Source organism: Pristis pectinata, chromosome 24, assembly GCF_009764475.1.
Source record: "Pristis pectinata isolate sPriPec2 chromosome 24, sPriPec2.1.pri, whole genome shotgun sequence".
Classification (NCBI taxonomy): domain Eukaryota; kingdom Metazoa; phylum Chordata; class Chondrichthyes; order Rhinopristiformes; family Pristidae; genus Pristis; species Pristis pectinata.
The window spans coordinates 2,273,909-2,334,856 of record NC_067428.1 but is presented as its reverse complement, the minus strand read 5'-3'; the positions used below and the strand labels follow the sequence as shown (position 1 = coordinate 2,334,856).

Sequence of the window (60,948 nt, the reverse complement as noted above, 5' to 3'; positions counted from 1 at the left end):
TTCAGCCTTCAGCCTAGCTCCCTAAACTCACTTTTCAGGACCTCATCCCTCTTCCTACCTATGTCGTTGGTACCAACATGAACCACGACTTCTGGCTGTTCTCCTTCCTGCTCAAGAATTCTGTGGACCCAATCAGTGACATCCTGGACCCTGGCACCTGGGAGGCAACAAACCATCCGGGATTCATGCTCACTGCCACAGAACCTCCTATCTGTTTCCCTGACTATCGAGTCCCCTATCACTACTGCCTTCCTCTTCTCCTCCCTTCCCTTCTGAGCAGCAGGACCGGTCCCAGTGCCAGAGACCTGGCTACTGCTGCTTGATCCCTGTAGGTCATCCCCCTCAACAGCCTCCAAAGCGGAAAACCTGTTATTGAGAGGAACAGCCTCCGGGGTCTTCTGCACTATCTACCTGTTCATTTTCTTTTTCCTTTTCTCTCTCCTGACAGTCACCCTTCTATCTACTTCCTGGACCCCAGAAGTACCTGCTGTAAGGGGAGTGACTGTCACCTAATGTACAGCATCTACATAACTCTCTCCCTCCCTGATGCTCCACAGTGTTTGAAGCTGTAACTCCAGCTCATCAATTTTGAGCTGAAGTTCCTCCAGCCTCAAGCACTTACTGCAGACGTGGTCATCGTGGACCACAGCAAGATCCACGAGCTCCCACATCAAGCAGCTGCAGCACACCACCATGTCCTCCATCTGAACTAATTCTTTTTTCTCCCCTACCTAGTTTTTTTTTCCCTACTTAAAAATTTGTAACAGGTAAAACTTTACCTTTACTTACCAGCTACTCTCCTGCCTCGCCCCTTTACGACGAAGCCCCTTGAGCCAAAGCTCAAAACACTCTGCCCGCTCCGACGCTGCCCGCTGGTTATGGCACTTCTTTTAAAACTGCGTGTGCGCTTCCGACTGACGTCACACGCGTGCGCAGTTGCTCCCCGCTATCCCCGAAACCGTTAGAGAAAAAAACTTATCTCTTCATTTCTTCATATATTTCTTCATCTCTTCATATAGTCTAATACTAAAGCTGTTTGTAAACATTTGCATTGTAAATTTAGTATGAAAAAAATGTCTAACTGCAGAGTTGAGGTCTCCCTTTAGAACATATCTTGTTTGTCTGCCAGCCCCAATCATTTTTTTTTAGAAAATGCTGAATTTTGCATTAATTTTAATCTTTTCCTCTTGGTAGCTTTTTAAAAAACTTTTTGTCCATTTGCCCATCTCTTAATTGCTGGTGCCTTTATTGCTTCCCGTCCGTTTGATGGTCTGATGTAAAAGCCAGGATCTGCACCCTTCCTTTGCTGGTTTCTTTCATCAAGCAAGGTTTCTTGCATTCTTGATCGCTTGAGTTTTCTGCAGCTGAAATATTCATTTACATCCCCCCCCCCCCCAACACACACACATACATACATATTCTGGCCATGAAGGTCTCAGATGACTGGAAGGCAGTAAAAATGTGGTACCTTTATTTACAAAAGGCAGCCGGGATAAGCCAGTGAGTCTAACATCAGTGATAGGGAAACTATTGGAAAATAATTCTGAGGGACAGGATCAATGGGGGACCTGATTGAGGTGTATAAGATGATGAGAGGCATTGATCAGGCAGATAGTCAGAGGCTTTTCCCCAGGGCTGAATTGGTGGCCACAAGAGGACATAGGTTTAAGGTGCTGGGGAGCAGGTATAGAGGAGATGTCAGGGGTAAGTTTTTTACTCAGAGTGGTGAGTGCGGGGAATGGGCTGCCGGAAACAGTGGTGGAGGCGGATGCGATAGGGTTGTTTAAGAGACTGTTAGATAGGTACATGGAGCTGAGTAAAATAGAGGGCTATGGGTAAGCCTAGTAATTTCTAGGGTAGGGACATGTTCGGCACAGCTTTGTGGGCCGAAGGGCCTGAATTGTGCTGTAGGTTTTCTATGTTCTATGTCCTAATGATCACATGGAAAGGCGGGGATTTGTTCAAGAATGGTCAGTGTGGTATTGTTAAAGGAACTGCAGGAAAATTTGCCAGGATGTTACCTGCAATGGAGAGTTTCGGTTATAAGGAGAGACTGGGAGGGGGATGATGGGGCTCTCGCTTCTGGGAGCTTTAAATCTTCACTGGATTCAGGTGGTGCCAGATGACTGGAGACTGTGAACATACCCTTTTGGGAAGGGCAGCAGGAAGGAACCTGGTGAACTACAGAGCTGAGGGCTTAATGTGGTGGGAAATATACTGGAGAAAATTCTGAGGATTGATGGTCACATGGAGAAGCATGGGTTAATCAGAGACTGCCAGCAAAGCTTTGTCAAGAGCAGATCCTGTTTGACCAATTTCACTGAGATCTTCAAGGAGGTGACTGCTGTATTGATGAGGGCAGTGGATGTGCTTTGCATGTGCTTTGGTGGGACCTTCAGTGAGGTCCTGTGTTGGAAACTGGTTCAGGGGGTTGGGACTGCAACCACGATTGGCTTGGCAGTGGAAGACAGAGGGTGTGATGCCTGTGACTGGAGGTTTTCTGTGGGGAATCAGTGCTGGGACCCATGACGATTGTGGGATGTTTGAATGAAGTGGATGTGGGAGGCACTATCAGGTTTGCAGATGATGTGAGTATTGGTGGAGGAGTTGATCGTTTGGAAGGTGGCCCTGGACTTCGGAGAGCTATCAATGTGTTGGTGAAATGGGCTGAAAATGGCAGATGGAGTTTTGTACAGGTGCATTTGGGAGTATTAATGAGGCTGGGGGATACACCATGAATGGGAAGTGCTGGGGAGTTTTGAGGAGCAGGAGGATATTAAGAGGGCATCCATGGATTCTTGGGGTGGCCACAGAGGTGGATGACATGGTTAGGAAGGCATGTGGGATACTGGCCTTCATTAGTCCGGGCATCAAATATAGAAGTAGGGAGGTTATGCTCCAGCTTTATAAATCCCTTGTCAGACCTGTGCTGGAATACTGCATGCAGTCCTGGTCACCATGTTTATAGAAAGGATGTGATAGCACTGAAGATGGTGCAGACAAGATTCATCAGGACATGGAGCAATTCAGTTATGGGGATGGGGGCAGGAAAGAACACAGAAGCTGGAGCAGAGGTGTACAAGATTATTAGGGATATAGATAAGCTAGTCTACATGAAACCTTTCCCCGTCGAGGTAGATGAAACTAGAGGATGTAGATTTAGGGCAAGAGCTAGGAGGGGACAGAAGGATCTTCACCCAGAAAGTGGCAAGTAACTGGAATGCACTGCTTGAGTGTGATTGCTGACAGGTTTTAAGTGTCTAGAGAAGTACTTAAATCACTTAGGCATAGCAGGCTATGGACCAAGTGCTGGGAGATGGAATTAATGCTGAAAGGTGCCCACTGGTCAGCATGGACAAGTCAGGATGAATGGCCTGTTCCCATACTATACAGTTCTACAACCTTATTCTAGAACGATGCTAGACTTAAGGTAGCAATTGAAAGTCCCACTATTTAAGGATAGAAAACAAGGAACAAAAGACCAGTTGGCTTGACCTCCAGGATAGGGAAAAGGCAGGAATCTCAGAGGTGGCAATAGCCAGGGGACAGTGTCAACATGAATTTATGAAGTGGGCAATCACATTTGATAAATCCATTTGAAATTGTCTCTAGAATAGATGAGGGCAAACCAGTTGATTGATGCACTTGGGGTCAGAAGACCTTTGATTAAGGTGCTGCATAAAAGATTAGTATTGGAGCTAAAATGCCAAAGTGGATTAAGGATTGATTAATGCACAGAAAGTGTTTGAATAAATGAATCATTTTTGGGTTGGGAGGCTGTGACCAGTGCTTCAGCAATCAGTGCTGGGGCTCTTCCTGTTCACAATCACCATCAATGATTTTTGAGATTACACATATCCAAATTTGCTGATGATGGAAAGCCAGGTCACCAAGTGCACAAAGAGGAGCATATAGAGGCTTCAGGAGGATATGAGCAGGTCAACTGAACAGGCAAGATGGAAAGATTTAAAATTGCCCAAAGCATTCTCTCACTGGAAGGCATGGCTCTGCATCTCCAAATATACAGTACTAACTTTCAAGACATTAGGATCCAGACAGAAGAGGACTAGAAAGTGCACTTTATCAGAACTGTCAGTCAGGCTCACACAGTAACACACCAGACAGGCACCCAACCCCAAAGTTTACACTCAGAAACCAAAAGTCCACTTTTACTTTTATTTATGGAAAATTGAAGTGACTCTTCAGTAGAGCCTAATTTCAATACAAGTACTTTAACAATAAAGTAACCATGAAATGATCATTAATTCCAAAACAATTCTGGTTTCAGAGGCAGTAAACAAAAATACACAAGAACATGGTACTGTGATTAGCACTATGCACCACTAAAGAATTCCTTTACATTAAAATCCAGTAATAGAAACAAGGTCTAGTAGCGACGCTGGAAACGGGGATCACTGGACGGTCTCTGCACTCTGTCTTGGTCACCAAAGCTGCCTGTTCCTTGCATGCCGCCACCTGACATTATCTGGACTGTGCGGTTCATCGGTTGAACACTCTGCTGGCTCCCCCCTTGCACAAATCCTCCATGCCTGGGGAATAAAAGATTTGTCTCTTAATTCAGGTATATTGATGGACAAGAACCACACACAGACGAGCCAGAGTTATGTGACCCAAGTTGCATCTCTGTAGAACTATCACATGTATAAATAGCAGAACTTGCAAGGCAGGTTTGCAAACTTCAAAATAAAGACATGCAAAAGATCTTAGAAGAATGAAATCTCACCAAATCTCTTCCTATTAACTTCATGTCAAAATACTGACCAGGTGCAACACAAATATGTAACAGGAAGCCAAGGATTAAAAAATGCAATTTAACATATACTGATGTGCATTTTTCTAGAATCCCAGCACCCCCCAAGTGTTCAATCTGTTTTTGAAGGCCAATGATGTTATGATTCACCGGTCAACATTTTTCTTGCACTAGCAAATATCATTTAAACACAGTGAACAGTTTATGAACTTCTTGATGTTACTGTATAGAAATATCCAAGCAGGAAACCAGAGTCTCAGTTTTGTACAGAATTAAATAGCAGTTACAACATTTAGCAAGTGTGTTTATGATAACCAAACAAGCAGTGGCCTCTCTCTGTCCTCACGGTTTCCATAATCCTGCATTATCCTTTCATCCAACAGCCTATTCTCAAATATTGACAATTGTAACACAACCGGATGGTTTCCGCTACTTTAAATCCTGCATCTTTTCCCCTCAAGCAGCGGAAGTGGTCTGTTTCTATATATGCAAGGTCTCACAAGCACTTTATCAAATCAGAATTTTAATACCATGTATAGAACGTACAGCACAGTATGTGCCCTTCAGCCCACCATGTTGTGCCAACCTATATAAACCTTATCCCCATTCAATCTATCCCCCTCTTTACTTCACCTCCCATAACTCTATTTTTCTTTCGTCCATGTTCCTATCTAATAGTGTCTTACACGACTCCATTGTACCAGCCTCTACCCCCACCCCTGGCAGTGCGTTCCAGGCACCAACCAGTCTGTGTGTAAAAAAAAAACTTACCTCTGACATGTCCCCTGAATTTTCCTCCACGCACCTTAAACAGGTGACCTCTAGTATTGGTCACTGACACCCTGGGGTAAAGATCCCGGCTGTCCACTCTGTCTATGCCTCTCAATCTTATACACCTCTATCAAGTCTCCTCTTATCCTCCATCACTCCAAAGAGAAAAGCCCTAACTTGTTCAACCTCTCCTCGTATGACATGCTCTTCGACCCAGGTAGCATTCTTGTAAATCTCTCTGCACCCTCTCCAAATCTTCCACGTCCTTCCTATAATGTGGTGACCAGAACTGAACACAATATTCCAAGTGTGGTCTAACCAGTTTTATAGAGCTGCAACATTACCTCTCAGCTCTTGAACTCAATCCCCCGGCTAATGAAGGCCAGCACACCATATGCCTTCTTAACTGCTTTATCCACTTATGAGGCAACTTTGAGGGATCTATGTACTTAGACCAAGATCTCTCTGTTCCTTCACACTGCTAAGAATCCTGCCATTAACCATGTACTCTGCCTTTAAGCTGTTCTGCCAAAGTGCTTTACACTTTGATGACACCCACTCTAGCCCCATATTCAAATCACTGATATGCAAACATGTGTGGTCTCAAAATAAAGTTTCACAGGAAGCCCAATCCATCCACTCTTAAAAAAACTGCACTCAACTTAATTGATTTTTAAAATCAGTTTTTAATATTCAATTTGCTGAATCCCAATGAGCACAAATATAATCATGCTTCATCATTTGCTGATTTCCTTTCTTTGCTTCAAAAACCAAGCAGATATTTTAAAGCACATTTGAGCAATTGGACACTTGCTTCTCAGTAAATGGAGCAAAACGGAATGGATAACAGCAGTGACTTCATTCACTAATGCCAGCAGCAATGAAGACTATACTGACCTCCATTCTGCATATTTACATCAGTCATAAGTTGTTCCGAGAATGCCAACTGAACTCAGCTGCTCTGGTAAAATGAGAAGGATTGGGATCAACCTTTTCACAAAAGTAGTTCATTATCAAGCACTTCAATTTTAATTTCACCAAGTAACCTTCATTTAAGAAAAACAGTCACATTCAGTTGCAGGATGCTGGTATCATCTACCATTCAAGACAGATGCTGAAACCATTCAAGCAGAAGTTAAAATGCAAGCATATTAGGTAAATAAAACTGTAAAGGAAAAATCAGGTCAAGATTTTGAGAAAAATTTTTTGTATGAAAGGTGGCCAAGTAGACCAGGAGTAATTTGCACTCTCATTTCAATAAATATCTTTCAGAAATGTGATACAACAGACATGAATTCAGTCATTACATTTCTTCTTCAAATTCAACCTGGCAAACGGCAATTAAACCAACTACAGGGAACATAAAGAGAAACTAGTCACATTAAACTATTTATCAATTAATAAAAATTCATCATGAAGATTTATCTTGTAACCTTAATCAGAATTTAGAAACCTGATGCATGCAATTGTCATCTAAAACAGATGCAAGAAATGATGGAAGACAGCATGCACTAGTGGAAAGACACACAGGCGATTTCTGATAGAGTTCAACAAGGTCTAATTCAAGTGAAAGTATTTGTGTGACAGGAAATGAACAAACCGAAATCTTGTCACAATTACAAACTTTCACAGCATGTGGATAATTTTGAGATTTACTAATGACGCTTACCAACCCAATTCATTTAAACAGTGTACAGTAACTTTCTGAAATGCAAGGCCCAGTTAAAATTAGAACTACAGAACAGCAGCACAAATACCAAGTCAATAAGATCAACTTTCCATTTGGCAATTGGAAACCCATACTGGGGAATAATTTGGTGCTCTCAGTTCAGGTATAGAAACAAAAAAACAAGTCTCACCTCCAACTTTTGGATTAACCTAGCATATTTTCAATGAGCCACATTTCTAGGACACAATATACCCATCAATTTGGTGCCAAATAATGCCCTAGTTTGTATGGTTGACCCACAGAGATGTCTCCCACATGCAAGAGGCTGCAGAGAAAGGCCTCTTTCATTCTATTAAATTGGGGCTGGTTTCACAATCAGACCCCCATGAATACTGAATACAAGTTACAATGCCAATGCCACCACGGCACTTCTAATCAAATACAACTCATCTGAACCATATTTGTGCTCAGCTGGATTCAGCAGCAGCCAATACTTCCAAAGCTAACAGCTTCTCACTTAATAAAGCATGTCTCCTCTTACCCTGGCATTCCTCCTCGTTGCATCATATGACCTTGTCCAGACTGGGCAGGTACGCCCCTATCACCTCCTACAATGGCAGAACACTGGGTTATTCTCCACAAGAAATAGCCTTACATCAGCCATGAGTAATTATTTTTATAAAAAATTAAACAAAAATTCAGGTCAAATTTATTCCTGATTGTGGCTTATTAATTCATTCTTCTGGATGCAGGCATCACTGCCAAGTCCAGCATTGATTGCCCAGCACTGGCTTTGAGAAGTTCTTGAACCACTACAGTACCTCTGGAGAAGGGAAGGCTGCTGGGGAGGGAGTTCTAAGATTCAGACCTAATGGTGATACATTTCCAAGGTAGAATGATGTGCAACTTGGAGAGAAACCTGCAGGTGGTGGTGTTCCTCTGCAGTTTCTAACCTGATTCTTCTTGGTTGTAGGCATCATAGGTCTAGGTGTTGTTGTCAAGAGCAGTCACACTGCTTTTTGTAGATGACACTTGCTGCAGAATGGTGAAGGGAACCATTGCTTAGGTGGTAAAAAGTTGCCCAAAGCTGCTTTGTTCCGGTTGGTGTCAAACTTGAGTGCTGTTGAAGCAAGAGCAATTGTTCCCAACTTGTGCCCTGAATGCTAAAAAGGCATTGGTGTGTCACTTACCCTAAGATATCCAACCTCTTCCCTGCTCATGACCAAAGTATGCGGCTGGTTTAGTTGTTGAGTGACCCTTGGAACACTGGTGGGGAACGTGGCAACAATAATGTCAAGGGTGGGTGCCTAGACTCTAAGCCTAGATGGGGATGGGCATTGCCTGACCTTGCTGTATGCTTTATTTGCAAGAGTTCTGAATAGAATGGTGCAATCAGTCAAAATCCTCGCCCATGACTGTGCTGAAAGGAAGGTCATTGATGAAGCAGGTGAAGATAGTTTTGGCTAGAACACTGCCCTGAGAAAATGCAGTGATGTTTCAAGAGTTGGAAAGATTAACCTCCAACAACCACTGAAGTGTTTTCCCCTGACGGCCACTGACTTTAGTTTTATTAGGACTGATGTCACAGTCAAATGCAGTCTTTATGTCAAGGGCAGTTTTTTTCATCACTGGAACCCAATTTTGTCCATTTTTGGACAGTGACTGATGTCTGAAGCAAGTGACTCTGGTCAAGGACAAGCAGTTTTTTTGTTGAGATGATGCATTGCCCAGGAACCTTTCATCACTTTGCTGATGACTGGAAATTGACTGATTGGACTGCAACCCGAATTGAATTTTCCTGCTCTTTGTGAACAGGATACACCTAGACTATTTTCCACATTAAGTAGATGTCTGTGCTGTAACTATACTAGAACTTGGTTAAAGGTATGACTAAATCTGAAGCACAAGCTTTCAGTACAGTAGCCAGGATCCTGCCTAATTCAATAACTTAGCTGTGATCAGCCATTTATTGCCATCACATGGAGTGAATTGAATTGGCTGAAGATTGGTTTCTGTGACAGTGGGGAATCACAGGAGGAAGCCAGGATGCATCACCTACGCTGCACTTCTGGCTGTATTGTTGTGAAATGGCTGCATTTGTTTGCAAGTACTGTACTTTGGGGAGAACAAAACAGATGAGCAGAACTAGAAACAAAGCATCTCACATACATCCGTTACTCACCCTAACAGAAGCCCCTGACAAACAGAAATCTGTCCCTCAGAATTTATAACAATGCCATTAATCTGCAATAGTCGATATAATTTGAAACTCGGAAGGCATTTAGCTTTCAATCTGGGTGACATTATTGCTTGTAGTTATTAATGAGTGCATAAACAAGGAAAGTAAACTAGGTACTTAAAAGTCACAATTGCTACCGATGCACCTCTGGAAAGCTGAATTAAGCATGCATGCTCAGGTCTGTGTAAAAATATCATCTCATTACCCTGTAGGGAAGTGACTTGTTAATGCTGTTCAGTAGTGTGGGTGATATTAGCTGCCTCTTTTGACTAACCAATCTGATTTTATTCCAGATGGATTATTGATCTGAAACACCATTTCTTCTTTCATAGATTCTGCCTGACCTACTGAATGTTTCTAGCACTTGTTTAAATAAATGTTAAATAGATGCTACACCTATTGTAAACTTACTTTAACCTTAGGGTGTTAGTAATGGCAATAATTAAAACCACAATTTTTTTGTCTACTCTGATGAAATACTCCAATTGCATTTGGTCATCTGGGGATTTAACGGCAGAGATAACCTTCAAACAAATACAAAATACCCCCAAGTCTTAAACATTACTAAAAATGTTAGTGTGTGCCTATAAATGCTAGGTAGAATGGGCATGCTGAGCAAAAATAAAACCAAGATTACAAATGCATTTCCATAGCGAACCTAAAGGAATAATTCAAAATTGAAATCAAGTTTAGTGAAATACCATAACCAAGAAAATAACATCACACTACCTTCCATCACATCTTCAGGATTAGATGGTCTGATACAGTATCAGTAGCATTCCATATTCAGTGTACTGCCCATATCAGTGAAGCAGGCCTATGAAGGATCGAGGCCAGTCAATGGTTTTAGGTAGAATTTTATTTTGCATGGAGTAAATTATGAAGAAATCATGGGATCGATCTCACCATAAATCCAAGCCATGCTGCTAGTGTGTTCCACTGGGAGACACCCAATGATTCTTCAATTGCATTATTTCAAACATCCAACTCACCATACTCAACAATTCAGTCCTAATGTACCATTAGTCTAATCTATTTCTACAAAATATGTATGTCGTTTGGTAATGTATCCAACATTATGACACTTGCATCTCCTTCTGTATCTGGGAAGCATGAGGTAGTTAAGATCAGTCAGGCTTGTTTTTATTTAAATATGAATTGTTGGTCTAACAAATATACATTTTTGTGTAATATAGATCAAAAAGAGCTCCCAAATCACCTAGAAAGGAGTTGAAGGATATCACAGAAGTTTGGGAGAGATGTGGTGAGACAACAAAATGGATGGTAATACATGTTGATTTCAAAAACTAAATAAGAAAATCTTTTCTTCACTATGGGCACTTTTCAGCTTTGATATACCCCATTTATAAGAGGTACTGAAACACATAGCAGTGTAACCATTAAACAAATGTTTCAATAGTCCATTTAAAAATGCCTATTACTTTTGAAATGTTAAAATCATGTAGAAAACTCAACCATTGGGGAAGTTTAAATTTTGATTGCTGAGGTTCCAAAAACCAACATTCTAGTGAATAGACACAACTTGAGTTGTTAATTCCAGCAACATTATTTCATAAAGTAATCCATGCCAAGACCAAGTTCTGGTAGTGTAAAATACAAACTATCTGCCTCATGCAAATCATAAGCAAGCACCCCGTTGTCAGCAACATCGCTGAAGTGTTTACACAGGTATTTAGGGTGAAATAAAGGAAAATGCTGATTGCAATTCTTTGTTCCAAGTCAGAATGACTAGTCAATTATGATTTCAGAATCTTAAACTTTTCATTCTTAAGTGCATCTCCTTCAACAGGTTACCTTGCCAACGGTCATGATCTCTTCCCATAATTCCTCCATCCATGCTTCCCTGCCAAGAGCGCTCTGGATGACCTTCTATCTTCCGCCCATGGTCACCACCCCAATCCCTATCTCTGTTCAAGAAAGTAACACATTGAGTCAATGTAGGTATTTCCAACAGAGACATGCAAGGTGGGTGAGAGTTCAATTCCTACTGCTACTGATATGCTGCTAGTTTTAATATTACCCATAGTTCCATTAACTTACATTCCCACTCAAAAATTGCACCTCCCCCTACATCACCTATGTTCCCATGTCTCCTGCTATCAAATACAAGATCATCAAGACCCAATTATCTGCTGTGCAACTTTATTCTCTCCATGCCAATGCACCCCACCAACAAAACTGATGAGAACATTGGTGATATGAGGGACAGATGAACAACGCCCACTGTGCAGACAAATGCCCCTCAGTTCCCCTTTAAATTTCTCCCCTGCCCTGGGACAAAGACTATCTGTCCTATCTATGTCCCTCAGTTTTATAAATCTCTATAAAATCACAACTCCCACGTTCTAGTAGGAGCAAATTCAGCTTATCCAATCTCTCCTTATAACTACAGCCCTCCATTCCAGGTAACATCCTGGTGAATCTCTTCTGTACTCTGTCTATTGCTACCACATCCTTCCTGTAGTGTGGTGACTAGAACTGTACATAACACCCAAAGTGCAGTCCAACCTGTACTTTATGCAACTGCAACATGACATCCCAACTCTTATACTCAATGTCTTGGCCTATGAAGGCAAGCCTTCTTCATTACTGTAACTTCATTTGCAGGGTGCTATGGACTTGCACCCCAAGGTCTCTCAATCCTCCCAAGGCCCTGTCATTTACTTGATATATCCTAACAGAATTTGTCCTCAAAGTGCACTCATCCCATCCCCCGGTGGATCTGCTCTCCCCTCACCTCCCTCTCACTATCTCTTACCTGCATCTACCTATCGCCACCTTGTGCCCACCCCGCCTCCCCTTTTTTGTCCACTTTTCACTGCTCTGCTTTTCCCTCCGATATATTGGTCTTCCCCTTTTCTCATCTTCAGTCCTGAAGAAAGGTCCTGACCCTTTCTTCAGGACTGCCTGCTTTTCTCCACGGATGCTGCCTGGCCTGCTGAGTTCCTCCAGCATCATTGTGTTTTTCATCTAGATTCCAACATCTGCAGTCCTTTGTTTCTCCTTCATTCACATGCACCTGTATTAAATCTCATCTGCTACCACTTTGCCCAACTTTCCAGCTGACCTGTCCCACTTTATCTTCAATCGGCCCCTGCCTTTCCAAGTGAACACAAATCCTGCCCCTCAGAATCTCCTCTAACAACTTGCCTACCACTGACAAAAGGGTCACTGCACTTTAGTGCCAGGTTTATCCCTACTGCCCTTTTTAAGAGGACAACACTACCTTATCTTCAAGCCTTCTGTTACCTCACATGTGGCCAACAAAAATGCAAAGGTTTCTGCCACAGCCCCAGCAATCTCCTCCCTCACTAATCCTGGGATAAATCCTGTCAAGCCCTGGGAATTCCATGTATGCCAGGATTTTTTTTTAAAAACACTTCCTCCTTCCTGTTATAGACATGTGCCAGAATATCAGCGTAACCGTCCCTCAAGTCTTCAGCCTCCACACCCTTCTCCCTGGTGAGTAATGATGGGAAGTATTCATTTCAGACCTGCTCATAATTCCCGGCTCCACATTTAGATTACTCCTTTGGTCCCTGAGGGGACCAAAGTCTTAGCTATCCTTTTGCTTCCAACATACCTGTAAAACGTTTTAGGATTCTCCTTAATCCTACTTGCCAATCTTAAAACTAGCCAATGCACCCCATTGACAAAACCATGATCAGTGCATTTAATCCTTCTATTTAATCCTTCTGCAGCGCGATAAAGTTAGACAACACATTCTACATCACCTCCATCTACTTAAAACATGCACACAACATTCTGGTCATGATTATTTCCACTTCTACACTAGAATACTTTAACTGTATTGATGATATCTGCCTCAGTCACTCCAATTGGTTGTACCTTCACATTTCTAAGAGCACTGTAAGGATCACTCCTTTTAGTAAATAATGCATTCTATAGTAAACAAACTACTACTTCTGAAAATCCAGAACAAAAAAAAGACACAAATTAAAACTTAAGAGTTAGGCCATTTCAGTGTGCATTTCTTCCACACAAGCAGAATGGATATCTGGAACTTGTTCTGGAACATGCACATTTGGGGATGCGAGGCAAGTGAACTTCAGGATCAAGACGCTGCGTTTCATGGACAGCAACTTCAAGAGGCAGGCACCCCACAGCTCTAGATGGTGCAGTTAGGGAAAACTAGAGTGTAAAAATGAACAGGCAGTTCTGGTCACCCGAGGATATCTTGTTTTCTCACGAGTACTCATGGCAGAAAGGGTTCTCCTGGGGAGTACAGCCAGAACCACCACAACTGCACATGGTTGGCTCAGCTGTACAGAGAGGAAGGGAGAAAAGGTCAAACGAGCAATAGGTATTAGGGATCCTATAATTAGGAAAGCAGACTTAGCATTTCTATGGCAACAGCCTTGGGGGGGGTTGGGGAGGGATGGTAAACAGCCAGAATCCATATTGGCAGCAGGTGATGTAGGTTGAAGGAATGAGACCTTAAGGACAAATTGAGTTTGGAAAGAGAGATTGAGAGGTGATAATGTCTTTAGTATATTCAGTGAATACAGAAATAGGACAATGGTATAGATGGTATATAGGACTCCCCAGGAGTCCTGCACCATCTGTAGGGATGGTGCAGGACTCCTGGGGAGTGGACAGATCCTGGAAAGATGGAAAGTGCGCACAAGGTTTATGAAGTGACTGCATGAATTGAAAAATTAAGATTGTGGATAAACCAAGTTTGTGACAGAGGAGGCCAAGAGAGACTTAACTATATGATTATGAGGAGCCTAGATAGTCCTATGAGGAGCCAGTTGACGTATTTCTCTGGGCAGCAGGGTCAAAAAAAAACAAGGGCAGACATTTAATGTAATTACAAAGATTAAAAGGAGAGAAGAGGAAAAATTCTATTCACCCACCAGGTGGTAATGATCTGGAACTCATTGTCTGACAGGGTGGTAGAGGCATATTTAAGCAATGCTGGAAGACATACAAGTCAACATTCACAGAGTTGGAAGGTAGGATTAGGTTTGATGACTTTTTGGACCAGCATGATCAAAGGCTAAATGGTTGCTTTCTGTGTCATAAATTTTCAATGATTCTAATTTTTATGTTTGGCAAGGATAACAGGGTGAATGAATGAACAGTAATAGATATATTATTTCAGTGAATGTTGAATAATCTAGGCGGTATGGGCTAATCTGGCTCCTATGATGCTTTTGCCAACACATCCATAACTGAAATTGATGCCTGCTTCCAATCTGTGCTACCATACATCTTTAGTGTCTTTCTCCACAAATTCTAATACCTCCATCAACATGAACCATCTCACTTACAAATCACTTACTAATCCTTGCCTATGTACTGCAGCACCCTAATTGACCAACATTCTCACTGACAAATCCAAGGCCATTCCTTACAGTACTACAGAGCTTCACCCCTCCATTTTTAGCCCATGCACAATGTGTTCTCTCCTTTTGGCCAACACTTACCTTGATTGCTGAGGCATTATTCCTCCTCTGTTGTCTCCCACACGTTTCATGCCAGGTCCATAGCCACCACTAGACCCGCCCCAACCTTCTCGCTGTGACCCTGAATCACGGCTGTGGCGCTCTGGTCCTCCGTGTCTTCCATCAGGATAATGCTGACGGTTTTAATGCAAATATTTTAAGATTTTTTCCGAATGATTTACCTGGTTTGTTTTGTGAATACTCCACTTCAATCCAATATAATTTTTAACAGGTGAAGTAGTCACCATACGAGAATAAATGAACCAGTTTACACCTCATTGGTAGGACAAACATCAGTACACATTGGGGTCCTTTATTAAAACTTTACTTTTCAATCTCATTAATATAAGACCAGTGCTTCTTCTTCAGCCCATCTTGTTCAATATGAGGCCCAGTTCCTTTTCCTTCTAGCCCCCTTGTATTACAAGAAATTGCAACGTCCATCATTCTCGTAAGTTCATAGAACTGAGAAATATTCTTCTCCCGTTCATTCTGTGATGTGGAGCTTCAGGCGCCCCATTGTAGCCCAATCATAATATGCAACCACTGTTTAGGAGCAGGTTCTCAAATCTAGCTTTCAGGAACTACTAATAACATCGTTCCATGTCTGAACTACCTCATTAGCCCCTTTATGTTTGTCTTCAAGATGTGGGAAGATCTACAAAAGGCAAAACTGTGACATCATAAGGGACTTCAGCAAAACACGCATCTGACTTTTACCCTTTTTAAAAATGCTCACAGGTTTCCCAGTCTGTAAATAACATCCACAAACATTTTGCAGATTAATGGGCATCTCGTTGCACCAAGACTCCAACAATAACAAGTTTTAAAAGACAGTTGGACAGGTACATGCATAGGAAAGGTTTAGGAGGTTATGGGCCAAATGCTGGCAAATGGGACTAGCTTGGGATGAGTCATCTTGGTTGGCATGGACCAGTTGGGCTGAAGGGCTTGTTTCCGTGCTGTATGACTCCATGAATCTATACAACAATATTATTTCTAAGACAGGAAAGCTATACCTCATGGATTCTAACTGCATACATGAAATCAGGTCAAACAAAGCAAAGTAATATTACCTGTCCATCTCTATCACCAATCATGCCTCGGGAACTGTAATGGAAAGTAACAACAAATTCAATGAATGAAGGCACTAGGACCACTATAAATTTTGATTACATCTGGATCAGAATATCAAGGCTGCTGAAATAAAACTGATTTTTGGAATTGTGCACGTGTATTCTCTGGTAATTTTTTGAACTGTATCAGTACTGTAGACCAGTATGGCAACAATTATGTAGGCACCTGAATGTGAAAAATCAGGCATTCTGTTATCAGCAAAATCATCTTTATTTGACTCAGCAGCTGAAAGCACCAACTGGGGTGTGCAGAAATGGTGCAAACACCATTCTACACCAGAACTCCAAATGAAGAACTGGAATACGAGGATCTCACTGAAGGGAGAGCAAAGCATCAAACTAAGTGTCTTTCTTAGCTACAATCATAACCCTCTTAAAAGATTTATCTCGGATGAATGTTCCTTTACTAAAGGTTTTTCAGGTGTTTAATTTTATATTACCTATAATATAAACAAATATTTAAAGGTTTTCAAGTTTTTAAAGTTTTCATAAATTTAAAAATTATATTTAAAGCCCAAGTTCTCCCATGAATTTTTACTGTTGGAATGGACCAGGTTTCTCACACATCCATACTTAAGTTTCCTTAATTGTTTAGATTTCAAATCAGTGCAATGTTTCTGTCATGAGCAGATAAACTAATTACATTCAACCTTGGATACAAGGTAACGTTACTTAACCCAAACTTCCAGAAGCAAATCTGATTGATCTGCTTTTCAAATACGCAGAACTGAGCACAAAGTGGGGCAAACAGCAGGGCTGTTGACAAAGCACTGCAACACAAGATCCCAAAATCTGTCACAGACATGGAAAGTGAAAATGCCGTTCAGTGCCATACATTTAGAGAAGTCAATGAAATGGTTACAAAATCCAAACAAACACTGGGCCATGCAATCCAGTGCATCAGCCAAACTTGCTACTAACACAAGGAGGCCTGAAAACATTGTGTGAGGAGTAATTTAGTTACCTGAAATTGACAAAGGCAACAAGCAAACCTTCAACACATATGCCTCATTCTTACTCAATCCCAATTCTATAGGAACATGCACATTTCAGCGATTTGCTTTGTGATTTAAAATTCAGTTTATACCTAGAATCACGCCGGTCTGGCATCCTATCAAGTTTCCAGTCCCCGCGTGGTGGCCCTCTTCGTGGAGATTCACGCCGAGGACTGTGGTTGCGATGAGAACTGTGAACAAGGTGTCTATCATGATCTCTACCAGATTTCATCATGATCTCACGGCCTCGGCTACCACCTCGCCTTTCATGAAACCCTTCAGGTCTCTTGTCAAACCTTCCTCCAAAAGGTATTTCATCCCGACGTGGTGGACCACTATCTCTTCGTTCAAAACGGTCCATTCGCCTGAGAGATGTCATTAAGCAAATTATCAAACTCACTTTTCTTAGTCAAAAAGTTAATCAAAAGCAGAGAAAAGACACCCAAAATACAAAAAGTATTAGTATTCAGAGATCAAGGCCCAGAACACACTCTGGAACCCAGATCCTAAACCAATTCAAAAGCTAATTGGCTCCTCTCACTACCAGCTTTGAAGTAAAAATAATCACTGGCAGTCACTCTCCTACAATTAATGCTATCATCATAAGCAAAAAACGAGCCGGAGGAACTCAGTGGGTCAGGCAACATCTTTGGAGGGACATTTTGGATCAAGAGCCATCTAGACTGAAAGAGTAGAGGGAAGATAGCCAGCATAAAGAGGTGAGGGGGAGGGGGGAGCCAAGAGCTAGCAAGCGAAAGGTGAGGAGGGGTTGACTGGCAGATGAAGCAAGGTGAGGGAGTGAAGGTGGAGATAACAACAGAGGCTAGGAAGTGATAAACAGAAACAAAGGGCTGCAGATTATGGAATCTGACAAAGGAAGGTGAAGAGTGGAACCAAATAAGGCAGGGATGGCAGGCAAAGGGGAATAGTGGGGGGAGGGGATAGTGGAACCAGTGGGAGGAGAGTGTGTGTGATGGGCAGATAAGAGTCAGTGGGGAGTGGAAAGAAACTGGGTGATAGGGGGCTGGAGGGGTGTGTTACGGAAAGAAGGGTGCATGTAGGAGGATCTGTGTAGCTCATAAGGAAGGAGAAAAGGGACAGACCTGAAATCAGAGAGTTCAATGTTCATGCTGTTGGGTTGTCAACTGGCCAGGCAGAAGAGGAACTGTTGTTTAGTGCCGTCACAAGCATTAATTCCATTCAACCTTGGTTATAAGACAATGCAACTTAATCAAACTGCCAGAGGCAATTCCGATTCAGTTGTGCTCCCTGCATTTCTCACACTCAGAAGCAAGCATGAAGTGGCACAACCCGCAGAAAAAAGTTCTGGGCATGGGATTATCCGGAATACTGCATCAGAACTCCGAAGCCAGTTTGTGTGAAAAACAGCTCCAGATATGGATTTGGAGCAAATTAGAAAAACATTCCACCATATCAATTTCATACTGTGCCTGATAGGTAAGGCATGTTTACCTTTATTAGTCAAGACACTGGGTTCAGAGTTAGATGTTGCAGCTTTATAAAACTCCGGTTAGGCCACATTTGGAGTACTGAATTCAGTTCTGGTTGCCCCATTGCAGGAAGGATGTGGTGGCTTTGGAGAGGGTGCAGAAGAGGTTTACTAGGATGCTGCCTGGATTAGAGGACACATGCTACAAAGTGAGGTTGGACAAACTAGGGTACTCCCCAGAGGCTGAGGGGAGACCTGACAGAAGTTTATAAAATCATGAGAGGCATAGAGAGCATGAGAAATCATGAGAGCAGACAGTTGGTGTCTTTTCCCCAGAGTTGAAATGTCTAATACTAGAGGGCATGCATTTAACGCAAGAGAGGATAAGTTCAAAGGAGATGTGCGGGCAATATTTTTTAAAATATATATAGATTTTAGATTTTATTTACAGCGTGGTAACAGGCCCTTCTGGCCCAATGAGTCCGCGCCGCCCACTTTAAACCCAAATTAACCTACTCGTACGCCTTTGGAATGTGGGAGGAAACCGGAGCACCTGGAGGAAACCCACGCAGACACGGGAGAACGTACAAACTCCTTACAGACAGCGACGGGAATCGAACCCCGATCGCTGGCACTGTAATAGCGTCGCGCTAACTGCTATGCTACCGTGGTGGGTGCCTGTGATGTGCTGCCAGGGGTGGTAGTGGAGGCAAATACGATAACAGGCATTTAAGAGGCTCTCAGATAGGCATGTGAATGCAGAGAGTGAAAGGATATGGGCATTGTGTAAGCAGAAAGGGATTAGTTTAGTTAGGCATTTAATTACTAGTTTAATTAGTTCAGCACAACATCATGGGCTGAAGGGCTGTTCCTGTGCTGTATGTTCTACATTTTATGTTCTAAAATGAAAACTCATTTTTGGGGCAAACTGCTTCCATTCCTCTTAGTCCTACTTTATTATTAACACTCAAGTTCCCCAATTCAACTCCATTTATGTAGAATTTTCAAAATATAAACAAAGAACCAGACCCTTTCCTTACAGATATGGCAGCTGTTTAATGTAATTAACACTGACCCTTCATCATCCTAATGTCAACATACATTGCATGGTATACCCCGAATCACAACATACCTGTCCATCTGCATATCCATAAATGCCCGACCTCGATCCCGATGGTCAAAATCACTGAACCGGTCCGGGCGGCCAAAGTCTGACCCATGACTGCTGTATCTGTTGTCACTATCCAGCGCCATACGTTTTTGATCAGGCCAATACTGATCATCTCGCCTAGAAAAAGATCATCATTAGGATCACAGAGACAACTATTAGCGAAAACGAAGCAAAATTAGATTCAACATTTACCTATCACTGTCATACGGCCTTTTAAGACCACCACGGCGTTCATGTTCATAGCGCATTTGCTCCTGTTGACGGCGCAATTCTTCTCTCTCTCTATTAATTCGCTCTTGCTCCCGCCTCCTTTCCTGTGCAGCAATGGGGAAGTACATCTTTAGTGTTATGTAAATGAACAGTACCAGAATAAACTTAGCTTAATTCAATGTACAAAAGCTCCCATTTGATTCAAGCAATAAATACAACCACTCATTACATTGTTCTTAACTGAACCACAACTGGGAACCAGCCACGATGTTTAGAAGGTCACGGCAGTAAAAGTGGTTACCAACATGTGCCAGTTAATCAATTACACCCAATAATCTGATGTTTGCCCAGGGGCTCCCTCAGTCCCATCTCACTGTGAGCACAGGAGTTCCCTGCTTCTGTGCATCAACCAGCCATTATGTCAGTGTATTACATCTAACTGCCATTGCAGCACGCTTCATCAGGCATTAAGTACATCACCCTCGCACCCGAATGCTTCAAGGCGAAATGTCAAGCTCCCAGGCAAATAATGTTGTCTCAACAACCTACAGCTCCCTCGAAAGTACTCAATGCCCAGCTCCCTCAATACTTCCCTAATGCTAGCTGAATAAACTGTTTTTACACTAGATTAGCAGTTGTCACTGTGAATAACTAACAAATTAAAATGTATCCTGACATTTGCATTTAGAGCACAGAAACAGGCTCTTCGGCCCAACTCATCCACGCTGACCAAGATGCCCATCCAAGTTAGCCCTATTTGGCCCATACCAAATCCCTCCTATCGATGTACTTAACCATATGTCTTTTAAATGTTATTGTACCAGCCTCTACTACTTCCTCTAACAGCTTGTTCTATATACATACCACCCGCTGTGCAGAAAAATTTGCCCCTCAGGTTCCTATTAAATCTCTTGCCCCTCACCCTAAACCGGCTAGGCCTCAATTCCTCAACCCTGGGAAAAAGACTCTGGACATTCACCCTATCTATGCCCCTTGTGATTTTATACACGGTTCTAAGATCATCCGTGTGTCCTACCCTCCAAGGGGTAAAATCATAGCCTGCCCAACCTCTCCCTATACCCCAAGTCCCTCGAGTCCTGGCAACATCCTCGTAAATCTTTTCTGCACTCTTTCCAACTTAATATCTTTTCTATGGCAGAGTGATCAAAACCGAACACAAAACTCCAAGTGTGGCCTCACCACACATCTTGTACAACTGCAACATACCCTATACTCAATTCCTTTAGCTACCACGTTGACAGAATTCCCACTTTACCTGTTCTATTTGGATTCTCTCCCGTTCCAGTTTCTCGCGTTCTAGCCGTTCCCTCTCCAGACGCTTTCTTTCAACTTCAAGTCGCTCTCGCTCCCGTTGGAGCAGCTCTCGTTCTTGACGTTCCCGCATACGCTCTCTCTCCCATTTTTCCCGTTCCCTATTAGAATAGATTTTTCTATTAAAAAATTACCAGTTCTTTAAAGTAATTTTGAAATAAAGTGCCTCAAAACAGCAAAAAAAATTTCCACAAACACACATTTCTCCTTTACCAAAAGATGCAGAGAACACATTCACTGTCCTCACACTTACTCGTATTGTAAATGGCTTCTGTTCGGTTATTTCAAACCTGCTATCACTGTGCTCCTGAAAAGGGACAACATTGTCTAACTTAATCCAACTACCATAGCACTTAGTTACAACCATTCCCATTAATTCACTCAGTTTGAACCATCTCAGTACCGTGTTTGATCCTGCAAAATTTCAGTTCAGCAACTTCAAAGGCTGCTTGCCTTCATCTTCACAAAGGCTGTTTGCCTCTGATGAAACTGTCATCCACAAATTTATTAATTCTGTATGAATTCTTAGATCAGCCTAGCTTCTCTCAGTTTCAACTAGGTTGCATGACCTAGCTGTTGTGCAATAGGAAGTGTTGACCACACATTTGCCCTCAATGATCTTCATTAGTTCCAAACTAAAAATTCACAGCCTTATTTCCAAATGTTTTCACAGCCTCCTCCATCCCATTCCTAGATTCACATTCTACATTGTGAGTCCACTTGATAACATCCCAACAATCAGCAGCCAACCATGGTTGCATTGCCCTAGCACCTTCCTCCATAAATCTCTCCACGTGACTACCTCAGCCTGGCTTGGAAAGTCTCCAATCAACATTTTCTTTTATCACTACCCTTGGCAATGATGCTTTTATTAGATGCTCTTTGGAAAGATTTTCAACATTAAATATATTTAAATATCTCTACTTAGGTGTTACCAGGTAGCCATGGTAATCTGGGAGTTATCAACGAGGCTAGAGATTAGCATCCTTTTCCTGCTGTCCATTATTCTACATTTGTGCAAAACAGTTTCTCCCTCCCTCAGAGGTATACAAGTGCAAATTTCACAAGAAGCTCAAGGGCACCAAGTAAAGGATACTTTTACCCAATGGTGACAGTGACAACTTAGTAGCACAAGTCTTTCCTCTCCCCTTGATAAAAATCTAATTTAACCTTAAACATGGTGTGGAGGACCTTGTGTCATTCAAAGTACAAGCAAACAATTCCTATATCAATTAAGTTTCAGAATTGAAGTAGACCACTTTTAGCTTCAATCACTGCTCAATTATTGCTCAAGCTGATGACTGATACTTCAAACTTGTGTCTTTAATAGCTACCCAAACTCAAAAGACCCAGCATGTAAAAGCATTCCTTATGCCCTTTTACTCATTTGCCTTGGATTACATCTAGGGTGAGCTAGCCAATTGGTTACAAAATTGACAGAGGGTGATAGTGGGTTGTTTTTCATATTGGACGCCTGTGACCAGTGGCATGTCACAGGGATCAGTGCTGGGTCCACTGTGGTTTGTCTTCTATATTAACCATTTGGATGAGAACGTAGCTGCCGTGGTTAATAAGTTTGTGGTTGACACCAAGATTGGTGGTATAGTGAACAGTAAAGAGGGTTATCCAAGATTGCAACAGGATCTAGATCAACTGGGCAAGTGGGCCAAAGAATGGCAGATGGAATTTAACTTGGATAAGGTGTTGCACTTTGATAAATTGAACCAGGGCAGAACTTGCACAGTGAATGGCGGGCCACTGGTGTGTTACAGAACAGAGAAACCTAGAAGTACAGTTACAGAGTTCCCAGGAAGTAGAGGCACAGGTAGACACAGAGAAGGCAACATTTGACACGTTTTGGCTTCATCAATCAGAGCATTGAGTACAAGAGTTGGGACATCATGTCAGAAATGTAGAAGTCATTGGTGAGACCACACTTGGGACTATTGTGTGCAGTTCTGGTCACCCACCAATATTTTCAGCTGTGGAACTGTTCTGGGCACCATTGATTATAAGATTCCATTTTCTTCGTCAAAGTTAAATGGGACAGACAAGTTTGTTCCTATACAGGTGCTGTTTGTGGCTTTTGACAACTCTGCACCTTATCCTTCCCCTCAAGCTGTCGGCAGGTCTCGTTGTTATGTACAAGCACCATTGGTACCACAGCCAGAGCTGATGTCAGCATGGGCAGTCTGTGCCACACCCCTAATTTGTACAGCAATATCTAAACCATGAGTTTGGATTCACCTTTGCCTTAATGAACTCATTATAGCCATACAGTAAGTATCAAAGTAACTGCTCCAGACTACTTTAACTTCTGGGCCAGAAGCATACAGATTGCTAATGTCAGATGCTTATAAATAATAAAAGGTGCAGAAAAGATTCATGAGTATGTTGCTGGGACTGGAGGGCTTGAGTTACAAGACTGGATAGACTGGGACTGTTTTCCCTGGAGTGTAAAAGGCTGATGGCTATACAAAATCATGAGGGGCGTAGTTAAGGAAAATGACCATTTTCCCCCCAGGGGAGGGGACTCCAAAACTACAGGAACATGCATTTGAGAGGGGAAAGATTTAAAAGGGACCAGAGGGGCAAGATTTTCCAGAGGGTCAGGGTATATGCAACAAGCTGTAGAGGTGGGTACAATTATAACATTTAAGAGACATTTAGACAGGTACATGGATAGGAAAGGTTTAGAGGGATATGGACCAAACGCAGACAAATGTGACTAGCTCAGATAGACAACTTGTTTGGCATGGACAAGATGGACAGGTGGGGTTGCTTCCATGCTGTATAACTCTAGGACTCCATAACTTGCTTTACAACGAAAGCTCAAGTCACAACAAGGATAAACATACAAAAGCAGCATACAATCTAGGCATATCCTGATGTAGTGTACTGAACCCATCAGTGAACCAAGCCTAGAGTGGAATCAGGCCAGTCAATGGTTTGGTGCAGTCATTTTATATAGCATGGAGTACACTATGAGAGGATCATAAAACGGATCCAAACATAAATCCATAGCCATGCATTCAGTTGCATACATCTCAGTTGGAAAAAATAACAAATTTATTTTGGTTTTTGGTCACTTTGTTAAAAGCCACAAAATTACATATCGATAATATGCAATGTTATGACAAAAAAAAAAGGAAAAATTTTTAAAACTTTTCTGTTAAGATTTACCTGCGCCTTTCAATCTCACGAATCTCCCGCTCACGTTGCCTTTGCCGCTCCCGCTCCCGCTGTTCTTTGATTTTATCGAAGGACAACATATCCTTTTTGTCCTTTTCCTTGCTGTCTGGCTTGCTGTCCAAGTTCTTTACAGACTAATGTTAACAGAAAGATTTTCTCTTCAATTTTAGTGTTTTGTAGGTTGAACTGCTTAAAAAAGACCTAACATACAAGTTTGGAGTAAGGATATCAGGTGTTTAAAAAGGCCCTGGTGCAGAGATTTACTAACTGAAGGGATCATAAATTAGCCCATTTTTAATCATGGTTGAACCTTAATTTGATATTGACATTCATTGGACTCCTCCGCACAGGAGTAAACTGATTTTAGCATCTGACTGCACGAAAAGAGAACAGGACATTTGGAATGATATTAATTGTGCTTAACTAAGATCTTATAGGTTACAGTTGCAAGACAGCAGGGCAGGTTTAGAGCCACCTGATCAATGCACCAATGCTACCACACAGATTTGAAGGGAGTGAGTAATTAAATAGTTTAACAGAAGGCAAGCAATGAAGAAAAGTATTTCATAACTAACTCTCTGAAGAGTGTGCAGGAATGCTAAGTGCAAGCTAGAGAAAGTTATTTTGATCAATTCTCTCCCTCCTTCTAAAGTGTTTAAAGCTGTTTTAGTTATCTAGCTGTTATCTCTAGTAGCAAGTCAAAAGGTCCCCATTATATGAATGTGTGCTTTTTTTCCCCCCTCAGTGATTTAGGGAGGCAAAGAAAAATATGGGGAGCTGCTTTCACAGATGCACTCTACCCAAGCTTGTGATGTTTCATTTGAGCAATCCCACCCACCCAGAGGAAAATTGACCATTTTTTTTTCTGTTTTTAAAAACTTTGTTCTTCCTTTCATTTTATTGGTGTATACATCTTCGACATCATTGCTTTCCTGGATTCATGTTCAAGTTGCTTCTGCTCTATGTATTGATCAAAAACAGAATTGACTGGACTGACAGCAGATCAAAAGCTAAAGTTCCATTAAAATGGTATCACTTTTCCCATTTCAGTTTAACACTATTTGGTCTCTGGTTTAGTTTAGTCTAGTCTATTTTAATTGGCTGGAACAAAATACTTGAGGCATCTTGACCAAGCTGCAGGATAGTCTTTATTTTGTGGCACTACGTGCAGGACATACCGACTCATCTTTGGATTTTGTCTTCACACTGATGACTGGTTCCCCTTTAGATTTATCCATCACGACTATTCTTTCAGAACCACGACTTCCTGAAAGCACAACGTAAATGTTTAAACACTTTATAAAGTGGAAGCATTTTACATCTTCGGAATGACATGCAAAGATGATTTAATTCTGGTGTAAAAAGATTCAAAAATGAACTTGTCCCAGAAGTGCGATTCAAAGCTGGAACTGGAATATTATTGTCACGTGTATCAAGGTACAGCGAAAAGCTCATCTTACATACCGTTCATACAGATCAATTCATTACAGAGTGCATTGAGGTAGCACAAGGTAAATCAATAACAGAATGCAGAATAGTGTTACAGCTATAAAGAAAGTGCAGGTCCAAACCTATGCAGCAAGAGATGTGCAAATATCATTGAAGTAAAAATTACCAATCTGTCAGAGACATACTCGAACTTGAAGAGCATTTAGAGATTCGCCTTCGAACTTGGCATCTTACCTGATCTGCTTCCATCAGCACGCGAGGATCCAGATTTCCGTTCAATTTTAAAATCTTTTTTATCATCCCTCTTTTCATCCTTTGACTCTTTCTTTTTGTCATCCAATTTCTTTAAATCATCTTTTTTATCATTTTTCCCACTGCTCGCTCTGAAATACAATTGGATGTATAAAGAGGATTTCACTGAGAAGTTGATAGACATACATGGACAATATATTAATAGGTTACAGAGGTGCTTAACTCTGTTTTCCAACAGTCAACTTTTTCCTTACACAAATTTTTTCCTGGTATTAACTTACAGGCCTGTCACTTGAACTTTATGTTCAACAGGTTACAACAGATTCTAATTATTGGAGTTATATAAAAAAACTGTAAACATAACCAGATAGTTGATCATGCATCTTTCTTCTAGGTGCAAAGGAATGTTGTCATTTCATTCAACAGTAGTAGAACTGTTATTGTGTACATGGGATATAGAACTATCAGAACTACTATGGCTATATACTCAATTGCCTTCAACACTTGAATGTGAAAATGGACATTTAAGTGCAATACAGAAGAAATGCCCTATTGCCAGGAGATCAACTTTCAGACAGGTTATTAAACCTAACCTTCGTCCACTTGTTCTTGAACGTCTAGAGAATGCCGAACTGATGCCCGGACCAATGCTTCAGAAGTACTGAGCAAAATACTACAATGAATGTTTTAGGTTGGTAAATGGTCCTTCTAACAAATGCCAACAAAATGAAGTTAATTTGAGAACTCGGATGTAAAAAGAATACTTTTCTTTCAAATGAGTATATTTTCTCGCATTCACCCTCTTGTTATTTTGAGACCAACCTGCAAAATAATCAACAGCCTAATTTCCAAATCTGACTTCACAGAAATGAAATTTGTGAAATCATCACTACTAGAACAAATCGCCTACCTGAAACCTTTAAATTCATCAGATTTTCCATTAAGGATAATACCCTATCTATGCTTGAAGAATAAAAGACTTTCAAGCACTATTTTAGTACCAATTGTTCACAACTATCAAACATTAACTAATTAGTAACTTCATTTACTGGCTGTCTACATGACTACTTTGTCATTAATTCAATGGACACAGCTGTCCTTTTTAAGTACAAATTCCATTGGTACGTTCTTTCCTGGGGAAATGCATTGAGCAACAAGCAAAGCACTTGGCATAGTTGATGGACAACCTGGTTGCAGTTGTGCTAAGAACTGACTACGCGTCAGGAAGTTAGAAGCACGTGTAACAAGGTTCAAGTTAACACCAAAGAACCAACAGGAACAGTATTACACAATAAGACATGAATAATTAATAACAATGAAGTAAAGATAAATTCAGAGTAATCATAATTTGAGAAAACGTTAAGTATGGAAGCATTGCAGTGAGGGATAAACAAGAGTCAAATCTGAACAAAATGAACAAGGTAGGTGGGTGAAATGGTTCAGGCAGACCAAGAAACAAGATTATGATAGTAAAGCAAAAGCAGCAACACAAAATATTTAAAGTCAATTAATAATTCACAACAAATATACATACAAGCTATGGAATTAAAAATCTCACAGGAATGGTCCAACGATAGCTAGGGTGCAAGCTTGAGGTTTAGGAAATATTTAGTAGTCAAAAAGCCATTACTAGAAAATTGGGATGTAAATTAGCAAAGAATCAGGTTTAAAAAAAGTAAATATGGGTCTCTTAAAGGGTAGAGGTGGAGAAATTATATGGGAAATAAGGAAATGCCAGAGACAATAAAAAAAATATTCTGTCTACTTCCTCAGAATAGAAGATACAAAAGACAGTATTCCAGAATGAGCCTCTGACGTTTACGATTTTCATTACCATGTTCAATCAGGATACAGAAAGTATCCAGTTTGTCGATGGTAGGAAAGGTTGGGAAGAGAGACAGTGAGGATACCAGAAAGATATAAAAATGTAATAAGTCAGAGATAGAAATACTGGGACTTGTGGTCGGCGTATCCTTGCTATGAATCACAATGGTAACACAGAGGGGAGGTACAAGGAAGTAGACTTTATAAATGTTTGATGTGTTAGAATAAAGAACTCTTTATTGCAATTACATTGGGCCAGAGGGAGGTCACTGTTGAATAGTGTGCACAGCTGTTTAAAAATTCCTTATTGAAAAACAGAAGGAAACCATTTGGCTCACCTCATCAAATGTCAAGCTAAACTTAGCTCCAGGGACTGAGGTTTGATCCTATGAGGCAGTAGCTCGAACTGCTGCATACTGTACCAGTTTGGTCATACCCAAGAAGCCAAGCACCTACTTTAAGGAGATTCCAAAGGCTCACTGACATCTTAAGAGATAGGGGAGGGGGGAGAACTATCTTATGAGAATAAATCAAGCAGACTATGGCTTTATTTCCAACAGTTCAATAGAATGAGAAGCGATCACATTGCCAAAGTTCTTACAGGCTCTAATGGGCAGATGCTGGAGGACACTTTCTCTAAATTCTTGAACTGGGGACAAATGCAGATATGTTTACAACATATTAATTAAAAGGAACTTAGAATTCAAGTGTCTGATTTTGCTCGTGGAATATAGTTAGCAAATGCGAGTTAGGTACTGCACTTTTTTTTTGTAACTCACTTCCTTGTACATTTCCTAGTGTAGCTTGTCAATTCACAACACATTTACTTTCTGTAATGTGGCCTTATCCTATCATTTTTGTTAAACACAAAATAAAATAGCAACTTATTATCTCAAAGCATGCAGTCCCCCATTGAGTCTATGAATAATATTAACAGCTTTGTTCATAGGATATACAAGGATCTGAACTTTTGGGCAGTTTTAGAAACAGCCTTTAACTCTAACAAGTTACTCTCTCATCTCTTACTTAGTTTTAGAGAGAGGTTAGGCAATCAAACTAGCTTCAACCAAAGCAGCTCTAAACACTCCCTCGGGTGAACAATTTTCCAAAACATCCTTGTGGAAAAGCAGGACCGCATTAATTGAAAGGCTAAAAAATACAGATACTGGAAATTCGAAATAAAGCCTTTTCATAATACATTGGAGTATCCTGATGTAACTTTCCATGGAGATATCTTTTGCCCAAAATACAAATATTAATTAGATCCTAGTAAAACTATCCACAACATATCAAGGCTGTTACACACGAGACAGAATTAGATCCAAATCCTTGCATTTCTTCCCTCAGCAGTAATCAAAGATAATAATGGGCAGTTTGACTCACAAATGCAAAAGTGGCTGTCTTAAAGCAAGATTTTTTCATTGCAGACTCTAGCACTGTACCTTACTCTATAGCTAGAACCATGGGAGAATTGGAATTGTGGACATTTTCCCTTTAGGCTGCCAAGCATAGTGCATCATCACACTCCAACAACGGACCACAGATAAAGCTAAATTTTAAACATTGCACATATAGCTGGATGTAAAATGAAAGTGCTCTTCTCTCCCATCTATGTCTTTACTGAAGGAGCAGGTAGCAAATCTTACGGAAAGTTTTGTGCTCTATTAATAAAGCACAAATAAATTTTTACATGAAAAAATGTTTGTGCAACCTGGTGGTAATAATCCAATATGAGCCACTTTTACTGTTTGATAGTGAGCAAGACTTTTATGTTCAGAAAAGAGAATTAATACTTCACTATACTATGGTCTACAATGATCACATAATGACCAAAGCTGCTTTATTACTGGCATTTAATGAAAGCATATAATTTCAAAAGTCACCCAAGCAATATTTTATACATATTCGCAATGATTAGAACTGACCTGTCAGTTTTGGAATCTGCAGAATGACGCCTATCACTGCTGAGTTCTCGACTGGACACTGATTTGGGATCCTTTTTTGAATCGTCCTTCTTATCTGGTTTCTTACCCGAAGGCTCATTTTTAGCCTGAAAAACCAGAGTACCATCAACAACCTCAACACAAAAACCATCACAAGTCATATTCCAGGTTAGCTGGACACTCAAGGCTGCTTACTAACCATAATGATGAAGATTCCTTCCACATAAATGATCCTGTGCCAACTCTTCATTCTCTAATTCATTGGCTCTGTCTTTGTGGGGGAAAGCTCATATCTACCCTCAGTCCTTTTTGCAAAGGCTTTCCTTAATCTCAACTTTTTTGTGAGACTCCATCTCTCTCGCATACTATTATACACCATTCTACCCTTAGGTAATAAAACAGGCTGTGTTTACCAGGTGACAGCAACATTTCATGGCTCAAATCCCCAACAGGAACTGTATAGTGCCTTGTACCCTTAAGCATCACCTATCTTGGAAAAAGTCACTCACTGGTACTGTAAATTTAATTTTCACAGTACATTCTCAGATGGTGATGGAGACAGAAAGGGTGAGCATTTTCCATCATAGAATACCATGTGCAGAGTCAGGGTACACAATCCAAAACTGGAGTGTGTCGTCTTCATTCTCCTGATAACAAGGACACTTTGCTAATCCAAGCCAAGAGGTCAAAGGCCCTGAAGCAGGATTTTTGTTATTTTTACCAACTTGATTTTTTTTCCTCCAGATTCGAGCATTTGCAATCTCCTATCTTCATTTATTTTTTTTAAATGCTTTCTCGAACAAAGCCTTTTATCTTTTATTCTCAGAATGATCTTAGTGAGGGCCAGAGTTAAATTCTAACATTTTCAAACTACATTTGTAACAACTCAGATACCTTACTCATTGAATTTCCTCGTAAATTTTAAACAAATAAATTTTTCCTTAACATTTCAGGCCTTATGAGTTTGATGGGATTCAATTTGAAGTATCAGCCTGCCTTTTCTCTCCATGCCATTTTACACTCACCTTCTCCACAGAGATCATTCGCCCATGCAGCTCTGTTCTGTGCAAATTGCCAATACATTTTGTTGCCTCCTCGCTGGTTGACATGGTCACAAATCCATAGCAACGTGCTCCTGGACTACGAGCATTAGTCACTACTTTTGCACCAACCACCTATGCAGAAAAAGCATCATTTAAAGTGAACTGAGCCATGCCCAGCTGGGTATCTGTAGTTGAGTTGTGTCTAAGCACTTGGTCTACATGATATTCTGAAAAATCTGGTAACTTCGTAGTGGGTATCACAATTAGGCGATTCTCAGAACTTAATGTTAATCGAACCTCCATGTCTAGAACCCTCTCTTGCACAATAATTTCACTACAACTTGTTTTCCTCAACCTTTTTAAATAGATAGAGATTTAGACTATCTCCCCTCCCTCTCCCCCCCATGTAATTATTTCTGGATACCCAAATAACTTAAACTATTTTATTACCATAGTCCCCCAAAAATCCCATGCTAAAATGTAATCTGAGTGAGATTCTAAGGCGCATGTCATCCAACATATTTCTATAAATTGCATGCAGGGATTGATACCAGAGGAAGTTTTTGAGGAAGGGAAAGGAACATTGGAGCCCCTGGGGTGATTACACAGGGAATGCTGTGGTTGTGGAAAGATTAAAGATCAAGTATTTTAAAATTTGAAGAGTATCAGATGCTAACATTAGTCAGTGGTGGCCAGTGACAGGTGAACCTAACTTGGTATAGGTCAGACAACAAGCTGAAGGCTTGGCAGTAGTATAGTAGGTAGTGGTTAAACACAGGAAGCTACTAACAGTTATCAAATTTTTTGACTTCCTTGGATATAAATATTACAATAAGCTAGTTTATCCTGTATGAATCTGGTTAAAATAACAATAATGCATCTTTTTGGAAGTCTTAAAATAGTTTACAAAAGAGGGGCAGCACGGTAGCGTAGCGGTTAGCGCGACGCTATTACAGCGCCAGCAATTGGGGTTTGATTCCCGTCGCTGTCTGTAAGGAGTTTGTACGTTCTCCCGTGTCTGCGTGGGTTTTGTCCGGGTACTCCGGTTTCCTCCCACATTGTAAAGATGTATGGGTAGGTTAATTTGGGTTTAAAATGGGCGGCGCGAACTTGTTGGGCCGGAGAGGCCTATTACCACGCTGTAAATAAAATAAAGACAGGAATTGCTATGAGAATATGTTTCACAAACACAAATCATGCCAATAGGAAGAAAAAAATATCTTTCGCCAACTATTTTAATCGAAAAGCTGGAAGGAATGTGAGCTGTGAGGAGCATGCAAAGCAGCTCCAATATGACTTAGGCAAGTTGGGTGAGTGGGCAAATGCATGGCAATTGCAGCTTAACTTGGATAAGTTTGAGGTTATCCACTGTGGTTCTAACAACAGAAAGTCAAATTATCTGAAAGATGAGAGACTGAGACAATGGAAGATGCATTGAGACTTCAGTGTCATTCTACACAAGTCGCTGAAAACAAGTCTTCAGGTGCAGCCAGCACTTAAGAAAATGGTATGTTTGCCTCTATTGCAATTAGCTGAGAGTACAGATGCAATAATGTCCTGCTGCAGTTTTACAGGATTTTGTGTTAGGGATTCAGGAGTTATGGAATTATATGTATATACCAGGCATTAATTCAAATGAGAACCAGTCTTCCGTTCTTAATGTAAATTGGAAGCAGTAATCAGTTTGAAATTAAAAGAATAGCTTTGTAAACAAACAATATTGTCTACCGAGCACAGGCTACTGACCCACAGCAGGGGGTCTGGCTGCTCAAGATATGGTTTGCAAAGTGACGTGACCATGAAGCACTTACATATGCATCAGCCAAAACAAGACAACATGGGTATGTTAACTGGCCTACATCAAACCAGGCAACTATGGCTAAGTTATTTTGCAACATTGTGACCAAATTCAAGGAAGCTTGCAGACCAGACTGATATTGTCACCCAGCACATCAAACATGGCCATGGGCGTGTGTGCTCTATCAGTAGTTGGTATATTTGTGTACTCAGATTCAGCCCTCACAATATTAATTTTGGATGTCTGGGATTGGTCCTCAGAAGCTTTTAGACCATCCTTGTGAATTACTGTCTCAGCAAAGGTGTTTAAACATTCAGGCGAGTCTCCCTTTGTAGATATGTAACTGAATGGAAGCATTGTTATAGACTCAAAATATTGAAGTAAATAATGTCATTGTAGCTAATGAAATTATGTTGAATCACCTGCTGTTACCTTTGTTCTCAAGAGTACAAAACTTGAGGGTCTCCAAGAGGATACCTGCTTGTTGTGATAAAGACCATTTATATTAACCAGCTTTAGTGTCTCTCCGGTGACTCTGTTCAGTCACAGCACTTCGTAAGATCCCATCTGAAGCTACACATTTCCTTTTATGGGAAGGATATTATTGCCACTGAGGGAGGGTAACAAAGGTTTACTAGACTGATACATGGGGTGGCAGGACTGACAGTATGAGCAGAGACTAAGTTGGTTAAGCCTTCATTCATTGGAGTATAGAAAAAAGATGCAGGCTATCCCATTTAGAACCAATCAAGAGAAATATCTTTACCTCAAGAGTAATGAACCTCAATCACATAAGATAGTGATGGCCAAGTTATTAAATACATTTGAGGCAAGAAAATTCTTGATGCTAAGTTTCAAAGAGATACAGGGAGATGGCAGGAATAGGATTCAGAGATCAACTATGAGGGTGATGAATGATGGAGAGGCTCAAAAGCGCACACCTGCTACTTTTTTCTATGCTTCAATTGTTAATCAGCACTTGTGCAGTTTGAGAACATCAATCATTAAAAATCTGACAAGCACTGAAAGACGATGAACTTCATTATTTTAATAATAGTTAGTTACCTTGCCATATTTACTGAAGAGGTTCTTCAAGTCAGTTGCTCTGGTGGCAGAGGACAGGCCACTCACCCAAAGATTCTTTCCTGCACTGTCTGAAATGGTGGTACTACCAGATCGGCCTGAATGATAACAAATCAGCTTTAATAGACAAAACTTTTCTGAATCCAGAATAACCCACAAAGAGGCATCAAAAGACAGGAAAAAAAATCTCAATCACAGCGCACTGCGCAAGACATTCCACATTTAAGCCAGAAACCAGTACGTGGAGCAAAGGGGCAAGAAGGTTGTCTTCAGTAACCCAGAAAGTCTGATCCAAGTCAAGACAAGAAAATTCATTATGTGAAAATACCACCCAATTCATCAGATTAAATTAAATACTTAGCTTCCACGTTACACTCAAATCACCTATTTAAATTACATTCCTTGTCCTTTCATCCTCAAAGTGGATGCAGTCTCAAAATCTCACCCACCTACTGAACAGATATCAATCTAATTCTTAAGGGCTCTTAAAAAATATACAACCTTTGACAAATATTCATGGGGTTGCAGTTATTTACTGAACAAACACCATCATATATTAATTGTTTCCATGGTTTATAATAAATTAAGATGTACACGAATAGATGAGGAAAAAGTATTGGATTTTTTTTCCATTATCTTCTGCCAGATAGACAACAGCTATCAATTCTATGGCCTACCTTTCTCGTCTTTTGCTGCAATTTTAATATCTTTTCCATCCTTGATAGAGCTAAAGTACAAAATTAGATTTATTAGATATAGAAAATAAGATTTCAGAAAAGTACATTTTTAAGAAGTTAGAGCTTTTCTCAATCCAAGCAAACTGTCCAATACCTACCAAAGTATAACGTTATGCTTGAAAATGCAATTACCGAACATTGGGTGTAGGGACAATGACATTTTAGATCTCAATTGGCAAAGAAACTGTACATAAATTGCCTCATTACATTTTTGGTACTGCCGATGAAGAGGACACACACAGGTGCAAAATATTCCAGGTTTGTATTCAACCTCTTCGGGTTGGAGGAGAGCAGAAAGTGTAATAGGAAGTCGCCTCTAACGGTACAGAGGGAAAAAAATTAAGAACATTTAAACAAAAACAAGATAGATCAAAATTACCACCGCTGTGCAGGCCAATTCATGAGACAAGTTTATATTGATATCTTAGTATGAATGGAAAAAAAGAAAGCTTCTGATCTAGAACTGAGAAACAACAAACCTCTTGTTCTGATCACTGCCCTCTATAATCGAGATTTCTTTCTTAGCTGCTTCATTAGAATCACCTTCATCTTCTGTTTTCAATGTTTCATCTTTGCTTTCCTCAGTTCCTGGCTGCTGTTCTTTCTCTGTGATCTCAATGCCTGCCCCTTCTAACTCTTCTTTCTGTTGTTCGCCTTCCATTTCGCCCATATTTGGTGTTGTGCTCATTTCATTTTCATTTTTATTGCCACTGGGTACTTGATTGCAGGGTTTCTCGGAGTCAGTCCCTGATGATTTTGATTCTTTCTTGGGAGCATCCAAAAAGTCATTGTCGAGTTCCAGCGTTAGTGCATCCTCTGCTTGTACAGTAACTGAGATGTTGTCATCTTCTTCTTCTTCTTTCTGGTAGGATTCTATGTTGATCATTTCTTGTGTAGATAGCTGGGTCTCTTCTGAGGGCTCCTCCTCGATAGGGACTGAACTACAAGCTTCCCCCGAACTCTCGGCTACATTCTCCTTCTCTACGGGATCAATGGGAATAGAATGGCACAAGGTTTAATTACCACTGAAATAAAGCAAGAACATACACGGAGCTAACATGCCTGCCGTGTCACTAGGCAGGACTGCCCCTAGCTTGTACTAGAACCACAGGGAGATTGGAAAACTGAGGGAGCACACAGCTACCTATACGAAAATGAATTAATCGTAATTCTTAACTAATTTACCAATAGATATTTCAATAACCCCACGGATTGGTCGGACTCCTCAATGCTGCAAATGAATAACCTTGGAAATAAGCAGACGTAGTTCAAGTGAATACATGTCCATATAATTCCACGTCGTAAATAGCTGAAGTCAGAAATTCCTTTGGAATTCAAGATGATCAGAAATAATTATTTTCAAACAGCTTCCAAGAGTGTTCAATAAATGTTTCCTTTCCATAGTTCTAAGTCTTCTGATTAACTTCATTTCTTCCAATTGAAGCAAGAGTCCAGCAAAACATGTAATGTACTTGAGCGGATGGACTGTTCATCAAGTCCTTAAGTATTCTTGGTTGATTGCTCTTCCATTTGCTTCAACCTGCAGCATTTCCTTTATTCACTTGGGTCTGTATTTTGTATGACTTAAATACTGTAACCTGGTCAATTTCTTTAACATTGGTAAGACTTCAGTTTAGACTCTCAAGACTTCCACTTCATTGCCCATCCTGTAGAATTTAGAGGTTTGAGCAGGATATTCTTGTGTACTCATTCACATCACCAGATCAAAGTTTGAAAATCCAGTTAGATTGCAAAGAGGTTTAACAGCAATAACGTGTGCTGGCCTTATACATAAATTAGATACGTCTATGTTGCACAACTAACTTTGCTTTTTTTTTCCCTGCCCCTGAAAAGAACTCGCAGGCTAAAACCCACAGAGGAATAACAATCAGAACAAATTTTATTACTATCCCAATAGTTTAAGAGCTTGATGAAATCCTTACATTTGCTTCAAATCACTGTGTAATCTGCGAAATTCCAGTTAAGACTTAAAATCAGGCACTTACGTTCCCCAAATCAAATTTTCTTATTGAGTAGATCAGTAGTCGCAAGTCCCCTAATACTATTTGCAAAATTGTAATTCCTCCCCACCCCCCCACCCTCGAAAGTAAATTATATTTATTAGACACCAATAAAAATAAGATCCCATTCAAAATATACAAAACAGTGCCAGCTTTCAAAAAAAGCTGTTGGTTATGCATGTGTTAGTTGTGCCACTAGAACTTCATAGGTTGGATTAATGTAGCAGATCTGGGATATGCCTAAGTTTTCCAGTCTCCCTGTACCTGTGCTGCTTTGAACCACTGCTTTATATTGCAGAATACTTGCATGAGATCAAGTTTTTTCTTAAAAGTGAGAAAAATAAAGCTGCACTGGGGCATATGGATGGAAGGATGGTCTCTAATACCTGTTTCTTCAAGTATATCTTCAGTGTCCTAAAAACAAATGAGAACAAAAAATGTTAATGCTGTTTATAGCCAAAAAAATACAAAATTACAGTCTATGAGCCATTTAATGCATACAAAATATTACTTGGAGACTCAAGAAACTGTAGATCCTGGAGTCTAGGACAAGAAAAAACAAACTGTTGAGGAACTCAGCAGGTCAGGCAGCATCTGTAGAGACAAAGGGATAATCAGTGTTTTGGGTCTCGATCCTGCATCAGTACTCAGAAGTCAAGACCCGAAACACTGATTATCCCTTTGCCTCCACAGGTGCTGACTGACCTGATGGGTTCCTGAAGCAATTTGCTCTTTATTACTTAAGTCTTTTGGATGACAAAATACAACTTAAAAGCATTATCTGAATAGACTAATGTAAATGCAGTAGTGTTAGCAGAGTCAAATGCTACACATACCATCACTGCAAAACCCACTCCAGCACATCAACTGACTTATACATCCAAAACCCAAGTTTAAGAATTTCAGGCTGATATAGATGAGGAATGGGGAAACATGCCAATCTAAAAGCCTCAGCAGTGCAAAAACAATGACGGAGTAACTTAGTTGTGGTCGATACCATTGTCTGTAATTACACCAGTTAGAATGCAGCATCATTTACTTCATGTTTACAAAATCACTGTTGTGTAACATTATACAAATTAAAGATGTGCTATTAAAATTGTCCAGAAAATACATAATACTGCATCACAAGTATGCATATTTTGTATAAACAGGGACTGCACAAAGCATAAAAGTAAATGTTCCCTCTGAACTTTCCTCTGAGACATAAAATTTATCATCCATTCCAATCTACCCTAATATAGCCATACATCTCTTGCAATGGCTTCCCTTCAATCCACTCATTTATCTATAGTGTCAGGGTTTAATTTTACTTCAATCCCTCATACGTTGCCAGTGGGACATCATCCCAAAGCACAGTCACCTTTTGATACATCTAAATGCTGTACAGGTCCACAAGATTGTGGGCATCAGTCCATTCAAATATGGTCATTGTGCCTCCATTAATTGCTTCTCTTTCTACCCTAAAGGATCATCACTGCAGTTCTCTTTTTCCACTGATACTTATGCTCCCAATGATACACTCAATAAGCTTTCATAATTACACTGATACCAGCTCTGCCTCAGAACCCTACCACCATGAAGTCAGTCATAATTGATGAATTACAACCATCTCCATCTGTCCAAAAACAAAGCTACAGTACCTTCAGCTGTTTCACCGCCATTGACTTTTTTCCCGCCTTCTCTGCTTACAATGATTTAACAGGACAGTGAGAGTCCTAGCCATCAAAGTATTTGTAAATCTGCAATTCTCCACCAAGCCCAGATAAGCTCCATTGGTTTTCTATTTACCAATGCACAAGATTTAAAAACACTACTGCTAATTTACAAATCACTCCAAGATGTAACCAAATAAGTCATTAGTTTCATATTCCAGCCAACACACTCACTGCTTCAACACTATAACTTCCTGCAAGAGTCTCCAAACAAATCCATACTTTTAAGTTGTTCCCCAAAAGTTGCCCTTAACCTTTTAATTCATCTAACTTCTCAAGTCTCCTATACATTCTTCTGACATCATTTTAACTGTTCAGGTCCTTACTGAGAATATGAATATTTGACCTTTAAACTTTCTGCTAGCTTGAAAGGTGGTATGTAGTCACAAGGCATCAATGCAGAATGGCCCTGTTACTCCTTAAATATCTCATGATCACCAGACATACAAATGACAAGTTTCAATTTATACTCAATATAAAAAGGCAATCTTAGAACAGGAAAGCAAGGCCATCAATTGTCAAATGTTCCCTCAAATCTTCCCTTAAGTATTTAGCTCTTTGGTCACATACATTGATTTGCACTACTGTTTATTTCATGATACTTTATAACTTGAAAGTAACATTTAATTAACAAATGTCCCCAAGTATCAATGATTTAAATTTTTAATTGAATTCTAAATTTGCTGCATGCTCCTTTTACTGGTTATCGTATGACCTTTAGTATCTGCCAGCTGCATTAATGTTATTAATTAAATGAATAAGCACAGTTTCCACTTCACAGCTGCTTACTACAAAATTACTTTTAGTTCTAGATTGTGTTTCAATGGGCGATCTAGGACTAAATGAAGTCTCAAAGTTGAATCCTACTTTAATTGACATGGATTCCTCTTCTGCAGTGCAAGCATAATTAACAAGACAAAATTAACAAACTCAAAGTTGCATCCTACTTCTTTATTTGACATGGATTCCTCCTCTCCGGTGCATGGCATGTCCGTGTCCATCATCTCCTTTGGCTCATCCACAATCTGAAATATTATATCAAGCATTAAATTCATCAAGCAAAAAAAAAGTCAACTTGCATTGATATGCAATCAAAATGCCACATCAAATTTGTTTCAAATCCAACAGCAAAGTGACCCTGCAGCTGCAGAATTAGCTGAATTCAGTCCTTTCACATCTTTCCAAAATGTAATCAACATAATTTTCTTACAAGGTTAAAGATTAAGATGAATTTCTGACAAGCAAAAACAAAAATCAGTTTGTTACACAATTTATTCTCCAAGATTACCCTATTCTTAGAAAATGCATTTCACCAACTGTGAAAATTCCAACAGTTTACTATTCAAATCCAGGGTCATCATGCTGGGTTGAAGAACATATTTATGTCTGATACCTAGTTATAGCATAATTTCTGGCATTATCTGGTTCAGTTATAAGCATTTAATGGCCTAGATTTTGCAGTTGTAAAGATGAAAGTGTCACCATTCACTGCTATCACACTGTAAAATTGACAGTAGTTTCTGGAATATGCATGTGCTTGGCTAGAAATTAAAATCCAGAAGTTACTGTCAGCAATTCCACTGCTCCTCTACAGGCTGTGCTGATTTGCATCCTTTTGAGATATCAAATGAGCTCCAAAGAACTTAAAAGTCTATGAATTCTCCCCCAACCATCACCCTAAACATTGTGCTTCATTGCACAAAGTGAAAGCAAGTTTTCAAATGGCAGATCAAGCTATAACTGCTATACTTTTAGCCCTTAACTAAGTTTGAGTATTCCAATTTCCTTTTAAACATTTCAAAATGGTAGATTAAAGTGTAATGTTGCAGATTAAGCTCATGCAAGGATTCTAATCTTTATTCTGTGCTCTCTATATGTTTAAACTATATTAGTAAGAATTCTGCTTTTGATTTCCTGGTTCATTGACTGCCACAATTCCTTCAAGCAACTGGCTGTTCAGCTTGCTTGATGACATTACTGTTGCCAAACCAGAATCCTATAGAACAGACCCTTGACAATAACCAATATTGATAAAGTGAAGCCTGCACTAGAGATAGTGAAATTTTCTTTGACAGCTTTCTTAAAGATTACTGCCAAAACTCCCATTTCACCGCTGAATGCAAAATCCAGGCCATTTGAGTACAGAGTCCTCTACTCTGTTAATTTAATTCCAATCTCAAAATGGTACCACCTGTATTTTCAAAATGCCTTCCCCCCCCATTACAATCCCTGTGGCTGTGATTGTCCACATTGGCAATTCAAACTGCACATCCCACGTTCAGTAGAAAACTAGTTTGAGATTAAAATCACAATTACACAAGTTCAGCCAGCTCAGTGTTATAGCTTAAAATATCACTGTTGCACTCTTCCCATACCAATACAATGTCTTTTGCTCCAAATATCAAATGCCCCCATTAATGGCTTAATGGCCCCATTAATCCACCCCTGCGTTTCTTAGTCTGTGAAAGTCTCTCATTACTGAAGATTTAAAAATTGATTCGTGCTTAACATTGACTTTATTATAAGAGCTACGTATTTTTTAAATATCTAGAACTGCTCTTTCAGCCTTTAGTGCTTCCACGGATATAGTTCCAATATCTTATGTTTTCCCACATAACTGATGTTCATCTTCTCAGACATCCTAGTGATACTTAAAAGATACACTTTCTATTGTTTAATCTTATAATTGGTTGCCAAAACATGAACATGGCACACCAACTATAACCTCACCAATATTTTGAACAAATTTATTAGCACTTTACACCTTATTTATAAAATCCAAAATACTGCTGCCCTTTTTGTGGCCTATCTACTTAAAATAAATAATTTCCTGAAATTGCATGTATAGCATATACAGCCAAAGAAGAAACTTTCATCTTGAGAGTCTGGATGAGATTTGAACCCAGGTCTCCAAAGACAAAAGGGCAGCACAGCAACCCACTGATCCATCCAGACCCTTCCAGAATAAGCCAAATTCCTAATTTAGCTTTGCTCCCTTTTACAGTGGATTCTATCCAACCACAATTGAATGCAAATATACATTCATGAAAAGCAAGTTAATTTAAATTCTTCATACTTCTGCTGGAAGGTCTGTGCTTAGAATCAGAGCTGACTCCAGAGGTTCTTCTGCACCCATCTCCAAAGGTAGCTGCATAGAGATCTCTACAGGTAGTCCTACGTGTTCAATATTCTCGGTTAAAGACGCAGTGATCTGTTCAATCTCATTTTCATCAGCACACCCTGCCATTGCACCTTCGATGTCAGTTTCATTCCCAAAATTAACATCCAATGTTGAAATGTCCTGTAATTGGTCAACACTGGCTTCTATATCCTCCTGCAATGAAATATGCATATTACTTTAGCGTTACTAAAAATAGGCTAGGAAACACTGTACAGGTCTCATACAGCCATATGATGTAGTGCCAAATTATTCACGTTGAAGATCTAGTAACTTCCAAAATATCTCAAAATAAAATGTTATGACTGTTCAATTTAAAAGGACTGAAACTGGACAGTTGCTTGGTTAAAGCTTCTGTCAAAACCAATGTTAGAATACAGACGTAACTTGGTTAAAATCGAACAAGACAATCTACTGAAGTGGCAAGTCTATTAACCATTGTGTTTCATTGGGGCACAAAGACAAACTGTACTGATTCAACTAAGTAATTATAGTTGCTCTGTTTTCTATTAATTGACAACTTGATAATTTACACCTTGTTTTCAAGTTTCATCTTCAGAGTGCTGCCAGAGGAAGTGGTTGAGGCAGGTACAACAACATTTAAAAGACACTTGGACAGGCACATGGATAGGAAAGGTTTAGAGGGACATGTGCCAAACACGGGCAAATGGGACCAGCTTAGATGGGCATCTTGGTCAGCATGGATGAGTCAGACCTGCTTTTGTGCTGTATTACCTTGACTCTACATAGGAGGTACACAGCAAGTTACAGCACAGCAACTTAGATGAACAAAGCAGACCTTCTAGAAGTGGAGGCCCCTTTACTTCTAAGAGCCCACCTGTCCTGCAATACCCAATTCCTAGTGCTCCCAGATCTCAAACATGCTATCAGTGCTAATAAATGAAGCTACTATCAAGATTGCTCAATTCCACACAACACACTGATGGCATCTTGCAAATGAAGTTGGCAGTGACTGATAGCAACAGCTACAGGGTCAAATCAGCTGTGTGAAGTGTCTAACATCACAAATATTATTTTAAACAAGACAGGCACCTACTTCCATTGGCACTATTGCTGCAATTGCACAAAGTGCAAGATGACCCATTAAGTTTAAGAGACACGTGGTCTCTTATTGATCAATAATTTCTCTGGAACTGAAAATAATATTCAGCCTTATTCTTACAATTTTGAACCGTTGCTAGTTTTTTTTTTAAAAATAGCTTTGTCCTCTCTCAAAATTCAGATTTCTTTTTCCTCTTCGTGCAACGCTTGGCATTAAACTCAGCCATTCTAATTTACACTTCTTAGACCTGGGACGTGATATTATAATCCTTCAATTCAATTGGTTAAGCAGGTGCACAGTTGCTTGCCATGTTTAATATTAAAACAACCCAAACTATGTAGACATGGGTACTTGCATGCTTCACTCGTGATGCTATTAGCCTGCACTTATGGCATTTGCCACGAACAGAACCACAATGTATGTACAAGTCAAACTTTAACCCCACTAAAACCCACATGTGGGACCTGGACATTCAAAATAGATTAAGGCATTGAAAAATTATTAGCCATTAGAAAAATCCAAAATTGCAAAACTTGTCTTTATATTAAATTAAAATCGTTGACCATCAAAATTAAACTACTGCGACAAAATTGGCAGAAAATGTATTAGAGATGATTCTATTACTATTTTATATTTTACTTATGACGTAGGCCATTCACTCATCAAGTCTACACTTCTCACATGCCAACCGACTCCACCCAGTTCTCCTACCACCTGCCTACACTAGGGGTAATTTACAACACTACACCAGCACATCCTTAGGATGTGGGGGAAACGAAGTATCCAGGGGAACCTAGGTGGTGAAAGGAAGAATGTGGAAACTGCTTAAAAAAACAGCACCATGAGTCAGGATCAAACACAGACCACTGAGGCAACAACAAGTATTGTGCTACATTTGGCCCATCATATCTTCTCCACTATTCAATTATACTGATTTTTTTTCAACCCTATTCTCCTGCCTTCTCCCCATAACCCCATTACCAATCAAAAACCCGTCGATTTCTGCCTTAAATCCACACAATGACTTGGCCTCCACAGCCATTCAACAAATTCACCACCATCTGGCTGAAGAAGTCTTTCAACTCTGTTTGCATTGTATAATGTTTCAATTGTTGGAAGTTTGTGTAAGTAGAACACTTCACACAGCTTAATTTAGTCTGCAACTTAATATTAATTATTGTTGCAAAGTTGTCCATTTCTGTCTCCAATATACCAGCCATTTTGGAGACTGGCACAGAGAGGTGGCAAAGAGAAAGAAACAAAACCAATTACTTTTCCAGTACAGTCAGTTAATTAGATAACTTCCAACAAGTCAACTGATACAAAGAAACTGGCTTCCTAGAAGATGATAATTGTGACTGGTTAGTCTGTTTTGATGTTGATTGGGGGATAAATGTTTTCGGGACACAGATGTGCAATCATTGCCTCAGGGTGCTTCACATCTACGTGGGACAATTTAATGTTTCACTAAAAGATGGTAACTGATAATGCAATACCTCTCAACTTGTTGCTTAAACCCAGAACCTTCTGATTCAGGAGTTTCATGACTGAGTAAATGGTGATAGGATAAAAGCTTTCAAAATTAAGCTAGGCTTCTGCAACTCCACTACTGCGTTTTCTCGTTTTACTATAGATGAATTCTCTGCACCACTGCTTCTGCTAACACAGATCTGCTTTTCTCTGGAGTTACTACTGCCTTCCCAGCTTTCTAACATATACAGGAAATCAAAAGAAAACTGCAGATGTTGGAAGTCTGAAACAACAGCAGAAAATGCTAGAAACTTTTTAGCTGGTCAGGTAGCAAATGAGAGAACTTCATCAGAATTGGGTCTACAACCTGACTCATTAATCCTATTTCCCTTTCCACAAATGCCTAACCCAAGTCTTTATAGCATTTTATGTTTTTATTCTTAAAGATAAAAGCTTCTTTCATGGCTCCAACACCACTGCAGTTAGTCAATATTCACATTTCAGTGCCATCTTTTTTTTGCAGCCCTAAAGTCAGAACAGTTTTTCACCTCCTAAATGCATCCTCCAAACCCAAATTACCCTAGTTTTCCCAGCTGCTCTTGATCTTTGCAACTGATAGCTGCTACAAGATGTTGATCAATATGAAACTGTTGACAGGAGCCAACAAGGTCCGCAGTAGAGTGGCCCTCTAGGGCACCCGTTGGATGTTTTTGCTAGTTTTATTGAAGTTTCAGCCTCATTTCTTTCTCAATTAGATTTGCAACCCTGACTTTCCACTTTACCTCCACCAGTAACATTTAATCTTCCATTCTACCTTTGCCTAATGACCGATCACACCTACCATTTGCCCTTCCCACTCTCATGGTCTTCACTAACCACCTGTGTCTTGCACTGAAGATAATCAAATCACTATCACTAGTCAAACTTGCTCTTGGAAGTCAAATGTTTCAATTATGGCAGTAAACAATATAATCAGCACTAACAAATTTTAGGCCATCTTTGTTCCTGTAACATCTATAAATGCAAGATAAAAGCACATCATTTGCTTGCTTCAATCAACCAAGTGGCAATAATTGTGGCAAAAAAGCTTAAGGATTTAAATATATTTCTTAATTTTTTTCCCCTCATTCTGCTTCTTGTTCTGTTTGAATCCTTTTGCTACTATGTTATGGCTTGAACTGCCTACATTTTAAAAGTGACTTTCAATGCCTCAATTAGATCAATGCTGACAAACAGGAAATCAATGCATACTATAAACCACCAAAGAAATAGATATAAAAAAAAAGCAACTGCCTTGAAAGAGTCCTGTGAGATTTGAATTAGTTTGCCATTGCCCTTATAAATACTTGGTAACAATAATAGCAACCAGCTAGAAGGGCATTGATTTACATAGGGACTGGGAATTCATTCTGTCTATCAATGGTCTGCACAATTAGTGCAGTAGATAACGCAATGTGCTTCAAGCACCACAAGCATTCAAAAGGCAAATTTGTTATTCTTATAGATACCTCAAAAGACAGGGGGGAATAAAAACTCTGATTAGGGCTCAGAGCAAGAAAAATCAGAGAACACTTCTGGAAGGATTGAGGCCCAAGTGCTTTGCCATACAATTTACAGCAGTGATGCCTAAAAATAAGATATTTTTGGTAAAATGAGAAATGGTAAGGTGAAAAGTAGCAAACAAATGTTTTCTGATCTTTGTGACTTGTTCTTTACTAGAGATTATATATGCAAGTATCTACACTGTGAACACACGCTAGTCAGAATTCCGCTTGGACATTTACTAGCTTACAAAGAAAATTGCTTAAGGACATCTAATGCATCAAAAGCCAAAACCTGAAAACAATTTAAGTTATGAAAGCCCCCAGTTATGCACACTTTTTTTTTTACAAATTCAGCAGGCAAAATGGCAATGGACCAAGCCAAAAGGAACTGAAAATAATAGATAAAGTGAAATGATGAAATAATATCCAGTGCAGGACAAAGGTAAGATAAAACAAACATGTTTCATAAAACGTAAATAAGTTTTTGAGACACTGCCCTAACAAGTGCAAATATCAGGCCAAAGCAAAAATAGTAACAAAGAGTAGTAACACAGAAAGTACATAGTTACAGGGTCTGATATTGTAAGCCTTGGAAATAGTAATGTCTTCTGTTGAAGCTCACAGTGAACCACGGATTATCTTACAGGCAAGTGCTGTTTTTAAAGTTTAGTATCTCCTCATAGCTCTATGCACAAAAAAGCCACTGTATACAAAGGCACAGCATGATTATTGCTTTTATGATGCATATTTTACTGTATTGAAATAGCAAAAATGACTGGATGAAAAGTAATTTTGTAAATAAAATCTGCAACCCATTTCTCTGGAAATATCAGCAACCACAAACATACCAATGAGAATTCACCATTTTATGAAACACATTTTTGTGCATTAGTAGATATTGAACAAAGATGACATGACAATCTTTTATATGGATGTAAATTTAAATCAAGTCATAGCTGTTTCTGCAACAACAAATGTCAAAGAATGGAACACAAAGACCTGTCTTTTTTTTCCCTGGGACATGTGACTAGCATTCATGCAGCCGCGCCAGATGTTCCAAAATTGCTAGAACCACATAATTAAGAGAAACCATAAAGGAAATGAGCATTGAAGTACAATTTTGATGTCTCAAGCATGTAAATGGATAAACACATTATACTGGGCTCTTAGGAAACTTTAGGAAATAAAGTTTTAAAAAAGTCAAACAGTGTTAAAATGTTCACAATTAGAAATGATGCAAAATTTTCAATTTGAAATATGGGTTCTAAATCCTCTCATTTCAAAATTTCACTGCTAGTATTTTAATCTTACGGTATCAATTGCATCAAACAACCCTAAAGACAAAACAGTCCAGTCACCAACCTGTCCATCTCCAGAATCCTCCTCCAACCCATCATCTGTACCATCATCCTCTGCTCTCCGACCTATATCAGAGTGTAAAAATGTCAAAATTTCAATTTTACTACGCAATACACACGATTGGTCTTGTTCGTTTGCTTATGGGGGAGTCAGGGCAATGTTAATAGTCCATTATACAAACTTTGTGTTAAACCTGGAGTACAGAAAAGTGCACTTTTAATACTAGCTCATTTCCCATGGGATTCCTTAGTCAGAACTATGAACAGAAAAATGCCATGTGTTCCACATTTGTTATTAATGCCCATTACCTTTCCCTGTTCGCTTTGGTATTTTTCTTCCCGGAGTGTCTGCCGCAATTGGAATTTCATCTGGATTCCCACCTTCTTCTTCTATTGCCTAAAAGACAGTACAATTATACAAAAAATGATGGATCGTTTTATATAAAAAAGGAAATGTATTTAGACATCTGTACCCAAGTTTTTCAGAATAAATTAAAAACCAGTGACAAACTGAAATATCAACCAAAGGAAATCACACCCATATTTTAGCAGCATGAAAATTAACTCCTTTAAGCAGTCTACCACTGAAATGCTTACAAAATGTGTTCACAGTTGTAATGCAGAAGTTAAGTCAGCCCAATTGAACAGAACAAAATTACATAAAGAGCATACGAGGCAATGATTTTTAAATCGATGCTGAGTGATGAACGTTGATCACGACAGTGCCAGGGACAACCAAGGCTCATTAATAGCTCATCAAAAAGACAGCGCCTCCAACAGCACAAACTTCAGTATGGCTCAGGATTTTTTTAGGCCAATTTTCTGCCATGGGATATGAAGTCCTATCATTCTGACACTGGAGTGATTGTGCTACTTTAGTCTCAGTCAGAGATTGGGATATACTTATTAAAAATCACACTTATCTAGTACACATCCTTCTCTCCATTGCTGAAAGTGTATTTGGCCATCACTCTGCATCCTACAATTTTCTTCCAGTAATATAACCCATCTTCCCACATTTTACCTCTTCAACCACACAATCTCTTCTAATGTTTAAACTCTCAAACTCTTGTAAAGTACTTTCTGATTTGTCACATGGTATACATACTAATCTTAAATATTAACTTTTGAATTAGCCCACGAGTAGCTTTCATTGCCAGAAACGTGTCAAGCAGTGACTCCAATGACAAATACTGAAAAATTAAGAGGATAATTAATGAAATACAAACACTTATCTCGAATGAGTTAACGAGTTTCTTTGTATAGAAGTTCTTCTTTCCACTGGAACCGAAGATACTACAAACTATTAAACTGATTTGAATTTTGTGCAAGTCAAAAGATGTGGCCTCATTGAATGAAAGGGTCTTAACTTACCTAGGCTTTTCCAATGTGCGTTAATTTCTCAATGATACCGTACTCGACCTAAATTTTCAAATATTTATCTGCAGTCCTCAGATTACAAAACAAAACGGGATACATCATGTGCGATAACAAAAGTGATTTGCTAGGATTAATGTAGGAAATTAAATCAGGATTATTAAAAGAGAAAGGTGAACAGTTCCGAAAGCTGGGCAACATCAGGGAAATTTTAGTCTAAATTTCACGTGAAAGTTGGGTGCAAGAAGTCCCACCGGAGCGGGTGATTGAAATGGCTGCAATCTTGAACTTGTGTGGAGGAAACGATGAAAATGTACAGCAAAAGCCCGTTTTAAAGGCTGGGAGCCAGGGACAGGGCAGCATCAAACGGAGAAGGGGCCCCGGAGTGCCCAGACCCTGCGACCCCGACCCTAGGCCAGGAGATGCCCGCTGCCCCGGGCTGGGGGAGTGGAACAACGGCCTACGGTCGGCGCCACCGCCACCGCCACGGCCCCTCACCTTGCGGAGGCGCTCCACCAGCACGCTCTTGTTGCCACTCGTGTCGAGGTTCCTCTTCTTCAACTGCGCTTTCAGGTCCACCACCCTGAGCTCGGTGATCCTGCGCAACTCATCCGCCGCCTCGACCACCGCCACGCTCTCGGCCGCCATCACCGCGAAACGCCGCAACCACGACAGGACGACAAAATGGCGCCGTCTGCTGCAGGGGACCGGCGCCTCCTGCTGCGCATGCGTGGAGGCCGCAAGCGCGGGAGGCCGATCCGCGCCTGCGCAGACGCCGACCCCCTCCTCCCCCACCGCCAGCGGGCACCGGGCGGGAAAGGCGCGCCATGGCTTCGGCCTGCTGAGGTACTGACGGCCGCCTCCGGCCTCCGGCCTCCGTCGATCGCGGGACGCACAGCTCCTCTCCGTGTTGTCTACCCCCTCGCTATTTCTTAGCTCTGCCCAAACTGATTTGAGCTGAGCTGCTTCCTCACCTCACGCTTTAAAGTCAGGGCTTTCCAACCACTTCCCCATTTTGCCGATCGCTTTTTAATATTTCATTATCCAGAAATATTTAATTCCCAAACCTGGTCATTTTGCAAACATTAATCAGCAATTTAATATTAGTTTAATTCTACTTGTGCCACTAGTTTGGTTATGAATGCAGTCTGGAGTTTGCACGTTGCCCCTGGGACTGGGTGAGCTTCCTCCAGGTGCTTTGGTTTCTTCACACCTCCCTAAAAGGTGCAGGTTGGTAGGTTTAACTGGCCACTGTAAATTGCCCCCAGTGTAGATGAACGGTAGAATCTGGGGAGGGTCGTGGGAATGTGAGGAAGATAAAATGGAATAAGTGTAACTGGGTGCTTGATGGTTGGCATACACTCGGTGGGCCTAAAGGCCTGTTTCCATGCTGTATGACTCTATTTCAAAAGCCTTTACAAATATATAATTAGAGAGTAATGAAGGTGATGGAGCTGGGGTCCTTGGAGGCTAAAATGAGAATTTACAGTGGAATTAGGAAATAACTAGGATAATTGCAGAGGGCATACAAAAAAACAATCAGATAAAGTGGAGAACCTAAAGGCTATAGTAAGAGTGAGGAACTTAAAATTAAATAATGTGGGAAATTAAAAAGCATTAGTGAAACTGGTGGGACTGAATGTGAAAAATTCTTTGATCATGATGGCCTACATCCTAGAGTTTTAAAAGGGGTGGTTAAAAAGATAGTGGATGTGTAGGTTATGATTAACGTGCTTCTTTAGATTCTGAATGGTCTAGAAAACAACAAATGTAACACCACTATTCAGGAAACAAGGGGGAGAGAAAACAGTAGCAGAACATGTTCTTACCCTTAACATCTCTTGATTTTTCTCACTTTCTGCAAATCAAAGGTGTACCCATGGGCCCTTGCCTAGCTACGGCGGCCTTTTCACTGGTTACATGTTCCGAACCTACTCTAGCACCACTTCCCAATTCTTTCTCCGCTACATCGATGACTGCATTTGTGTGTTCTTCTGCACCCATGTGGAACATATCAATTTTATCACCTTTGCCACTAACTTCCACCCCATCCTCAAATTCACTTGGACCATTTCTGACACCGTGCTCCCCTTTCTGGATCTCTCTGACTCCATTTCAGGAGACAAGCTATCTACTGACATTTACTATAAACTGACTGATTCCCACAGCTACCTAGACTACTACTCCTCCCACCTTGTCTCTTGTAAGAATGTCATCCCTTTCTCTCAGTTTCTCTGTCTCTGCCACATCTGCTCTCGTGATGAGGCTTTCCATCCCAGGACATCTTAAATGTCCTCCTTTTTCAGGAAACATGCCTTCCCTGCTACTGTGGTTGATGGAGCCCACATCCCCATCTCCTTCACTTCCCACACTTCTGCTCTCACCCCACCTCTAGACAGAGCAGAGGTAGAGTTCTGTTGGTCCTTACCTTTCACTCTACCGGCCTCCACATCCAGCAGATCATTCTTTGTCCATCTGCAACAGGATCCAACCACCAGTCATATCTTCCCCTCTCCCCCTCCACTTTCTGCATTCCACAGGGACCATACTCTCCGTGACATCCCTCTCCATCTATCCCTCCCTGACCCTGGCACTTTCCCCTGCAACCGTAGGAGGTGCAACACCTATCCCTGCACCTCATTCTTCACCACCATCCAGCGACTTAAATAGCCCTTCCAGGTGAGGCAGAGCTTCACATGCATCTCCTCTAACCTTACTTATAGCATTCAGTGCTTGCGATGTGGCCTCCTGTACATCGGCGAGACCAAGCGTAGACCAGGTCTAGTTTGCATTTGGTCTCACCCTAGCATGGGAGAATGCTGACGACAAAGGTCAGTGTGGGAAGGGGAATTAAAATGGCTTGCAGCCAGGAGCCCTAATTAGAAGAACAACACCTCATTTTCCACCAGGGTAGTCTACAACCCAACAAGAATGATGGATTCTCCAATTCTATCCCTCTCTCTCTCCTGATCTACCCAGGTCCTCTCGGGCACACCCTTCTTCCCAAAACAAACCACCCCAGTCCCCTATCTTCCAGTTTCTTTTCCCTTCCCTACCTATTCCATCTGCTCATCCCCTACACACCCCCCTCACTGTTCCCAATGCCCACCATACCTCTCTTATTTGGTTTCTCTTCACCTTCCTTTCTTATCAAATTCCATCACCTGCAGCCCTTGGTTGCCTCCACCTATCACCGCCCAGCCTCTTTTGCTATCTCCACCCTTCTCTCCCTCATCTGACTCAATCTGCCAATCACCCCCTCCCCACCTGATCCACCTTCCCCTTCACCTCTTTATATTGGCTATCTCCCCTCTTTCAGTCCAGATGAAGGGCTTTGGCCTGAAACGTCGACCGTCCATTTCCCTCCATAGATGCTGCATGACCTTCTGAGTTCCTCCAGCAACTTGTTTATTGCTCCAGATTCCAGCATCTGTATTCTTGTGCCTCTAACAAAAAATAAAGACCAAGCAAAAGACCCATAAAGAAATCCACTACAAAAAGCCCTCCATTCACCAAAATGTTTGACCACCTCCCCTTGGCTTTCAGTTGTTTTAGGGTATAGTTTCAGATTCCAAGGGCTTTTACTTTTCTGTTCCATCAGATTTGTAGACCATATCAAATGTGATACCATCACAGACCCCTTGTTCCCTCCCCATAAAATCTAGTAAGTTCAATCAAACATGACATAGGGTAGCAAGGAGGAACTTAAGAAGGGGCTGAGGAGAGCAAGAAGGGGACATGAAAAGGCTTTGGCGAGTAGAGTTAAGGAGAATCCCAAGGCTTTGTTCACATACGTGAAGAGCAGAAGGATGACGAAAGTAAAGGTGGGGCAGATTAGAGACAAAGGTGGGAAGATGTGCCTGGAAGCTGTTGAAGTGGGTGAGGTTCTCAATGAATACTTCTCTTCAGTATTCACCAAAGAGAGGGGCCTTAATGATGCTGAGGACAGTGTTGGTAAGGTTAATGTTCTGGAGCATGCAGATATGAAGAGGGAGGATGTGTTGGAGCTGTTAGAAAATATTAGGACAGATAAGTCCCCGGGGCCTGACGGAATATTCTCCAGGCTGCTCTGCGAGGCGAGGGAGGAGATTGCTGAACCGTTGGCTAGGATCCTTGAGTCCTCGTTGTCCACGGGAGAGGTGCCAGAGGATTGGAGGGTGGCAAATGTTGTCCCCTTATTCAAAAAAGGTAGTAGGGATAGTCTAGGGAATTACAGACTAGTGAGCCTTACGCCTGTGGTGGGCAAGCTGTTGGAAAGGATTCTAAGAGATAGGATCTATGAGCATTTAGAGAATTATGGACTGATTAGGGACAGCCAGCATGGCTTTGTGAAGGGAAGATCATGTCTCACAAGCCTGATAGGGTTCTTTGAGGAGGTGGCCAGGAAGATTGATGAGGGTAGTGCAGTAGATGTGGTCTACATGGATTTTAGTAAGGCGTTTGACAAGGTTCCACATGGTAGGCTTCTTCAGAAAGTCAGAGGGCATGGGATCCATGGAGGCTTGGCGGTGTGGATTCAGAATTGGCTTGCCTGTAGAGAGCAGAGGGTTGTGGTGGAGGGAGTGTACTCAGATTGGAGGGCTGTGACTAGTGGTGTCCCACAGGGATCGGTTCTGGGACCTCTAACTGTTGTGATTTTTATTAATGACTTAGATGAGGGGGTGGAAGGCTGGGTTAGCAAGTTTGCAGATGACACAAAGATCGGTGGTGTGGATAGTGTGGAGGGCTGTCGAAGCTTACAGAGGGATATTGATAGGATGAAGAGCTGGGCTGAGAAGTGGCAGATGGAGTTCAATCCAGAGAAATGTGAGGTGGTACACCTTGGAAGGACAAACTCCAAGGTGGAGTACAAGGTAAATGGCAGGATTCTGGGTAGTGTGGAGCAGAGGGATCTGGGGGTTCATATCCACAGATCACTGAAAGTTGCCTCACAGGTGGATAGGGTAGTTAAGAAAGCTTATGGGATGCTGGCTTTCATAAGTCGTGGGATCGAGTTTAAGAGCTGCGAGGTAATGATGCAGCTCTACAAAACTCTGGTTAGACCACACTTGGAGTACTGTGTCCAGTTCTGGTCGCCTCATTATAGGAAGGATGTGGAAGCATTGGAAGGGGTGCAGAGGAGATTTACCAGGATGCTGCCTGGTTTGGAGAGTATGGATTATGAGGAGAGACTACGGGAGCTAGGCCTTTGCCCTTTGGAGAGAAGGAGGATGAGAGGAGACTTGATAGAGGTATACAAAATATTAAGAGGAATAGATAGAGGAGACAGGCAGTGCCTCTCTCCCAGGGCACCAATGCTCAATACAGGAGGGCATGGCTTTAAGGTAATTGGGGGGGAGGGGGTGAAGTTCAAGGGAGATATCAAAGGAAGGTTTTTCACCCAGAGAGTGGTTGGTGCATGGAATGCACTGCCTGGGGTGGTGGTGGAGGCTGATACGTTGGACAAGTTCAAGAGATTGTTAGATAAGCATATGGTGGAATTTAAAATAGGGAGATATGTGGGAGGAAGGGGGTTAGATAGTCTTAGGCATCGTTTAAAGGTCGGCACAACATGGTGGGCTGAAGGGCCTGTATAGTGCTGTATTGTTCTATGACATCCTCATAACAAGTGCTTGCTGCCAGAACAAAGCTAACAAAGACAAAGAGAAACTGTTTGTTTGGAGAAACTGTTCAATTTTCAAACTATTTGCCATGAAAGATCCTTTAAAGAGCTGGTTCTGTTTGAGTTTTTGCTACTTGCCATGTGAATGAGTACTGCTGATGGTGAACAACATCAGGTCCAAGCACCGGAACAGGTCACGTACGGCATATCTGTTTAGAACTAATTGAGACAATGCAGCATTTGTAGCAGGATTTAATCCTGACCCCAGATATCCTTCAATGTGAGAATACACCGCACTCCTGAGCACAGTCAGCAGGCAATAGAGAGTGTGATGATCAGCTTTTTCAATGCAAATCCATGCAAATTTACCATTCTTAACGTGCTGCTTAATATCTGTGTAGCAAAACTATTAAAAATATTTTCTTTTGTATTAACGTCTGTTACCCCTCTTCTGAAATAAATGTGTTGGGCTGATTTGGAAAGATACTGCTGCTTGTTGGGGACTTGTCTTGAATCCCAGAACTGTTTATCTCTCCAGAGAGACTTGGCACCTTGCATTGTTGTGATTCGTTCCCTAATAGTCCCAGTAATATTCATTCAAATTAGCACAGTGTTCCTTTGCAGGGTTTTACTTCCAGCTGAAGCTAATTTTGTCATGTGAAGTGACAAAGATTAACAGTAAATAAAAAATCTCAACTTCCAATAGGCAAGAAGGCAACAGAATTAACAACCTGAGTTTCCAAAATGGGCCAAAATACAGCATTGAGGATGGCACTGGTTCCCCAAAGTGTTTCTGTCCTTACTCACTATCATCCTCCATGTTCATTGTACCATCTCGTCAATTTTAACAAACACAATCGACAGCAGCATAAATTAAAACTTGGCTGTAAACCAAATACATCATGAGATGACCTACTGGAAGCCAAGGAACCTTCAGGTGGAGATAAACTATGGGATGTCTGATTAACATTTGATTTCAATTCAACCTGTATATTTTTAAGTTAATTTCAAGGAGTTTACAACCAAATAAAGAGATCTTTTAGAAAGCAATACAGTACCAGAATTCAAATAGAGTTTTGGAGGTTGGCAGCATTTTAAGGAATTTCCACGTCAAGTTGAGAGAGTTTTTATATCCAGAAAATTCTTCCAGAATTGGTGTTAGAAAGCCCAGTTTTACAGAAATTCGTTAGAATAAATAAACTTGACTGTGAACAATCTCCAATGAAGATAATTCATTGAGTCGATCACAACACATCTGAAGGAGATGCTGAAATATGGAGCAAAGTACAATCTGCTGGAGGAACTCAGCAGGTCAGGCAGCATCTGTGGAGGGAAATGGATTCGATATTTCAACTCGACACCCTTCGCCTGGACCAGTGGCTGGTGGGTGATTGGTAGACACAGATAAGGAAAGAGAAAGAAGGGGCAGATGGAGCCAGGTGGGTGGAGGGGAAGCTTGTTTTTTGTCTATGTGGAGCTTGAATGTTCTCCCTGTGACCACGAGGTTTCCCCGGGCGCTCTGCTTTCCGCCCACATCCCAAAGACATGCAGGTTAGTAGGTTAATTGGCCACAGTAAATTGCCCCTAGTGTGTAGGTGAGTGGTAGAATCCGGGGGGAGTTGATAGGAATGTGAAGAAAATTAAATGGGATTAATGTAGGATTCATGTAAATGGGTGGTTGGTGGTTGGCACAGACTCAGTGGGTTTATGGGCCTGTTTCTGTGCTTTACCTCCCTAAGGTCATGGGAGGATTAAAGAAGGGTCAGTGTCCAGCCACATCATCATTAGAAAGACTGTTTTACTGGGTCACACGATCTGTGGATGGAATCACTGAATCGATTGACCCTGGCAGCAAAGATGGGGGCATACAGGGCCTTCACACTGGTGTACAGTATTGGTTTATTATTGTCACTTGTACCGAGGTACAGTGAAAAACTTGTCTTGCATACCGTTCGTACAGATCAATTCATTACACAGTGCATTGAGGTAGTACAGGGTAAAAACAATAACAGAATACAGAGTAAAGTGTCACAGCTACAAGGAAGTGCATTGCAGTTAGACAATAAGGTGAAAGGTCACAACAAGGTAGATTGTGAGGTCAAGTGTCCATCTCCGTATAAGGGAACTGTTCAATAGTCATCACAGTGGGATAGAAGCTGTCCTTGAGCCTGGTGGTATGTGCCCTCAGGCTCCTGTATCTACTGCCTGATGGGAGAGGGGAGAAGAAAGAATGACCTGGGTGGGTGGGGTCTTTGATAATGCTGGCTGCTTCACCAAGGCAGCAAGAGGTAAAGACAGAGGCCATGGAGGGGAGGCTGGTTTCCGTGATGCGCTGGGCTGTGTCCACAACTCTCTGCAGTTTCTTGCGGTCCGGGGCAGAGCAGTTACCATACCAAGCGTGATGCATCCTGATAAGATGCCTTCTATGGTGCATCGATAAAAATTGGTGTCAAAGGGGACATGCCAAATTTCTTTAGCTTCCTGACGAAGTAGAGGAGCTGGTGAGCTTTTTTGGCAGTGGCTTCTACGTGGTTGGACTAGGACAGACTATTGATGATGTTCACTCCTTGGAACTTGAAGCTCTCAACCCTCTTGACCTCGGCACCATTGATGTAGACAGGTGCATGTACACCGCCCCCCTTCCTGAAGTCCTTGGGAATTCCTTGGGAATAGAACTATGATGGACAAGGGGAGAGAAATCTTTGTAGACTGATCCAGTTATATGGAAAATGAAGAAAGGCAGATGGGATATGGAGTTTGGGATGCAAGTAATGGAATCAGATTAACTGGGCACCCAGTGGGCTGTCTGCTGTAGCATATGCAGTGGTTCACCTGACAGTTCCCACCTGTATACTCTGTCTGTTGACGTTCCATGTTTGTCTGTATCCCACTGACAGTTTCTGTCAATTTGGAAAGTGAGGATTTAAATCAGCAGATCAACTACTCTTAAGTCACCAACATTAAAAAATCATTTCTGCAAGTCCTCAGCAGTAATGCAAGGAAAGCCGATTATTTCAAACAGAAAGTGGAAGCTCACTCTGAAACAGAGCAGAGCTGGAAGATAATATGAGGATGGGTAAGTTAGTGATGGAATGTGATGGAAGGAATGGGAGAAACCACAACAACGAGCAGTCGGATCAGTGGGAGTCGGTGATCTCATGGAAGTGCAGTAAACGGACCTGGTGATTTGGGAAGTGTTAGGCACACTGTAAAAGGGAGAAACATTGAGGAGCCCCATGAAAGACCAGAAGTGAGAATAAAAGAAGGGATACTGTTTAGGGGAAATACATGGATGATCTCCACAGCCCAGAGGGAGGACCTCCTCTGGCTGGTGTGTGGAGGACCAGGGCAGGACATCCCAGTACAGAGGACATGGGGAAAAGAGTAAAAGCCCCAGGGTAGTGGCCTTATCAAGAAAAGAACATGGAAGGTTTTTGCACAAACATTTGCTCTATGTGGCACTTAATAGAAAGCCACAAAAGATGAATCTCCAAGGCACATGTGAACAACTGGATTCTGCCTGGATAGTCGATAATACAGAATTTTCCAATTTGAGGTAACCCACTTTCTCCCCTTCACTCTCTCCTGATCCTTCTCTGAGTCCCTCTATTTTTATCCCCTTTCCTACGCCCTCCCTTCAGACACCCATTTTCATCTCTCTCCCCTCCTGGTTCCATCCACCCACTACCCACACATTTCACTCATCGGCTCTCCCCCCTCCCCCATCTGGTCCCGGTTCCATCTGCCTTACCTCTCTCCCCTAATGGTTCCCATTATCACCTTCCTTACTTATCAGATTCCAGTACTGATAGCCTTGGTGTTCCTGCTTATCTCCCTCCAGCAGCCGTCTCCACCTTCACCCTACCCTCTCCTGGCTCCATCTTCCTTTTTTTTTAGCCTCCCTCCATCTATCATCCACCCACCTCTGTCTCTGAACTCTATCCCTCCCCCTCCCCTACCTGGCTCAACCTGCCCATCATCTAACCTCCCTTCCCCCCCCCCCCAGTCCACCAATCACCTCTGGCCCCTGCCTCCCCTTCTCACCTTTCCACTCTCAGTCCTGATGCAGGGTCGACAATTCCTTTCCCCCCACAGATGCTGCTCAACCTGCTGAGTCCCTCCAACAGATTGTTTGTTGCTTCATATTTTAGCATCTGCAGTCTCTTGTGTCTCCACACCTGAAGATTACTGGGGTCCTGGCAGTGCATATAGAAAGATTTCATTCGACATCTCCCAACTCCTGCTGGGGAATAAACACTGTCTAGTTTTGGTGGATAACTTCACTGAACGGGTCGAGGCCTTTCCGTGCTGGGAACGTAGTGTCGTAACCATGGCTAAAATCCTGGGGAGGCAGGTCTTTTCTAGATGGAGACCACTGTAGATTGTGGAATCAGAGCAGGAAAGTCACTCTATGGGAGCAAGCAACCTTAAAACTGGTGGATATTGATTTGAAGTGGCATGGAAGTCACAACGTTCATAGGCCAGGAGATGTTGAGAGAAAAGAAGAGAATGATAAAAGAAAGACTCGGATGAAGGGATGTTAATGAATATCAGGGAAGCACCTCCCATGCTATAAGATGTTCATCCCATGAGTTAATGACAGGGAGACCTGTGAGAACGCTGGTCCATTTGTTGGTACGTACTCTGATTGAAGGGCAAGAGAAGGGGGTAGCTCAGGACAGATTTACAGGGCAACTAAAAAGACAGCTGGAGGAGCTTTATAAACAAGTTGCAGGGAATATCGGCAGAACATCTTAAGCTAATAAGATAAATGTAGAACCAAATAATCACAAGAATGGAAAGAATAACATATAGGTCAGAAGGTTTGAACTGCTGCATAAGTGATTGTACAATATTGTGGAAAAACTGGCCCAGTGGTTAAAGTCCCCAAAAGGTTAAATGGTTCCACCCATCAGATGAACCTCATAAGCAGCAAGGGAGAGTGAGAGGAACTGCTACAAGTACAAGAAACGGCAGATCACAGATGACGAGAGGCCCTCTATGGTAATCCCGCCACCAGTATCGGTCCTGGACCCTTGGAAGAGGCCAGAGGTATGACTCCAGCAGTCATACATGCCAAGGAGCCTTATTCAGAGGTTGTAAATAAACGTGGTTAAGTTAACCAAGTAGTTTTGTGGAGATTGGATCGGAATGAGGCCAACATGGAGTAACGTTTTGTTTTTGGTCTTATTCTGCAGGAAGAATGGAGAGAACAGTGGGGCTTCTCCCAGGACTCACCTGGGCTGAGATTGTGACAGCTGGAGCTGGTTGGTGTTCAGCAGCTGTCGCATACCTGGGGAGAGCAGCTGAAGGTGGAGTAAACTGTAAAGGGCTGTACTTCACATATCCTTTGAGCAGTTGTGTCAATGGGGAAAGGAAATCAGGCACCAGGGCAATTCAGTTTTAGTGCACCTGGGAGAGGTAAAAGAGGGGAGAGAGCTTTGTACTAAGTGTAATTGTTGGTCATCCAGGGATAACTATCAATGCACAGTACCTAAACTGCAATAATTATACTCACATATAATACTGCCCTCACTGGTAGGTGGAAAACCCTGTGTGAGAAAGGAATGTAGTATTCATGTCAACTGTGTGATTCATGAAATCAAGCATTCTGTGAGTAACAGTATCATGTACTGGAATAAACAATATGAGAGCAGATATTGAGAGCACAGTGGGTTTGTGAACAAGGTAAAGTTGTAGGAGTGAGTGTAAAGATGAAGTAAATCACCAAACTCTAACAGCATAGAGCAATACAGCATGGATACAGGCCCTTCGGCCCAACCAGTCCATGCCAACCACAGTGCCCACCCAGCTAGTCCCAATTTCCTACATTCGGCCCATATCCCTTCAAGCCCCACCTCTCTGTGTACCTATCCGAGTGCTTCCTAAGTGATACTATTGTACCTGCCTCAACCACTTCCTCTGGCAGCTCATTCCATATAAAAAGTTGCCCCTCAGATCCCGACTAAATATTTCCCCTCTCACCCTGAATCTATGGCCCCTAGTTTTGGACTCCCCTACCCTGGGGAAAAGACTGTTCCCATCCACCTTACCTATGTCTCTCATAATGTTAAACATTTCTATAAATTTGCCCCTCATTCTCCTAGATTCCAAGGAATAAAGACCTTGCCTGGACAACCTCTCCCTATAACTCAGGCCCTCTGGTCCTGGCAACATCCTTGCAAACCTTCCCTGCGCGCTTTCCATTTCAACCACGTCTTTCCTATAACAGGGTGACCAACACTGTACACAGTGCTCCCAAGTGCGGCCTCACCAACGACTTGTACAACAGCAACATAACGTCCCAGCTCCTATTCTCAGTGCCCTGACTGATGAAGGCCAGCATGCTAGATGCACTTTACTCCTCTGTTCCTAGGTCCCTCCCTAGTGCCCTACCATTTATGGTATGAGCATCAAAGAAGATACCCAAACTAAATCAACAGAAAGAAGGATACAAGTGGAGAAAGCAGATACTAGGACCTAAAAGTGTGCCAACAAATTAGATTTTATATCGGCATGTACTTTCAGTCATTTAAGATATGACCAGGTGAAATTATTGAGCTGGTCTGCCCACTGGCACATTCCAGGCTGCAGGAGTACGTGCTAAGGGATGCACTGAAGCTTGATGCAGGCAATGCAAGAGCTCAGTGGGGAAGGACCATAGTCTAGTGCTCTTCTGCTACTGGACATGGAGGAGTGGAGTCTGGTGGGGAAGCCACTCAAACAATGGAAGGGGTATCGTTCCGGGGGCCATCCAAGTGGCAATGGCATTTTATAAATAAGTGTGTTAACACTACCTAAGGTGTGGACCAAATGACACTAAGAATTGTGAAGAGTTTTGCACTGTGTTTATTCCTTTGTATATATATTTTATTATGAATAAAGTATATATTTAAAATAAAAAAAGACTCCTGAAGCCTGCAGACAGAACATCTGAACTACCAAGGTCATGGACCAAGTGATGGTAAATGGGATTTGCATAGATGGGTACTCCATGGTCAGCATTGAGGTGGTGGGACGAATGGCCTGTTTCTGTTCTCCATGATTCTAAAATGTGACAACA

The 60,948-nt window shown here is 41.2% G+C and overlaps 1 protein-coding gene across 6 annotated transcripts; it reads right to left on the bottom strand.

The window, feature by feature from the left end:
- Positions 1-4,162: 4,162 nt before the first annotated feature.
- On the bottom strand, positions 4,163-48,996 carry safb (scaffold attachment factor B). 6 transcript variants are annotated; one of them, XM_052037620.1, is made up of 24 exons: positions 48,782-48,990; positions 47,216-47,303; positions 46,911-46,972; positions 41,370-41,627; positions 39,241-39,318; positions 36,965-36,992; positions 35,037-35,538; positions 34,498-34,547; positions 33,803-33,918; positions 30,922-31,071; positions 29,879-30,003; positions 26,112-26,260; positions 25,607-25,695; positions 24,420-24,562; positions 21,181-21,337; positions 19,887-20,008; positions 19,656-19,811; positions 17,166-17,438; positions 16,019-16,052; positions 14,925-15,076; positions 11,266-11,378; positions 7,753-7,819; positions 6,440-6,503; positions 4,403-4,550 (listed from the first exon to the last, which is right to left on the bottom strand). In XM_052037620.1, the coding sequence occupies exons 1-23, from the start codon at positions 48,929-48,931 to the stop codon at positions 6,464-6,466; spliced, it is 3,102 nt and encodes a 1,033-aa protein (XP_051893580.1). In that variant the 5' UTR covers positions 48,932-48,990; the 3' UTR covers positions 4,403-4,550; positions 6,440-6,463. The 6 variants fall into 6 exon arrangements, 5 of the variants coding, with proteins under 5 accessions (XP_051893579.1, XP_051893581.1, XP_051893583.1 ...); XR_007958111.1 differs by having other exon boundaries at positions 4,462-4,550; positions 6,440-6,498; XM_052037619.1 differs by lacking the exon at positions 6,440-6,503 and having other exon boundaries at positions 4,163-4,550; positions 48,782-48,996.
- Positions 48,997-60,948: the final 11,952 nt, after the last annotated feature.

Bases quoted from the DNA above. Each gene is read 5' to 3' on its own strand.
- safb (XM_052037619.1), bottom strand. From the start codon at position 48,931: ATGGCGGCCGAGAGCGTGGCGGTGGTCGAGGCGGCGGATGAGTTGCGC. The intron at 31,072-33,802 runs GTAACTAACTAT...TTTTCTGCATAG, and splicing joins TCTTCAGTAAATATGGCAAG to GTGGTTGGTGCAAAAGTAGT. The intron at 19,812-19,886 runs GTAAATGTTGAA...ATCTTTTTCTAG, and splicing joins AGGCCGTATGACAGTGATAG to GCGAGATGATCAGTATTGGC.